This window comes from Scomber japonicus, chromosome 9 (genome assembly GCF_027409825.1).
Source record: "Scomber japonicus isolate fScoJap1 chromosome 9, fScoJap1.pri, whole genome shotgun sequence".
Taxonomy (NCBI): domain Eukaryota; kingdom Metazoa; phylum Chordata; class Actinopteri; order Scombriformes; family Scombridae; genus Scomber; species Scomber japonicus.
Genome location: NC_070586.1, coordinates 10,055,153 through 10,125,060, shown reverse-complemented (window position 1 = coordinate 10,125,060; position 69,908 = coordinate 10,055,153). Strand labels below are relative to the sequence as shown.

The 69,908-nt window shown below is 38.7% G+C and overlaps 4 protein-coding genes across 4 annotated transcripts; all 4 read right to left on the bottom strand.

Annotated features, from left to right (window-relative positions):
- Positions 1 to 9,312: 9,312 nt before the first annotated feature.
- fbp2 (fructose-1,6-bisphosphatase 2) lies at positions 9,313 to 30,506 on the bottom strand. Its single transcript, XM_053326093.1, has 7 exons — positions 30,262 to 30,506; positions 27,941 to 28,103; positions 19,501 to 19,614; positions 18,204 to 18,332; positions 17,042 to 17,179; positions 12,376 to 12,495; positions 9,313 to 9,599 (listed from the first exon to the last, which is right to left on the bottom strand). Exons 1-7 carry the CDS (start codon positions 30,432 to 30,434, stop codon positions 9,414 to 9,416), a joined length of 1,023 nt encoding a protein of 340 aa, XP_053182068.1. The 5' UTR covers positions 30,435 to 30,506; the 3' UTR covers positions 9,313 to 9,413.
- LOC128365379 (nuclear factor 7, brain-like) lies at positions 20,470 to 22,548 on the bottom strand. Its single transcript, XM_053326090.1, has one exon. It carries the CDS (start codon positions 22,407 to 22,409, stop codon positions 21,009 to 21,011), a length of 1,401 nt encoding a protein of 466 aa, XP_053182065.1. The 5' UTR covers positions 22,410 to 22,548; the 3' UTR covers positions 20,470 to 21,008.
- On the bottom strand, positions 24,059 to 25,599 carry LOC128365378 (nuclear factor 7, brain-like). The gene has a single exon (XM_053326089.1). It carries the CDS (start codon positions 25,579 to 25,581, stop codon positions 24,154 to 24,156), a length of 1,428 nt encoding a protein of 475 aa, XP_053182064.1. The 5' UTR covers positions 25,582 to 25,599; the 3' UTR covers positions 24,059 to 24,153.
- Positions 30,507 to 31,655: 1,149 nt separating the features above from the next.
- On the bottom strand, positions 31,656 to 36,718 carry fbp1a (fructose-1,6-bisphosphatase 1a). Its single transcript, XM_053324987.1, has 7 exons — positions 36,492 to 36,718; positions 35,292 to 35,454; positions 34,878 to 34,970; positions 34,434 to 34,574; positions 34,201 to 34,338; positions 33,883 to 34,002; positions 31,656 to 32,342 (listed from the first exon to the last, which is right to left on the bottom strand). The coding sequence occupies exons 1-7, from the start codon at positions 36,659 to 36,661 to the stop codon at positions 32,151 to 32,153; spliced, it is 1,017 nt and encodes a 338-aa protein (XP_053180962.1). The 5' UTR covers positions 36,662 to 36,718; the 3' UTR covers positions 31,656 to 32,150.
- Positions 36,719 to 69,908: the final 33,190 nt, after the last annotated feature.

Below are 69,908 nucleotides of genomic sequence, written 5' to 3'. Positions count from 1 at the left end.
TGGAAGGAGGAACACAGCAGTAGATAATCAGGGCTTTTAGAGTTAGTTAAGGCCATGCTTTGGTTATATTTCAGTAGGCAACTATAGTGTTTTAGAGGAGGAGAGGAGCTTGAGGATGCCACAGTCAGTCAGAAGACTGATCAATAAGAGTCAGGGCCGTGGAGACACATGCGTATTAAATATTTTTTGTTTGTTTAATACATATTTTTAAGGAATAGTCTGCTTGATCTACCTTGGAGTAGACCTTTTTAAATGGTTTCATGAGGCTACAAGCAGGAACAGTGACTGCAGATATAATCAAGCAGTGGAAGAAACGTTTCAAAGGTTTCATGAGGCTACAGCTTTTAGTGGACTCAGGAGACGATAGAAGAGGCTACAGTTAGTCAAAACGAGAGGCAGGGGCTTTGTCGAGGATGTTTTTAGCAGAGGAGGAGAACGGCTAGCAGACAGGTGAGGTGAGGAGGAGCTAACATACAGGTATCAGCAGACCAGAAGGACTGCATCTGGGAGGAGACTAGTTAGGCAGCAGCTTGACTTGATTCAAGCAGTTTGCCGCTAATCGTCTCTCAGAAGGTGACGACATTTTTAAAAAAATGTTCTCAGGAGTGGTCTTTATCTAATCAATAACAGAGGTTTTCTATGGTCATAGCAGGTTAAATCATGTAACTTCTCAAACAACTAAGGAGTAGGAGGCAGGACTCAGTAGGTGCGAGGATACTTTGAAGGACAACATGCCTTCTTTAAAATATGCAAAGCTGGAGGACTCATTCAAAGTTTTTGCTCTAGCGGTTGTTACTAAGGTGGTCAGAGCAAAATATTAACATTTCTCAGAGGAGGCTTCAATGTACTGACTGGAAGGAGGAACACAGCAGTAGATAATCAGGGCTTTTAGAGTTAGTTAAGGCCATGCTTTGGTTATATTGCAGCAGGCAGAACGGAGAGGCACATCTTTGTCTAGGTTGTTTCCAACAGAGGAGAACTGTTGGCTGCAGCTGTGTCTGCATGTTGATCACTGACTGATCCATGGATAAGGCAGAGCTGGAGAACTCAGAGGTAGTATATATTCTCAAAGCAACAGGGATGTGAATGCTTATTTTTTCTGATCTTTTGTTTTTTAAGAAATTTCCTGCTTGCTTTAAACCATAAAGGAGGGTTTCTATGGCAATAGCAGGTTACGAGGACTGCAGCTTCTGTGGTCAGAGAAGCAAAAGTGCAACTGGGGAAGTGGGAGGCAGGGATTTGTTGGTGGGAGGAAATTAAGATAATCTGTGCAAAATATTAACATTTCTTATGTACTGACAGGAGGGAGGAACGCAGCAATAGATAATCACAGCTTTTTGAAGTTAGTTAAGGTCATGCTTTGGTTATGTTCCAGCAGGCAATGAGGACTACTACTTTTTAGAGGTGGAGTTTAAGTTTAAGGATGTCACAATTAGTCAGAAGTTCAGGCGCAGGTTGCTATGATTTGAGCAGGCCATGAGAAATGCATTTTTTGTCAGGGTTTGGGAAGAGTTTGAGGCTACAGTCATTCAAAATACATAGGAACAAGACTCAGGGCTTTGTTGAATCTGCAGCAGGTAAGAAGAGCTACAAACATACAGTTATAAGCAGACAAGAAGGACTTTGAGGAGGCTTTGTGATTTAGGAGAGAAGTCTATCAAGCAAAGGTAGTCTAAGTTAGGATTAATTAATCAAGCTTAAGGAACTTTTTTTTCTTTGCCTTTAGTGGCAAAAGTTTTAGAGTAGGAGGAGGTTGAGAAGGCATGAAGGAGATACTACTAAACCATCAGGCGAGTGGGGAAGGTAGAGGTCTTTTTTCGGAGCAGAGGAGAATGAACGATATGTGCGTCAGCAGACAGAAAGAACTTCCACTTTCTGAGATTGCAGAAGCAAAAGCTGCTGTGTGGAGGCCAAAGAGGCCAGGGACAGGTTCTGTTAAGGCTTATTTCAGATATATTCTGGCAGTGGAAGTAAATTTTTTCTTTTTTCTTTTTTGTGAGGGAGGCAATAATGGAGAACTGAGAGGAGGCTTAGCCCACTGCCCAGTGAAAGTCAAGGTATCACGGGTGTATAAAACCCGAGCAACAAGCAATACACACATAAAACACACATCAATCAATTATTGTAGTGTTAGAAGAGATGAGGCAAACATGACAGGGCTCCATGTTTGTACGTGAGAACACCAAGCATACAAATTAAACATTTCCCATTAAAATTACCCTGTTCATCATCACAACCACCCACTAATGCGTCGGCAACCATCTGAAACACCCCCGGCAACATTTATTTTGACTTTCCAATTAGTTTTCCAATTCCAATTCTGATGGGTACAAATTTAGCTTGTTGTATGTCAGTCAGCATGTGGTTTGCAGACTTTGACTTTACCTTGACTGCAAACCTTCCCTAACCTAACCAGGAATACTTGGAGGACCCTTGCCTAACCTGATTCTTATATTAAACAAAATCTGCCTTTGCTGTAGAATTGGCAGATATGAGTTTGGGTTACTCAATGTCATTTATGTATTTTTTTATGTGTTATGTTTATTTCTTTTTATGTATTTTTCTCTTTCCTCTGTTGGTGGAGATTGTTTTACTTTTAGTAGTTACGTACTGTTTCAGAATAAGCCATCTGTATACAGTGTGTTCTTCTCTTATCTGTGACACAGTGTTCTTACTTAATCCTTTGCAGCATTGTCTGCTTCAATGTTGTCTGAGCTAAGTTGAGTTCAGTTAACGCTATGGCAAAGAAGCTGTACAGAACTTGGTAATATCAGTAGTAGTAGTAGTAGTATCACAGAGATTGGAGAGTTGCAGTAACATCTTGGATCAGAGGTAAAAGAATGTATGCAAAGAAAAATAACCAGGTGTCTGCTTTGAAACGTTGCAATAATATACTCTAACACCACTGCTGCTACTTGCAGTATGTAGACATGCATGCATTTCTAACACAGTATTTCCTCTGTTGTTTAATTTGAGCTTTTCTGTAATGCAGGTCTCGTCAGTGACAGCAGAGGAAGAATTAATTGTTTTTTAAAGGCTTATCCTCAACTGAGATTTTTAACAGGATATTCAGGATATGCATGTCAGATGTTCAGGTGTAGTTATGTTTGGTCTAAGTGGTCTCAGGTCTTTCCATTATCTCTGTTTTCCTACTTTTAAAGTGGCGTCAGACCCTGAAGAAAGTGAAGTGTATTAGAGGTCAGCGATAGAGTGTCTCTCCCAGTCCCACATATCAATAAGCATGCACCACCCAAGCACATAGCACAGCACATCCCCCTCAAAACTGTACCATGGTGCTCTTTAGGGTTTTATCAGTACTAATTCTTGTGTGAAAACTCTACAAGAACTCAAATCATGGTGTTACTGCACACTGTGCCTGCTCACAGCGGCAGCAAGGACAAGTACTCGTGGCTGTGCCTGTCTTAGGTTGTCCCAACGTTCAGCAGGGGGATCTTACCCGTCATAGGCAACCAGTCTTCCATACTTGCCTGTTTTTAATGCATTTTTCTGACTTTTTTGTTCTTACAAACTTTACTCTTGCAAAAAGTACACATGACTGTGCCTGCATTAGGTCATCCCAATGTTTCAGGCAAACCAGTCTTCCATACCCTGTTTTTTATTTTTTATAATTACTGAATATCTTTCAATCTCCAGCGTTCTTGCACACTGTACAAAAACACCAGTTACGATGGCGTCGCTCACTGTGCCTGCTCACAGCGGCATTGAGGTCAAGTACTCGTGGCTGTACCTGTCTTAGGTTGTCCCAAGGTTTTCAGGGGGATCTTACCCGTCATAGGTTACACAGTCTTCCATACTTGACCCTTTCTTAAATTTATTTAATTGAAAATTTATCAATTTGGAACATTTAAACACCAGTCCAGTTTGAAGGTGAATCTGAATGTGCCTGACTGGATCGGTGCAGAATCAATACATACATACGGGACTTGGGATTCTCCCCAGACACCCAGACTATGTGCATAGTTTCTAAACATTTAGTGCCATGCTATGACACACATTTGATCATTTAGCTTCTTATATGGTCACGTGTGTGTGTATCATGTTAAAAGTTACATTAGATCCTAGTGCCCTGCTCCACTTAAACATGTGGACAGGGGTAAAATGCTAACTGTGCTGCAGCTGCCCCTTTGACAGAATAGATCAACTATACACATTGACAGGTAAAAACTACGAAATGAGATAAGACTGACATGCAAATCCTCCTGCAGGGCTGGAACTGGCTCGTTGTTGTAGTTATTTTTCTTTGCATACATTCTTTTATCTCTGATCTAAGATGTTACTGCAACTCTCCAATCTCTGTGAGACTACTACTACTACTGATATGACCAAGTTCTGAACAGCTTCTTTGCCATAGCGTTAAAATGAACTCAGCTTAGCTCAGACAACATCACATTAGATTCAATTTAAGTCACATATAAATATTACAACATATTATTCCCCTTTTTCTTAGAATTAGGTGGTTAGCTTTGTTAGGTAAGGGTGAGCTAGATTAGGTTAAGGTGTTTATCACATCTGACATGTTTTTTTTTTTCTGAATATGTTTTATACTATTAAATCAGGCAATGTATTTCAATCAAGTGAGAGTAGGAAAATGCAAATACAATTTGACAATGTAATTGAATTGAAGGGTTTTTAAAGCCGAAATCTACGTTGTTGTGAAGGTGTGTCAGGGGTGTTATCAGATGGTTGCCGGGGCGTTTTTAGGTGGTTGCTTATTCAATTGTAGTTATGTGAAATTCATCTTCTACTTCGGGGTGTATGCGAGTGTTTAGCCTAAATACATTTCGTACCATGGTCCACAGTGATTTGTTTTTGGCTACCTTTGAGTTGCTCTTCACCTCTTTTTCTTGGCTCTTTTTTTCCTCGCTCTCTCTTTCCTGTTCCTTCGCTTTCTCGTTGTCTACTCCTCGCTGCAAGCACAGCAGGCGCCTCACACACCCCTTGTTCTCTGTCTTATTGTGCTCCTCTTGAATAGGTATATCTGCAGCTAAAAAAAATTGGAAAGGTAAGTCTAGAGTCAGATGTACACCTGCACCCCTCCCCAGCCTGTTACAGTAGCACAATGTGACATTCAGTAGTCTGAAACAGTTTAAATATGAACTGTATATAAGAGTTAAAGCCAAATATTCAAATCTTAGCATCATAACAGATTTTAAAGTGATCATATATCCACAGTACAGTAATATTACACTTGTAATTTTATGTTAAAGTATAAAAGTCGACTCTCTTACCACCGGGTGTGATAGACCACTCCTTCTGGTAGGATCTGTTGATGGCCTTGCTGCTCTCCCCCACTTCCTCCTCTCCATCTCTCTCCTGGCTTGCTATTCCCTCTGCACTTTCCTCCATTTCCATCTTCTCACTTTTTTTATTCTTTTTCTCTGCTTTCTTTTGTCTTTTTTGTTCCTCCTTCACCCTCTTAAGCTCCTTCTTCTGCAGTTTTCTCTGCTCCTTGGCCTGCTTTTCCAACTCCTTCTTTTCCTTTTTCTCACGCTTTTTCATCTCCTTCCTCTCCTTTCTATCCATCTCTCTCTTTATCTTCTCCTCTCTCTTTCTGTCTTTTATCTCATACTTCTTTAGTTCCTTCTCCTGCTTTTCGCCACTTCCCAGTTCCATCTCGGCCATTTCATCTCTTTCACTTATCTCCTGCAGCTGACATTCTTCATGTTCATCTGCCCGTCTTTCTCTCTCTTCCTTTCTCTCAGCCCACTTCTTGACCAAGAACTGGATTATACTGCTTCTTGGCTTCTCCTGTGGTTCCATCTCTCTTTCATTCTCTTCATTTGTCTCAGCCATTTCATCTCTTTCACTTATCTCCTGCACCTGACTTTCTTTCTGTTCATCTGCCATCTCGGCCATTTCATCTCTTTCACTTATCTCCTGCAGCTGACATTCTTCCTGTTCATCTGCCCGTCTTTCTTTCTCTTCCTTTCTCTCGAACAACTTCTTGACCAAGAACTGCGCGATGCTGCTTCTTGGCTTCTCCTGTTGTCCGGTCCATGCTTCTCCCTTCTTCCTGATCTTCTCCATTTCAATGTCATTCTCCTGACTTTCTTTCTGTTCAAAGGCCAAGCTTTCACTCTCCTTTCTCCTGGCCCAGTCCTGGACAAGGTTGTGGAAAAGCCCTTTCTTCATTTGCCGCTCTGGCTCCGGTCTTTCACTCTCCATGTTGATATCTTCTGGAGATCAATGTTCCACAGAACTGAACTTACTTATACTTTTAACTATCAAATACTCTCAATGACGTATACCGATGTCGAACTGCAGACACAAACAAACACAGGAGGATTACTTTTTTAAGTAGCACATTTTTCTTACTTAACTGACTTTTTTAAAAGGAAACAAAGTGAAAACTCAAGAGTTTAACTTTAATATAGTTCAAGTTAAATATAAATATCTGCCAGACATATATGCATATTTTAATTATTATAGTCATTGAAAATGTATTGCAGTTTTTTGCAGTTCTTTATTGATTCATCTTGGAAAAAATTCAAATTGACACAGCAGTACAGTGGGAAAAAAGTAGCAGCATAATGGTGAAAGTGATAAAAATAAATAAAATAAAATAAAGTACTATATAGAGTAAACAATCTCTGTGTATATAAGCTTTTTCTGTAACACGATGAGAAAACTTTGAGATCAACAACCCAAAACCTTTTTTTCTGAAGTGCAAAGAAAAAATACCAATGCCATCCACACATACAATTTCAGCAACATGAAAAACTAAGTTTACAAAATATAATCACACAAAACACAAAGTAAGTAAACTTGCACTTCCAGATTAGTAAAATCAGTAAAATACATATTGCATGTAACTAATGAAAAATGTAATTTTCTTGACACAATATTGCAATAAAAATGAATTCCCTTCTTTCTCAACACCATACATGTCTATCAAACAGAAATATCCATGATAAAAGGCTGTTTTATTCTTTACTAGTAAGAGAGTGGTCTTACCTCTACTGGTTGGTTGGTTGGTTGGTTTGGAAATGAAGTGATAACTCTATATGAGAGTCTATATGAGAATCATTTGGAACTCGTCCATTGTGATGTCACAGCTGTCAGAACATCAGTGTTCCGCTCATTCTTTTTTCTAAAATAAACAAATTCTCTCACTTTAACTGTCACTTTTTATAATCCTCCTGAGTCTTTTTATTACATTTGTATCGTTCTTTTTTTCTCTCATGTGCATTGGTCTCAAATTGTGTTCCTTTTCTTTATGTTGTCCTCGGTCTTATCAGTTTATCAATCAACTGAGAAGCACTTTAAACCACATTAACCTGTCTGAAAGGTCCTATATTCAATTAAAGTAAATTAAATTCAGTTCAATTCAATTCAGTTCAATTCAATTCAATTCAATGCCTTTATTGTCATTGCACAGCAGTACAACAAAATTGTGTGAACCCAGTGACTGATAACACATAAAAACAACAGACAACAGGGGTGGATTGGCCATTGGGAGTACCGGGATTTTTCCCGGTGGGCAGACCAACAATGGGCCGATGGCCGCCCGTTTTTTATTTATTTGTTCATTTAGTTTTTGCCATGGTAACTCTCCCGGCCCAGGGGCAGAGACATGCACCGGCTCACAGAGCTCCGCTGCAGCCTGCAGACACAGCAGAGGCCCATTGGCTTGTCTGTCTAAAGAATACCTGGCCCAGTGGCCCTATGATACCGAGGCCCAGGAGTCACACCCATGCATGTTCTAGTCCCCCCCCCCCCCCCTCGTCCAATCACCTTTAATGACAAGCAGTGAAGAAGAGAGAGCGAGTGAGAGAAACAACAACACACCAGCACATGAAAATCAAAGCGAGAATTACAAAATGGAGAATGCGGGTAAAAAACGAAAAGGCGGAGCTGAAACACGGAGAAAAGAAAAGAAAAGCTCTCGCGACCGACGCTGCTAAGAGCAATAAACTGTCAGAAATGTTAGCTGCTGAGGCTAACGTAGCTAGAGCTAACAGCAGTGGTTCCTCTCAGCAGCAGGTGAGTCAGAGTGAGGCTCCTGCTGCCATGGTGGTGCAGCAACAGGTTGAGGAAGACTCTCCACCATGTGGAAGTGGTGATACAGTCTTAAGCAGGTGTGATAAACACTCATTAAATGTTCAGAACAGTTACTTAACTGTCTAGTATGAATTTTACTTGACATAATAAATAGCAAACTCTGCATGGTGTGATGTGTTACAACTCATTTGGACAAAATTGAAGCTTCAGATAAACTTTTAAATACATGTTTTGCACAGAAGAAGGACTGTGGATTTTGTCCCCCTTCACTTGCATTGTAAGTTTATTATGAAGGGATCTTCTAATGCTCAGTATGAATGGGAGGAATGATTACAACAAGAAAATCTACAGTATCAGAGTTAATTTGACTATTTATTTCATGTGTTTATTGTTTAGGTCAGACTTGAAAAATTGAGAATCTATCCTTTAACCTTTGAAACTATTGCTGCAACCCAAAACAACAGAAATATTTAAAGCACCCATCAACATTTCCTTTGTCCTTTGTCATGTATCATCATTTACCATCTATATCTCCTCTCATTTACTGTCACCTCTGGACTATCAGAGGCCAAAAATGAAAAGAGAATGATTGTTTGAACTCAAAAGCATCTTATCGTCCTCAGAGAAACTGATTCTGAAGTTACCACAGAGGTTGGAAAGGAGCTGCATCCTCCCATCTCACCATATAAGCAGAACTAACTATTTTCACATCAATAATCCAGACACAGTACGAGCCAATAATAATCTATGATTAACAATGTTTGATCAATTATTTTGTCCAAAGTCAGAGAGAATTTCACTAAATACTAAATATGATTTTTTTTTTCATTTTAATTCAGTTTTCTTTTGTGGTGGAATTTGAATCATCGTCGACTTTTCTGAAATCTGCTTCATGGAAACTTTGAATTTGGATCAGATAAGAAAAAATGTATGTAAGCAAAGTGACATAATTCGTCTTCTGCTTCCCTTCCAGTATATGTTTAACAGCCCTTCCTGTGTCAGTAAGGATTCAAAAATAAACAATGAGTAAATGAGAAATTTCTTCTTCCTCTTTAGTCATATTGAAAATGAAGTCAGGTTCATGTTGCAAAAATGAGACTCAGCAAATTCAAAGACATTATGCGGCTCTTTAAGTTAGTTAATTTATCCTGGCTTTTAAATGTTGCAGTAAAGAAAACTGCCATCATTCAAATCTTAGAGAAGATCAAATGTATGGAAGCCTGGAGCGTTCATATCTTTAATAAAGTAGTATTTCTCATGTTTCATTCATCAATTACGACACAAATCTCGTTATGTCAAAATCACAAAATGTTTTATTGTGATATGCACATCTTATTTCTTTTTTTTTGTACAATCGTTAACCGTTGGAGAAGTCAGACGGAAGTGAGGATTTACGAGTGCTTCTTGACAAAGGTCAGGTACTCGTTGACGTCATCGGGTGAGCCGACCACGAAGGGCACCCTGCAGTGGAGACCCTCGGGCTGGACGTCCAGAACCCTCTGTGTACCAGTGGTGGCGATGCCTCCCGACTGCTCGATGAGGAAGGCGATGGGGTTGCACTCATACAGCAGCCTCAGCTTTAGGGGAGAGATTTTAGAGGAGAAAATAGATCAGTTCAATGATGTTGTTTTGTGTTTATGTGGTTTAGTCTAATTTAAAAGGGGTTAAAATATGAAAATAAACATATGAATAACTTGCACCAAACTTTTTTTGTGGACCCAGCAAATTTCTTTTAATCCATTTTGAGAGAATATATTAGAGGATTATGGCAAAAATGTCTAAGTGGTGTAACTATAAAACACCATATCAACTAGTTTGGCATGATCTTACATTATACATTTTCATATTAAATAAAGGTAATGGAATATAATTGTGCTAAATATTACACTTAATCTGGGGAATCATGTCATTTTGAAAAACCTGATGCTGCTTTTAAAACAATTTTTGCATATATTTTTGAATTGCTCATCTTGCCAAACCTAGTCAAAAAAAAATCTAATACAACCAATAAAGTAAAGCAAAGTTATAAAATACTACACAAAACAATAAGGTTGTAAGAAAACAGTAAATAGAATAAAATAAATTATAATAATGATAATAAATAACGAGGTATATAATAGTATAGACTGAACAGAGGGGTTCTTAGTCGAAGTATTTTCAGCTCCTCTCAGATCCTCTGGAGGATGTTCCAGCGACACCATCGAGAGAGCCGAAAGTTTTTGTTCTGCTTTGTGGGAACGGGCCTTCTGGTTCATACTCAAACAGAGAGGTGGTCTGGTGCGAGGCCATGTAATGCTATATAAACTAATAACTAACACATGATCAGTGTAAAGACTTTAATATAGTGTGCTCTCCTGTTGGTCTTATCAGCATTTACAGCTGATTTGTGGATTAATTGCAGCTGATTTATTATATGCTGAAATAAAGGGCACATTTAGCAGCACTTACCCTTCAGATAGCATCTAATCTGTAGCATATTACTGATAGTGGGTGAAAACCTCTTGTGTTAAAGACACTTAGAGGAGCTGAAAGGCAGGGTTGCTACGTCAAAACATCAGTTTGATTTCGATTCAGCATCAAGACTTCACCACGTCTGTACAAGGAAGTGCAGACTTCCACGTGATTGTTCTGAGACCTGGTCTCACATGTGTGGTTTGCTAAAAATATTCTCTCAAGGTAGCTGAGTTTACGCTGTTTCACTTCCTAAAAAGCACAGATTGATGTGTAGGTTAAAAACAAGCTGAAATGTGAAGGTTCTTATGGCTTTTTAAGCTACATATAGTCACAGTTTTTCTACTAAATTATAACTATTGCTTCTAGACTTCTAAAAAAAAAAGTTCTAATTAACATATAATCAATGTTTCTGCATATTTGTAACAACCATGTTAGTATGAATAAGGTCCAAACCACAGCTTTAAACACTCATTTAAGTACTGTTAAACATATACTAGCTTTCATAATACCTCTCATTGTATGAAACGCTAAGATAGAGCGTCAGTATTGGGATCTGGGTCATTTTTAGACATGCAGTGTGCAGAAGTGTTGCAGGAACATTGAGCTCAGACATAGCACAGTTTCAGGCTAATTCATAAAAGGGATGTAGGCTGTGGATCCATCTCAACCACAATTAGTCAAATGTTGTTACTATGAATTATTATCTCTAAGATGCATGGATCACTGAGTCACGATGACTCGAAGGGACACGGGTAAAAGGTTGTAGTTTATCTTTATGAGCAGCCTCGTCTATCTCTGTACAGTCTATGATGCAGGACGAGAAAAACACATCCGATCTCAGGTTACACTATCACACGATGTGAACACTGTGTAGTTCGTCATTCAAGAGGGTATGTGTGTCAGTTAAAGGCCAAAAAATCAGTGGCATGTGCTGCTGAGGCTCATAATCAGCAGCAGGCCGGCGATCATGGGCTTGAAGTTCTTACTATTTCAAGTCCGACAGAGTCACATTATTCGTCTGCTGCTGGCTGATTGTGCAACAGGGAAAAAAAGGGTAAATAACAGAGGCCTGTGTCTCTGATTGGACTGGGAGGGTGAGCTGCTGTGGCTCACTGTACAGCTCATGGTGCAATATCTGGCTCATTAATGTATCAGTTTGGCTTACTGATTCCAAACCTGACTTTGACTGGTGCATTATTTAAGGTTTACAAGTCTGGTTCACAAGTTTTTCTGCAAATTTTCTACATTAAAATTAAAGTTTATGTTGTGATGATAGCTCAAATCTGCCTATGTTTGTTTCTGTTATTCTGCTATTTTAAATACACTAAACTATGTCCTGTGATATCTATTTTTTAAGAATTCAGAGTACCATTATTTAAAGGAAAAGTTCAACATTTTGGTGAATATGTGCTTTCTTAGATGAAAAGATTGATGCCACTCTCATATTAGTACGGTAACCATGACGCTAGGGTCAGAAGCCTGAAAATAACCCCCCATAAAACCACAACATGCTGTTTTTGTAACGTTGTTTGGGTTTTATATGGATTAAACCAAGAAGATATATAATGTAGTGAAGTTAAGAAGAGCTGGGAGGCAGGGCTTGTTACCTCTAACCAGAGCTGGGAGGCAGGGCTTGTTACCTCTAACCAGAGCCAGGCTAGCAGTTTCCCCCTGTTTCCAGTCTTTATGCTAAGCTAAGCTAAGCTAACGTCTGCAGGCTGTAGCTTCATATTCACTTAACAGACTTAAGAAAGGTATTAATTCTCTCATCTATCTTTTGGCAAAGCGCAAATATCTCCCAAAATGTCAAACTACACCTTTAAACTATTTAAGGTGGACTGTAATGGTGGTGTTGGGTTTTTGTAGGCTGACTTGCTGGGTGGAGGAGTCAGTGGTTACCTTTCCCTTGGGGTTCTTCTCATTGGCGGGATACAGGAAGATGCCTCCATAACAGATGGTGCGGTGAACGTCTGAGACCATAGAGCCGACATACCGGGCTCCGTAGGGGGCACCGCCATCCTGAAGGGAGGGAGACCATATTTAAAATATTATTATGATACATATTTTTTAATTCTTATGTTATTTGCAACAACAAAGACACAAAAAGGACATACAGATAGGAAGGTAAGGGTGGATACAGATGCAAATTCTCGTGTAATATATTTATTGTGCATTTTGTGCAGTTGTCTCAAATAAACAATGAAGAATAAAAGGTTGACAACACTGTGTGAGTGAGTCTGGGCATAAAAGTGTTTTAATCATTGATATTTCTGGCAACAGTAAAAGTAGAAACAAACACAATGACTGGATGAATTAATAAATACATAAAAAGAAACAAATTGGATGAGAAAGAAGTTTCAATAAATCGTTATGCAACAATAACAACAATACTAGGAATAATAATAATGATGGCAAAAGGAAAAAAAGCAAAACTTTTAATGTAGTGTGTGTGTGTGTGTGTGTGTGTGTTTTCCTACTTGTGTTTTTCACATTTGAGATAATGCAGCGAGCAATGGTTTTGATTCTTGTTGTGTCTCATATTTGCAGCATCTGTCTGTAATCTGTAATCTGTAATCTATCTGTACAAATGTGTGTAAAGTGTTCATGGTTCCAATTATAGGTCCCAAAACTCTCAAGATCCCAGATTCGAGTTCAACCAAGCTCACAAATCATGTGGAAAAAAGTTTGTAGAACAATATGTTTGGTTTTTTCCTAATGTATTGATACTCTGTAATCTATCAGCATTCATATTACACTCCCTGCAGGATTGACAGTCGAAAATTTAGAAGACTTTGTTCAATATACATTAAAATCAGTCACAATGGTCACAAGTTTTCATGGTGGTTAAAGAAAATCAAAGCATCCACAGAAAACTCTCAAACCACTAATGCAGCAAAAATCAACCTGATCTCCTCTGTTCAGTATATAACTCTTTTTTTTTTTTTACCTAAATAAGACTTAACAGTATCTATTCAGGCTCATTAAAGCTTCTTATCTGAAGCGATATTTTATAATCGAGACGTGCAAAACAACCTCCAGTAAACAGAATCAGTAGTTCAATACACACACACACACACACACACACACACACACACACACACACACAGCAAGGAATCTACACTTATAAACATGGATGTTACATAATGTGGTCTTGTGTTTGGCCATTTAGACGCCATGAAAACAGAGCTTTGAAATGTTCATGGAAGCAATTAAAGCCTTTCATCATGAAATCCTTAAAAAAGTTGAAATGATTCAGAAAATGTCTGCATGTTCACACTAAACTTAATTATTTCTGCATGGTGAGTTAAAAAAAGAAACACTTAAAACCACACAAATATTTGGTTGAATTGGTGAAAAAGGAAACAATGTAAAGTCTGTGGTCTAAATGAATATAACACCATGTTCTGCTTGCATTGAGATGTATGTATGTTCAACTGTTTTCATTGTTTGACTAAGGTCATTTTAAGGTTTAGGTAGGTTTCTGCCATTTGACTCATGTCCTACTGGTCATGGTTTGGTCTTAATTTGAGCTCATCAAGAAATCAGGTCAAATATATACAGAGATCACTGCTAACCAAACAAATGCCTCAAAGCACAAGCCACTTGTTTGCATATATGGAAACCACAGTGAGTGATAAAGGTTGCATTAGCACATTAATTATTAAGTTAAAATGACTATACATAGAAAAGACCAGAGAGGAAGCTCATGTTAAAGTTGCAGCTTAAGCAGGTCAACTTTGCTCGGAGATCACGTTCTGTTTTGTTGTCATGACCTGCTGCTGCTGAGGAAAAGCTGAACAGCAAACATCTGACAGGTCAAAGTCCGTCTGCAGCAGCTAGAAATATATGTCAGCCTGGTTTAAAAAAAAATCACAAACACACTAAAACAGGCTGCCAAGAACTTCAAGATCACTCTTTGGATAGGAAATGTTCCAGTTTTCATAATGGTTTGATTTGTGGGTGTTATTTAAAGACCGTCTTTACTCCACACTCTAATGTTCAGCAGACTAAAGCAACAATGCAGAGTGGTGGACTTGCCCTGAGGTGAGCTCCGTGTTCAGACCGGCACAACGTGATGCAGAGTCATGTGCTTGCTGAGTCACATCCCACTCATCTTAACAGAGGGGTGTGTGCGTGTTAGCAAAGCAGTTCCTGAAAGCAGACCTTACAAAACTAGGCAACACTCACAAACACTGAAAAAAAACAACACATCCAGCTGCCAGAAGATGAGACAGCATGACACTTCCTAAAATAAAGGAAGAGAAAATGAAAAGCAAGGAGCTAGTAGCAAGAAATTGAGAGTTTTTGAGTATATGATCTGTGTGGAAAGAATCAGGTCCTAAATACTTATAATGAATCTGGATTCACTTGTCATGCATTATTAGCTTTATTTTTTTTTAGTTTGTAATCTAATATATTTATAAATTGATCCTCTCCTAAGACGTTCCTGCGACCGACCGACGCCTCATTACAAATACTGTCTGTGTTTATTAAGTGCATTAGTATTAGACAGCCATCTAGTGTTAAAATCACCTCAGCTATCAGCAAAAAAACCATAAAGTTAATCATTTGAATTTTTATAAAGACAATCAAACCCAGAAAGGTAAATGATCTGATTTTACATTCATGTTGAGACTCTGGCAGATGGTTAAAGTTTGGGAAGTAATTCAATGATTTGTGGTATATGTCAAAAACTGTGTAAAAAAAAGTAGCTAATATTATAATGTCTATTCTTCCTGATTGTACAGACCTGTGGTGGCGAGTTGCCAGCTGCAGTATTTTGTCTCAACAGGTGACTGACTGAAAACTGCTGTGTATTAGAGGACACCTGCTTTAGAAAAAAAAAGTAGCAAAGGTGCTTGATACCAAAAGCTGAAACATTTCTTTTAAGAAATGAAACCAACTTTACACTTAATTTGAACTTCCCCATGGGTTTACGCACATATGACTAATATTGTGGTTACTTATGCACTGTTCTGGGCATGACCGTTATGTGAAAAGTGGTATGATGATGATGATGATGATGATGATGATGATGATGATGATGAGTGTAATAGTTACTAATAGAGGATACAAAGGCAAATTTGTACAGTTTCACAGCTACCATTCCTCCACAATGTACTTATGACAAGCTGTAAAAGGCTCTGAAACAAAAATTATACTGGTATGAAACACTAAAGCTTAAAATTGACTTTGCCTGACATCCATTTACACACATTTTTACTGAACAACAACCTTTTTTTGCTTGTTTTGTAACACACTGTCAACTGCAGTTTGTGTATGAAAGCTGTAATGCTAATAAATCTACTGTTAAACAAGTTATTATGTTGTGTTAAGGAATACATTTAATGTCATAAAGGAAGACTGGAAAATAATGTAACCAAGCGAATGGCAGATTTAAACATATTTCGATGGAAATATTTGGAACATACAGACCTTTATGGACAGAAGAGGAAAAAAATGATGCTGCAAGAGTGGTTTGAAAAACAACACACTTTTAAGAGCCACATTAGAAGACTACATGTAGTGTTTAATACCCCAACATTTAAGTTTAAGTGGGGTGTTCCTTTAATCCCAGTACAGTTGAGGGCTCGCTAGTACCATGTTGTATACTGTATACAACTGTGGTCAAGAAGAGGCCTCAGAGAAGGACATTATGGTATTTCATACAAGCAGCATTTATCATAAATCCATATACTGATGACCAAACAAACTCAGTTGTCATCGTTTATGACTGTGATGAAAAAGTGCTGAGTGTGCATGTGCGGACATCAGAGTTTCCACATGAGAAGCTGCAGTTTCCTGATGAACAGGATGTTTCCTGCAGCAGCCACGTTGCCATCCTGCAGCTCAGCTGACCATGCAGCAGCTCCTCTTCCTGCCTGACCAAACTGTCACGCTCAACTGATCGTCAATCACACGTTTGGGACAGGATAGTTACTCTTTGCCCTCTCTGCCTGTGGTACATAAAGGATCTTTGCTATCTTAAAGCAAAGTTTTTACCCTCTTACACTTTGCTTCAACAATAAAGATACAAAATTGTTCCCTGTTAGTTACAATATCCGTGTCTGACATTTTATTTGATTGTCCATATCCTATCCTATGGTATGGTATGGTATGGTATGGTATGGTATGGTATTGCATCGTATCATATTGTATCGTGTCGTATTGTATCATATCGTATCACAGAGTGTATTAACAATCAGATATATTTCTGCTTGTGAGGAATATTTAGAGAGTTTAAGTCTCCTGTATTCTTAGGAGAAAAAAAGAGAATTTCTGTGCTACCAACCCTGTGAACTCTTTCTCCCAGAGCAAACGCTTCATTAGAACTCACATAATGAGTGTGAGTGGCCGATGTTGTTTAAAATCCAGCGTCAGGACAGAGTATGAAGTACAGTTGTGTGTCAGCAAAACAGATCTCTGCTGTGTTCAGCTTTAAGAGAACGTGAAGAACGTGATCAGTGTCACAACTTTGGCTCAAGTTAAACAGCTAGACTCGCATGTGTGTATGTCAGGTGTTTGTTTGGTCTGTAAGTTATTTAGTTATGAGATATGCTCTCACCTCAGGGTACTTCTTGTGCTTCAAGTACTCGTTGACGGAGGAGTGGAAGTATTTGGCGTAGCCCTCGTTCAGACTGTAGATCTTTCCTTTTGGCTTGATCTTCACATTTCTTTCAGTCAGGATGAACTCGCCAAGGGCCTGAAGAAGTCAAACACAAAGTATAGGTGTCACAATCCCAGAAAGAACATAACACAAGTCTGAAACAACTCTGTTTATTGAGTGAAAAAGGGGATTTGAAAGAATTGGCAACTATAAATCAGGGCAGCAGCAAATGGATTCAATGAGTAAAGGCTATAAAGAATGAAATGTATGAGATACTTCTTTGCTTAGTCATCAAAATCCTAATTTTAACTCCTCAGTTTTGAAAGAAAAACATATTAAAAACAACCTGTACATCATAAATAAAATAGTCCATTAGGAGTCTGCTATAAAGAAGTCTAGAACAAAAATTACTTTATCGTATCACAGCTATGGTGTAATGAAATACTGCCAACCCTACGTGTAATGAGATTATTGACATTGAGGAGAGCAGAAACAACATTTTTCTCTTCAGGTCTCAAGAGTGCTTTAGTGGTCTTTGAATGGTTTGTCTGGGAATTAAGAGCACCAGAGTCAGGTGTCCTCAGCATTGAGGCATAACAACAACAAGATTACTAGCAAACATACACTGAACCTTTTTATCCTGAACAACTAAAGCTGATTTTCCACAGTCAAAGTCCTAGAACTGGTTGTTGCCTCTGAGAAAAACAATACGACATGTACGGCAAGTCCTTGTGTGAGTTAAAAACACAAACAAAACGTAGCCGGGGGTTTAGCTTTGGTCATTTTATATAATATAATGATTTATACAAGGATGGCGCACTCTGTCATGCCAAATAAAAAAGGGATTTATGTGCCTTTACAGTCTGCTTCATCCCTGCTTGTCTTGTGAAGATGTGCAGCATAGAGGAAATGATTGACAGGAAAAATATCTGTTGTCTCAAATAAAAGCAGCTACAGGGCAATAAAACTATATAACAGTAAAGAAAAGACCGTAAGAGAATCTGTGAGTGACATAGTATCTCATCCGTTCCTGTCATTTTACAATCTCAGACTACTTTGAACAGCCAGATCTTGAATGAAAAGTAGAGGTGTTTAATTGTAGTGACAATGATGTACTCACAGGGTCCAGCATGAAGAAGTTGACGCCAGCGCCGGTGCTGAGGGCGACCAAGGTGGCGCTGCCGTACAGGGCGTAGCCTGAACACACAATCTGGTTGCCCTTCTGCAGGGCATCTTTATCTGTTGGTTCCTCTTCTGTTACCTAAACATCAGGAAGGAGGAGAAAAACATGAACACTGACATCCTTCACACTGTCCTGCAGATGCCACTTAAAGAGGAGAGTATACCTTCAGATGGATGATTGTATGCAAAGAGGAAACAGTAATTATGGTTCAATCAATGACAATAATGAAGGTGCTGAATTGGACCTCGTAACATAAGTGAACCTCAGCAGAAAATCTAATATCATTAATACATTCCCACTTGAAATAACAAATGAGGAAATTCAGGGTAAGTAAGTATGTAATAAGAAAGAAAAAGTAGTTATGGTAGAGTATTGTATACTCGCTATACTTGATGATACTGCTCAAGTGTTTCAGTCTGTCTGTATATCTGTAAAATTAAGTTCACAATGAAAATATACAAAATGAAACAAAGCAAAATAGAAATACAAACAATACAATACAAAATGTAATTATTCTATCAAGCCAAAATGTTTGTGAGGATCTTTTACATTTGCAGCTTTGTGTTGTTATATATTTAATATGTGAAAGTTACATTGCAAATAACACAGATTATGCTTCTGCAATTAAATGACTATGATTTACTACAATCACGTATTAGTTGCACATCAGCTCCATCTTGTGCCTAAAATGTGTTACTGCACATTCAAACTGTGAATTTACACAAACATCCAAATAACCATAAAACTATCCTGACCTCCACAGGGTCACAGTTTTAAAAAGTGTTATAAATGTAATTCTGTATTAATTGTTGTCATTCAGAACACAGAATAACATCAGCATCACTATATCTGTTTGTTTCTTGTTTTCCCCTATCCCCTCTTTTGTATACTGCTGAATTGTAAAAGTAAAATTACACAAAAATCAAACGTACGTAAACACATTCAGAGGAGTGAATATTAACAGTGATCCATCATCAACAGACAGCATTTAAAACAGTTGTAAACACATCACTAAATTTAAACAGTTGAGTTTAAAGTGAAGTAAGGACAGTTTTGCTGCAGGGGTTTTGTTTCCTGTTTGTTAACCATGTGAGGATTTTCTATTGTTCTATTGCATAACTTTAAAAACGTATTAGTTAGAACTTATTAAAAAATAACTTTCATCTTTTTACTCAACAGCAGCAAATATTTAAAACATTTTGATACCAAACTACCATTTCCAGTGACTGCATGCTTTGTGTGTCATCGCACTGACCCGTTTGTAGATGGCAAATATGGTGCCGATTGAAGCCAAACAGTCGATGTTACTGGAGCCGTCCAGAGGGTCAAAACAGACCACGTACTTTCCCTGGGAGGAAATGAAGAAGAAATAAGAGATTATACAGACCTTAATTGAAGAAGAAAACTGATCTGACATTTACAGGACACAGATGAAAGGCAGGTTGATGCTTTTAATTCAGCTGCACAATAAATTGACATTAGTGTGACATGAAGCAGTTTATCAATGTAGAATAAGAACAAGCTTCCTTTATAATTATTGATCAGGGCTTCACAATTATGACTAAACTGATCATTTTGATTACAGTTTGAGATCCTGATCACAATGTTGCTGCACAATTGTTTTCCTCAGTAATTTGAAAACAAAATGATTCTCCTTTATTTATCTTTTGAACAGCATGCATTTATCCGTTTGCTGCCACAGAGTGCATTCTTAATGAAATGAAATGTACCAACTAATACCACTAATATAATCATTTCTCTGTAGTTGGCTCTTTCTAGTTTCTCTAGTTGTCCGTTTGGTTTTCTTCTGTATAATAATATGAATCCTCTAGTTCTCTAGTTAGCTCTGTTCTCTTATGTGCTACATGTGTTTCTCTAGCTTCAAGAAAATGTGTTAAGGTGTTCATGACAATTTAATAAATAAAATGACAATTTAAATAGAAATGTGAATGTTTTTCTGTGTTGATATACACATAAAACTGCAGCACAGCTTTGATTTTTTATTTTTAATAACAGAAGCAACTCATAACATTTCTTCACCAGATAGAAAAATAAATCATAAATCAAAGACATGATGACGTTCATCCAGCACAGACTCACATGTGTTGATGTGTTTTACATCTGACGTGAAGATTAACATAAACACACAGGAGGAAATAGCAACTCTAAATTTATAAATGTTCAAGAATTAAGAAACAGAAAGATAAAGATGACACCCATGAACAACCCTTAAAATCCACAGTTCAATGTGAGTCTTTTTTTATACATATAAATGAAGATCGATCTACACAATCTTCAGGTAAATACTTTTTGTAATTTTTGGCTGCTGTAATTTAAAATGGACCTGGAAAGAGAAGTGAAAATAGTGTCTCGCATTAATTTCAGTAAAGGAAGATGGTTGAGTTCTAATGGATAAAAGAAAGATTTAACAGTCAGTAGTTTTCTTTGATTCATGACACACATGGTAAAGAAAGAACAGGTGAATTATTACATCAGCAGTCTCACTTTGGACCATTATGTACTGTCAAAGTTTTTCTATTTTAAAAAGAAATCCTTTTGTAAAATACCATTTGAGAAAGTTAACTTATTTACTTTAAAAACTTTACAATTAAAACATCAACAGTAAATGTTGAATTCACAACATTTACCTATAAAAACTGATAGTGACAAACATAAATCTGTAAATCTAATTTTCCCCTCAAATCTCACAAACCTTCCTCAACATCACAGTTAACTCTCTGTTTAACAGATTTTGATATCAGTGGTTTTAGCATCACCAGCTGGTCCAAGGTTAAAATAAGGGAAGAGTTTCTCAGTGAAAGTGTCTCTGTAAGTGTAGATGTGAGTCTTGTCTTGAGGGTTGTAGAAAGACACCTGCCCCCTGTCATAGTCCAGCTGGACTCTGATCCTCTGGAGACTCTTCTTCACTCTGACAGTCTCACCAACAACATCAGTGTATTCTCCACTGTCATAGGATAAACACCAAAATCCATATTCTGGTGTAGCATCTACATCTCCCTTCCTGTCAGCTGACTCTTTAGCCAAACCTGCATTCCAGTCAGGATAGTCTCCCACCTCCACCTCCCAGCTGTGTTTCCCTGAGCTGAAGCCCTCAGACCCCAGAACATCTGCATACCCTGTATTTCTCTCTGGATTATCAGGGAGCTGCTGATATGTGACTCCATGTCTCACACTGGTCAGATCATCAGACAGGTAGAGACTGCAAGCTGCAGTGTTTGGGTCCAGAATGACAGGACTGAAGTGGACCTTCTCCTTCATCTTCTCCCAGACTCTGAAGGACAGGTTGCCCAGGTGTTTGGCCTCATCTATCAGCGCTCCTGAGACCAGCTGTGGATCTGACAGTGAGCTCTGGGCTCTGGCTCTGGTCTGAGTGGGTTTATAATTGCTGAGGAATGACACGTGTTTCTGCAGGTCTTCTTCAACAGCAGAGATACTGTCTGACAGAGAGGAGATCTGCTCCTGAATCCTCTTCATCTCTCTGCTCATAGTCTTCCTCTTCTGCTCCTCTTCCTCCCTCAGAGCTGCCAGTCTGGACTCCTCTTCCTCTTTCAGGAACTGGTGGAGCTTGTTGAACTCTGCTCTGATCTGCTTCTCTGTGGACAACAGCTGCTTCTTGGAGTGTTCAATCATTTCATTGTATGTTTTCTCCACTTGTTTGTATTTGTTCCTCTTGTCCTGTAGAGGCTTTAAGTCAGATTTCAGCTGGTCCTTCAGGTCACTGACTGCTTGTTCTACAGGAACCACCTTGTGACCGTGGTGGTGAGAAAACTCACAAACAGGACACACAGCTCTCTGTTCATCTTTACAGAACCAATAAGGGACTTCTGGATGTTTATGACACACCACCTCCTCCTTTTCTACTTCTGTCTTAGGCGAATCATTATTCTGGTTCTTAACAAAGGAGTCAGCGAGGTCTTTGAGAGAAAGGTTGATGGATGGATAATCCTTTGAAGATTTTCTTTTACAAATGGGACAGTTTTTGTTTTTAGTTTGTTCCCAAAATTGTTGCAGACAGCCTGAACAGAAGCTGTGGCTGCAGCTCAGAGACACAGGATCTCTGAAAGTCTCTGAACACACATGGCAGCTCAGGAAATTTTCAACAAGAGCAATTTTCTCAGCCATCTGATATCCAAATTTTCTTCAAGTTGCAGACTCACCAAGTTACAGTCCCTTCAACTTTCTCCGTTGAATCCTCCAAATGTTTGTTCTTCAGTAGAAATGTCGCTCTGTAATGTAATGCCGTCTGCGATCTGTTCAACAATGTAAATCTGCGTTAAGTTTCATTTCCTCGTTTTGCAGGTGGTGAAATTATTTAAATGAAACTTCAATTTGATGGTGTCACCACTAGATGGTGCTGTTTCTATGTTATAGATGTTAAAGGAATACTTAGCCAAAAAACCTGCTGTATGTTTTGACTATCAAACACTGAAAACGACCATGTTTGAAAAGTTTATGTGACAGAACATTAATTCACAACAACTTTGTTAGCCATTAAACAGTTAAAGTCATGTATCGAGGTAAAGTGATAAACATTTGCTGGTCTCAGCTTCTTAAATATGGTCTGCTACTTTTCTTTGTTTTGCATCACTTTAAATTGAATGTATTTGGGTTTTAAGAAGTTTGGACACAATTAACTATTTTAAGGTTGTTTCTTTTTATATATGACAGTCACAAACTTTTAAAGTCCATTATCCTCCGACATTTAACACATAACATTTTAATGTCTGTCTCTCTCGTTCTCTGTCATCTCTCAACTACCACTGTCCAGTAAAGGCATACAATATCTAAAAATATACTAAGAAAGAATTACAAACATAGAAAAAAGGTAATTTAAACAGCGTCATCTTGTTAGTTGGGGTTGTAGATAAAATATTAACTTACTGGGTGGCCTTTTTAGTTAATTCTGATTAAGTTATGACTTGTCTGAAAGTAGCAGTAGTCAAGTGAATTATTCAATAAGCAATAATATTAATTTAGCAGATATGAGGACTGTATAGTCATATGTCAAGGCAGCATTCAAGTCTGTGAGAACTTATTTTAGTTTTTTACTGTATTCATGACTTCATTTATGAGTGTAGTATCTTATATGTTTTGTGTTATAATTTGCTCCACTAAAAGCAACCAGCTGAATATGTTGTGTTATTACTGTTACTCTTAACTAACAGCTCGTTTACAGCTTTTAAAATCCACAATTCAACGTGAGGGTCAGGGTTGGCAGTCACTCTTTTTAAATATTATTAGAAAAGAAGATTGATCGTATTTTTAAGTGATTTTTATTTTTTATTTTATTGACTATGTTAAATCAATGAATAAAAATGTACACAGATTAAAAGATAACAAAAATAGTCATAAATTGCAGTTCCAACTGTGATCTACATAATTTCAGGTCAGTATTTGATGGACTTCCTTCAATTTTCTTGCAATTTTGGGTCACTGAATTTTAAACTGAACCTTGAGGAGTGAAATAAAAAACTGTGTCTAATTAATTTCAGAAAAACTTGTCGTGAGTTTAAGTATCACAATGTAGGAAGAGGGTTCAGTTTGTTCTCATGGATAAAACTGAATAAATATATTGAAAAGATCTGAGTCAGTATTTATCTGTGATTCAGGCTAGACATGGAAAATAAATATTAGATGAATTATAACATCAGCTTTTCCTGTTCAGTCCATTCTGCACTATAAAAATGTTTTATTATTTCAAAAACAAAACATTTGTTAAAGGTTGTCATATACAATTATATATGCATTTGGAGACATTAATCCTGAATTTTCAGCTTAAAATAATTAAATGTGACAAAAATATGAATGTAGATCCAATTATCTCCTTAAATCCTCATAAATCACATCTCACAAACATTCCTGAACATCACAGAGAAATCTCAGTTTGACAGATTTTGATATCAGTGGTTTTAGCATCACCAGACTTTTCAATACTGAAATAAGGGAAGAGTTTCTCAGTGAAAGTGTCTCTGTAAGTGTAGATGTGAGTCTCGTCTTCAGGGTCATAGAAGGACACCTCCCCCCTGTCATAGTCCAGCTGGACTCTGATCCTCTGGAGACTCTTCTTCACTTTGACAGTCTGACCAACACCATTAGTGTATTTTCCACTCCGATACAGTAAACACCAGATTCCATATTCTGTTGAAGCAAATATCTTTCCCTTCCTGTCAACTGACTCTTTAGCCAAACCCACATTCCAGCCAGGGTGGTCTTCCACCTCCACCTTCCAGCTGTGTTTCCCTGAACTGAAGCCCTCAGAGCCCAGAACATGTGTATACTTAGTGTTTCTCTCTGGATTATCAGGGAGCTGCTGCTTTGTGTCTCCATATCTCACACTGGTCAGATCATCAGACAGATGGAGACAGGGGTCTGCAGTGTTTGGGTCCAGAATGACAGGACTGAAGTGGACCTTCTCCTTCATCTTCTCCCAGACTCTGAAGGACAGGTTGCCCAGGTGTTTGGCCTCATCTATCAGCGCTCCTGAGACCAGCTGGGGATCTGACAGTGAGCTCTGGGCTCTGGCTCTGGTCTGAGTGGGTTTATAACTGCTGAGGAATGACACTTTGTGTTTCTGCAGGTCTTCTTCAACAGCAGAGATACTGTCTGACAGAGAGGAGATCTGCTGCTGAATCCTCTTCATCTCTCTGCTCATAGTCTTCCCCTTCTGCTCCTCTTCCTCCCTCAGAGCTGCCAGTCTGGACTCCTCTTCCTCTTTCAGGAACTGGTGGAGCTTGTTGAACTCTGCTCTGATCTGCGTCTCTGTGGACAACAGCTGCTTCTTGGAGTGTTGAATCATTTCATTGTATGTTTTCTCCACTTCTTCATATTTATCCCTCTTGTCCTGTAGAGACTTTAAGTCAGATTTCAGCTGGTCCTTCAGGTCACTGACTGCTTCTTCTACAGGAACCACTTTGTGACTCTGGTGGAGAGAAAACTCACAAACAGGACACACAGCTCTCTGTTCATCCTCACAGAACCAATAAGGGACTTCTGGATGTTCATCACACACCACCTCCTCTTTTTCCTTTTCTTCCTCCACTTTAGGTGAATCATTAATGTGGTTCTTGGCAAAGGAGTCAGCGAGGTCTTTGAGAGAAAGGTTGATGGATGGATAATCTTTTGAAGATTTTCTTTTACAAATGGGACAGTTTTTGTTTTTAGCTTGTTCCCAAAATTTCTGCAGACAGCTTGAACAGAAGCTGTGGCTGCAGCTCAGAGACACGGGATCTCTGAAAGTCTCTGAACACACATGGCAGCACAGGAAACTTTCAAGAAGAGCAGCTTTCTCAGCCATTTGATCTGATATCCAAATTTTGTTGCAGACTCACCAAGTCACAGTTTTCTTTGTTAAATCCTCCAAATGTTTGTTCACTTGTAATGTAATGTCGTCTGCGATCTGTTCAACAATGTAAATCTGTTTTCAGTTTCATTTCCTCTTCTTTTTGGTGGCGAAATTATTTCAACAAGTAAACTGACGCGTTTTAAACAGATATTAGGTGATAGGATCTTCTGTATACAGATGTGATTCTTTACCAAAAAAATTATAGATCTAATACAGTGCCCGTACAAAATCTGCCACAGCGCTATCAATCCACAGCATTTCTATTTCTGACGGAGCAGTTTCTAAATCACGTGAAGCTCAACAGAGCAGATTGCACCAGATAGGAAGTCACACACATAATAGGTATAATAAAACTAGAGTGCACTCTTAATAAAACTTCCGCCTTTCAAAATAAAACAACCCGTGTTGCCTCCCGATTGTATTTCAGTAACAAACACGAATAAAACAAACCGATAAAGACATCATCTAACTACGTAGCCTACTGACACATAATATAAGCACAAAAAACAAATAAAAAAATGTGTGAAAGTTGACAAAATCGGACCTTTTAGTTGTGCGTCTACTACAATAATTACGGTAGCCTAAAGGCACTCGTTCGGATTGTATTGGGCAGCCGCCCAGCCGCAAATAGTGTATTAACAACTTCATTTTTTAAGTGACTTCCTTCAATTTTCTTGCAATTTTGGGTCACTGAAATTTAGACTGAACCTTGAGGAGAGAAATTAAAAACAGTGTCAATCATGGATACAACTGAATGAAGATAATGAAAAGATTTCAGACAAGTGATTAATGATAAACATGGTAAATATAGCCTATAACAGATGCAATTATTACATCAGCGTTTCCTGTTTGGTCCATTTTGCACATTAAAATATGTTTTATTATTTCAAAAAGAAAACATTTGTAAAAAGTTTGAATAGGCTACTCATGCATTTGTAGAGGTTAATGCCAGGACACTTTCCAGAAGAGCAATTTTCTCAGCCATTAGATCTGATATCCTGATCTGATTTTCTTTAAGTTGCAGACTCACCAAGTCAAAGTCCCTTCAACTTTCTCTGTTAAATCCTCCAAATGTTTTTTCTTCAGCAGAGATTTCAATCTGTATTGTAATGGTGTCTGCGATCTGTTCAACAATGTAAATCTGCTTTCAATCCTCTACCATAGATATTTTGCTCTCACTATTTTGCGTGACTTCAACAGAAGTTCAAATAACATTAAGCCAGCTCTAATTGGTTGGCACTAGTGACGTCTATGGGTATGGGGTCTATCTCAAGTCTTGATTGATGTTTCCTTGCTCCTAGGGCCTCACCTGAACCGGATGTTATTCCGAGCCACCACTTTGACGGCCGTCCTAAATCTCTTGTTTCGGCTCCTATAGGATCGAGGGGCTATGATCGAGTAAACACGATAGGAGCCTACTCGGAAGTCTTTTACCGGCCGACACGCCCCTTTATTTATTAATTGGCCGCTGCAACTGATCAGACTGATCGGATAAAATCACTGCAGTTTGACACCAAAATTGAGACAGATCAAATGAACTCATCATTCCCAATCCCAAGTGTTGTATTTTATTTGTTTTCTGATTTACCATCTAGTTAAACATCTGTTAATTGTCAGTCTGATCAACAAAAGAACCATGAACAACTTTCTTAATTTATTACAGAAAGATGTTTCTGTTATTTCTCCCATTAACTGTTATTATGGATGGATATTATATGTTTTCATGGATAAAATTAATATATATAAATAGAGATGAAAAATAACATATTCTTTGTGCAGGATAGCATAGACTACACAGTAAGAATGCAGGTTTTTATCCAGGTGCAGGTGTTTGTTAAACTGGTATTATAAAATGCTGATCTGCCAGTCATGACTGTGCAATTATTTTAGTATTTTTAGTACAGTGCTTATATGTGCAGACACAAACTCCAGCTCTCCACTAGATGGTGCTGTTTCTGTGTTACAGATGTTAAAGGAATACATCAGAAGCCTTCTGTATGTTTTGACTGTCAAACAGTAAAAGTGACCATGCTTGAAAAGTTTATGTGACAGAACATTAATTCACAACAAAGAGTCATTTATTGTGGAAATGTGATAAACATTTGCTGGTCCCAGCTTCTCAAATATTGCTTCTCTCCTTTGTTTTGGATCTCTGTAAGTTGAATACCTTTGTGTTTTGGATAATTTGAAAGTTTAATGAATTCCTTATCCAGAGATCACATCATGACCTGTCAGTAAAACATATTTGTGTATTCCTGGATAAAATTCTTATCCAGTACAGCTTTAACATAAAAAAAATCTCAGCACTCACCCTCTTGTCTTTGGGAGTGACGATGAGATCCTTGTCCTCCTCAGACACCATGCAGCATGTACCGTAGGAGGACTGCAGCATGTTGACCATCAGGTCATTGGACAGCACATCCAGCTTCTTCTGATCGTCCCCTGTCACATTCACAGAGCCCGCCATGCCCTGCCTGCATGGACCAATCATTAGCCAGACTTCACACACTATCACACACTACACTCAAATGGCAGACAAATTACTTTCCCACAAAAGTCTAACCTTTCATTAGGGGGAGGCAATAAAGGAAAATTGATCATAATTTTCAAGTTTCCAGTTAAATAAAGATGACCACTGTAGTGGACTTGAACTGGTTATCACATGTCAAGGGTGCATTTTCTTTGTGAATACCAAATCTTCACTTGGTTTCAAACGATGTTGGCTGGTGTTTGATTACATAATTTCTGTACCAACTTAATAATGATCCATTCTTTAGGAGTTGGCTGGTTTCAGTAAATAATCTTGCTGTTATTTGATTTAAGTTCTGCCTTTGGCACTGTGGACCATTACACCCTCCTACAACATCTTGAGAACTTTATTGATCTCAAGGAGCTGGTGCTGTTTTGCTTGAGTAATAAAACACAAAGCATTACATACAATAATACTATGCCTTCCTGCTGGTCAAATATGGTGTCCCACAAGGATCAGTACTCAGTCCACCTATGTTTCATTACTTGTTGCCTATGGGTCACATTTTCAAAAAACACAACATAATGTATCACTGCTGTGCTGATGACACACAAATATATCTTCCTGTAACCCTCCTCTCAGCTGATTAATTTTAGAGATGTGTTTGTCAGAAGTCCATCACTGGATGTGCAGTAATTTCCTGAATTTAAATGCACACAAGACCAAAATGCTGCTTGTTGGTTCAGCTACATTCCTAACGCTTTTTTCAGACTTTTCTATTCATCTTGATGGCTGCACAATTTCTGTTAAGTTCTGGGAATAGGTTTGGATCCATCTCTTACATTTGAGCCACACTTCAAATGCTGAAATGCTCATACTTGCCTTCATTACATCTAGAATAGATCACTGCACTGCAATGGCGTACCTAAGACAGCAAGGAAAAGGTCTTCAACTGGTTCAGAACGCAGCTGCCAGAGTCCTCAGAAGGTCTAAAATTGGATCATATAACATTGGTACTTATACAGGCTCCTTCATATATCTCCAGCCTTATCATTCTGTCATGTACGTTCCCTTGGTGCAGGTTACTTAATTGATCCTGGATTTCATGAGACCACTTTAGGTGGTTGTGCTTTTTCCCTCTGAGCTCCACTTTTTTGAAATAATGTACACTGCACATTCAGGAGCCAAGCTCCGTTGATAGCTTGCAATCCAGGTTGAAAACATTCTGTTTAGGATGTCATTCCCTAATTTCACTGACTGGGGACCCAAATCACTAACTGTTTTCCTCCTTGACATGTAGCTACTCCAACCCTGTTATATGATCTCTGATTTAATAAATTAATGATGATGCCTTTAAGAGTAGAATATTCAACTCCAAAAGGTCCAAAAAGAGTTAGTGACGGATGTATTTGTTACAGTGTCTGTGTTTGTTACAGTTTGGTTTGCAGACTAAGAGATGGTTCTTCCTAAGAGGTTCAACTCAGAAACAAAAGCTATTAAGCCTCAGTGAATTCACACAATTGTCCATAATAGTGACTGCTCTCCAATGCCAATCCTCTCAAAAAAGAACAAATTATTCTGTCACTTTTCAACAATCACAAAATATTGTGCAATCTCAATTTTGATAGGGTACCTTTTACTAAAAAGCTGCACATTGTTACATCACCTCTAGACAGGGGTGTTGAAATGCACCTGAATCTCACAACGTTCATTGTCTTGCTCACAATACAGCAGCAGAACTTGTACTCCAAAAGGTTCAATCATATCAAGTCTATTGCCCCCATGTTTGATAAATGTTGATATCAGAACTAAAATTCTTTAACTTATGAACACAAACACAGCCTGAACTTTAGGATCACTCTGTGCTCCTCACTCAAGTGTAGGAGAGAAGCAAAATGTCAAACATCCATGTTGAGCAAGAATCGCCATGACTGCTGTTCTGCAGCTGACCTTGACCTCTGACCTCTCTCTGCAGGGCTGCAAGCAACACAAGACTCACAGTGTTCAATAATATCACATTATTTAACGAAAAGATTGCCACAACAGCTTTGTTTTGATCATATCCATTACTTTTAACGAAGCCGTTACCTAACCGTGCATACAGCAACTAAAAATAATATCACTGATCCCCACTGAGCCTGTTTGAGCCCCTCCGTACTTACAAGTGGGCCAGTCCTGCCTTGCGCACAGCAGAAGAAATGGCTTTGATGGACGTCATGATGGAGTTGATGAGCTGGGTCAGCTCACCAGTCGATCCCTTGGCCTTACGGCCCGTCTCCATGACAAACCGGGTCAGGGTCCATACGTCCGTGTCAAATGCAGACTGGTCCGACATGCTGAGTCCTGGTCCCTCCTGGAAGGCTGCAGATTTCGTGTGTACTGGGAGAAGGACGGACAGTAAGTGGGCTCCCTCACTACCAGCCAAATCCTTTTCATTCCCAGAGCCATGACAGCAAGCCAGATGATCTATTTGAGTTCAGCCAAATGGAAGAGTGTGTGTGTGTGTGTGTGTGTGTGTATTTGGAGATGGAGGGAGGGGGGGCGGGTGTCAGGTGACAGCTATAGAGACCGGCACAGTTTAATTCTGCACAAGACAAGAACCTCTCAACTCTTTTTATTCATTTAGTGTAAACATTTGCAACATGTTAGAAAACAGAAGATGTAATTTGGTAACAAGAGGTCTGTGCTAACAATTGTCAATGTTTTAACCACATTTGTTTGCACATGAAACTGAGGACAATAGAGTCTTCCTAAAAAAGGTTATCCAGGTTAATGTGTTGAAAAAATAAAAAATAGTTTAATTGACAAGGCCATTTTCTTCATATTGGAAAGCTCAGTCCAGGTTAACAGGGTGTGCTTTAGATTTAACTTCATGTAGCAACAAATAATCTATTCATAATAAATAATCTCATGATAAAACATCTTGCTAGATTTTTTTTTAACAGTATAGCTAGATTTTGAATTGTAAATGAACTCACGGAGTAAGCATGTACATGGTTTATTCAAAATTTTGTAATTCTCATGCTGTTTAATCAAATTTGTAATGAAGGAAGTTTTGATACACTGAGTCAGATTATTTCTCATGTGCAGTTAAGGACATAAAGATCTAAAAGAGATGTGAATTTAATATAAAAGGGAGACAGACTCAGTTGCTGTTTGAGCACAACAGTACCTCAAGTGAGCTTTAAAATGTCAATGGACTATGTCAGCATCGCTGACCTTTAGCTTAAAGGTCGACTCCTCTGGATAAAGTATCTCTTGACTTTTGACACTATGACATGTCATCTAACTTTCATTGAAATATTTCCAAGTATTAAATTTCAAGAGTATAAAAGATTAATAATTTACGTTTTCTATTTATTTTCTCAAGTAGGCCAATTTGCTTATATCAATATGAAATGTGTATACTGGAGAAAAAAAACTTCATCTCTAACATTTTGATACTATAATTAGAAAGTCAGCTAATCCTCAATGAATACACAAACTGTATATTTATGACAATATGAGTTGATAAGAAAACACATTACAAAATGAACACTCAAATTTTGTTTTTTTACAGGCTCATTTGGATTTATTGAGATGCATCAGTCCACACAGTAGTTGTTCACAAAATAAAAAGCATCCAACTTCATTGCATAGAGGTTGTATTTGGTCCTTCACATGTCTAGAATGTCTCTTCATTCTAATCAAAAAGGCACAACTGGAGGTAAAATGAGGAATAGACTTCACTTGCTTAATCAAGTGTATTTGTCTTTGTTTTTTGGCACATTTTTTGGTACTTTTCTTTTTAGTGGAATGTGTACCACTTTCTGCTGTGCAGAAATAAATATCATTGGTACGGCATGTAAACCTTGTAACTCCAAATTTGGTTATTCTTATTCACTAAGAAAAAACCCTGATACTTTTGGCGTGAAAAACCTCTTTCAAACTCCACAGTACATGATCAAAAATACATTTATGTCAAGCTCAAACTAAGTCTTCTAGTCCCTGAAAGTTTGAAGATACAAGGTTCTGGCCAGACGGTGGTTATGTGAGAGAGTCGGTGCGGTCCTCACTTCTTGGCATGCTTTTTGCAGATGGCGACGTACTCCAGCACGTCCTCAGTAGAGCCCATGGCCACAGGGGCCCGCTGGTGGATGTTGTCAGGCTGGATGTCCAGGATGTTCTCCCAGCCGGTGGAGGCCATACCACCTGCCTGCTCGATGATGTAGGCCATAGGGTTGCCTTCGTACAGCAGTCGCAGCTTTGAAGAAGGAGAAGGAGGAGGTCAGTCTTTGGTCCTAATGTTAAACTCTCCAAATGCAATGTTCAAATAACCATAGAGTGCCTGACTCAATCTCAGAGGGAAATCTAGAAATGTTAGTGGGCTTCTATTTAAAAAAAAAAAAAAAAGTATTGCCATTTTTAACATAGATAGACGATATGTGATTTCTTATTCCTCTGTGCTGTAGACCGTCAGTGTTGTCAAAAAACCAAAACCAAAAAACAGAAACATAAATCAGTGAGGCTCACTGCTGCGCTGGGTGACATGTTCCTTCAGCCTGAAGACAATAGTGATTTCTCAAAGAACTTGAGCACAAAGACGTTGATATGTAGCAACATAGGGTGGCGAAGTACTGTAAGGGGAACCGTGCCACAGTTATTTGTCTTTAAAGCTTCTTAACAACAAAAAAAAAAAAAAACTAAATAAAAACTAACATGCCCATTATCTTTATGGCCAAAGTAAACACCCAGTGCTCTGGTGTGGCTCATTGACCTGTTTTAATAGTTTTTGGACAACAATGGAGGTCATTAGGTTAGAAAAATAAGATAAGAAAAGATAAGATATTCCTTTATTAGTCCTACAGTGGGGAAATACATCAATCCTGTCATATCCTTTATCCTTTGGCTATTGGTTCATACCAGGTTTTCTTTATTTTGATAAGATGGTAAAGATACCTGTAACAAAAGTTGTCTCAAACATTAGCACTGTACTGCAAATAAGAGTAAAATAACAACTTAAGGCACTCCCAGTCCTGAGTAGAACAGAAAGTCTTTAATAATAAATGGCTTTTATTATCATGAAGACTTGGATTTTTCCTTATTTGCTATTGTTGTGGCCTTAAACTCTATAAAAAAGGTGGTGTGACTTTAAAAAAAAGTTATTCAGTAAGTTAGTTTATTAAGCAAATATATAAGTATATTAAGCAAAGACTCATTTCAGTTGATTGGGAATTGACATGGTAACTTACTGTTGGGAGTTTTATTCTTTATCTGCATTATATTGTATTAATCATTGGTATTCTCTCCGTCTCCTCTTAAACTCATTACAAGTAAACTGCTATCTACCTTGTCAAAAATGTGACAACATTATGTTTGGCTCACTCTTGCAAATAGTGGAAGGATGTGAAGAGTGAAGAAACAGCATTGAGACACTGTACTCACTATGGGCTCATTTTACCACTCAGACAAAAGTTAATGTTGCCATTTTAGATGGAGATCTTCCCTAAAAATGTCTCAACAAAAAAAAGGGTAAGAAACATGAGAAGGATGAGGATGACTTTCAATAAATATTTATATAAAATTGTGGCTGATACGGTTTTCCGGTTTGTTCAAAAGAGCTCTCATCACTCAACAGTAATCAAACATAATCAATAGGTGTCAAACATATATGCATATACTTCTAGTGGAGTTTCTGATCCCTTTTTCCCTAAGTTACTTTAAAAAAAAAAAAAAAAAAAAAAAAAAAAAAAGCACCTTTAAAAAGAAAAAATACATTAAAGTGTTATTCTCTCTTAGCTTACCTTTCCCTCTGGGTTTTTCACATTTCCTGGGTATAAAAAGATTCCTCCATACATCAGTGTTCGGTGGACATCTGCCACCATGGAACCAATATAACGGGCACCATAGGGCTCACTGCCATCCTACAGTCATTTAAAATGTTTTCAGTTAGGTAGATCCACTTTGGAAAATACAAACATGTCATCAGTGTGAAGCCCAGAGAGGCCTTAAAGGAAGAGGAGAATCTCATTCAAGGCTGCAGGTTAAAATATGAGATTTGTGGTAAATTCTGGCATATTTAAATTTTAATGCATGTTAATTTATTTAATTATCAGCCTTACCTTAGGAAACTTCTTCTTCTGCAGGTACTCTGTGACAGCAGGCTCAAAGTGCATCGCGTAGCCTTCATTCAAGCTGAAGATCTTGCCTCGCTTCTTGATTTTCACATCCCGATCAACCAGGATAAATTCACCAATTGCCTGATGAGTAGAAAGCAAGAAAATTGTTGGTAACTTCCGAACCTTGTGTTAAATACAAACTTTGCAAGAGTCTCCTCCTTCAATTGAGTACTAACTGGGTCGAGCATGAAACCGTTGACTCCGTGGCCGGTGGAGATCACCATCATAGTGGCACTCCCGTAGAGGGCATAGCCTGCTGCTACAAGGTCCCTGCCAGGCTGAAGGGCATCCTTCTCACATGGTTCATCATCTGTGGTCTGAGCGAAAAGAAGAGTCAGATCATGAAATAATTTCTTCAAGATTTCTCATGCGTTTCAGTCTATGGACATATGCTGAGTAAGATTAGAGACATACAAGAAAATCCCCATATCACTGTAAAAAATTTGGCAAGATATCAGCACACAACATACTCAAAGTCTTAAGTGACTTGTACTGGCCTTCAAATACTCAAAATTGTTGATTGTCATAAAATGTCATAAAGGACTGTGGTGGCAAAATGTTAATGTCATCTTATTCTGGCTTTGAGTTTGTAAGACTCTTTTTGGTTAGAAATTTAGTACCTTTTTGTAGATGGCAAAGATGGTACCGATGGAGACGAGACAGTCGATGTTAGAGGATCCATCCAAGGGGTCAAAGCACACAATGTATTTACCCTTGAAGAGAAAGAAAAGTGAAGATGTGGTAATCCTTGTTGTTAACTCTAGTCTAGACAATTTGATACTAGTTTGATCATTGCTGGACTGGGTAAGAGGTCAATCCAAAAGTTAACTCAAGACAGGAACTTCAAGCCTTTTTTTTTTTTTTTTTTTTAACTGAACCAGTTAAGTGGAACCAAACTGACAAAAAGATCAAACACACAGATATTTAAAGTAATCCTGAGGAGACCGGATGATCCTGTTTTAGTTTGCCTAGGGACATGACAATATTAGTCAGGTTTTGTCTAATAGTTTATTTTCTCTCTACTGGTCACTTACCCTTGTGTCTGGCTCTATGATGATGGCTTTTTCATTCTCTTCCGACACCAGCAAGCAAGAGGTGAAGGAGGATTTAAGCATGTTTATGATCAGGTCGTTGGACAGAATGTCGAGCTTCTTCACCTGGTCACCTGTCACATTAGTGCTGCCAGCAATGCCGTAACTGAAAAGGTAGAAAAGATTTTTAAAAAACATGGTGAAATCTCTGACAAACTCTCTGCCTCTATGGTGATGTGAAATTAATTTAATTGACAGATCACAATTCTCTGATTACTTAACAACTATACTTCTCTGAAACATTTGTGGTTAATTTATTAGTTTTTGCATGCAGATTTGGCTTTCTAATAATTTCAATTTTGCCATCTTCTGTATTTTAACTTACAAGAAAAACAGCTAGAGCTTTTCACTGATATAACTTTGATCTGAATTAAAATCATAATAGCTACAGTCTCATGTTTAGATGTGGCAAAAAAAAGCCAAGGAGGCATGACACAGCATTTCTAAACTGCGAGTTTACTTTGTGATTGAGGAAAGTATTGCATCAACCACTTAAGCTTGAATAAGAATCAGTCTCATTGACCACAGAAGTTTAGAACTTAGAAAAAGATTGCTGCATACAAATAGGTAACATGTACATTATGAGGGAATGTGTGTCATTTAATGTCATTTAATAATTTTCATCAAAGAGGAAAGTCCTTTGGGTTCAGTTCGTCTCATCTTCAAAAGGGGAAGTGTACCAGATGGCTTCAGTAAAGAAAGTTGAACACAGCGAATACTGGTGTACATAATATACACTAATGACAAACAAAAAACATAAAAACACAGCTGTTTAAAACAGTGAGTGGAAGCTGACCACAAAAAGATAAGGATGCAAAAAGTAGTAGGCTTCTCTTGCACGTTTATAGGTCTAATGAATCCTGACATAAATAACCCACTAAACATATAACTAAAACGTGTTTGTGGAGATAAAATGCATGTTGGCAAAATCTAGTGAAAGTGGGCGTGGTGGCGTCAGGTATGTGCTTCCTGATTGGTGCACACAGAACCTGATTCTCTAGTTTGGTGTCAGCCAACGTGGATGTACAGGGGACCGACGGAAACGTACATCTGTAGTACTTCTCAACAGTAAAACAACTCTGAAACCGCTATACCTTCCCAGACTAAAACTTTATTTCCTTGCACTGAGGATTGTTTACTCACAGGTGGGCGATCCCAGCTTTGCGCACAGCGCTGGAGATGGCCTTCACCGCAGTGCACAGCGAGTTCAGCAGCGTTGTCAGCTCTCCTGTCCCCTTCGCCTTCCTGCCCTGCTCCATCAGGAAGCGGGTAATGGTGACCACATTGGTGTCGAAGGTTCCTCGGTCGGACATGGTGGCAGATTGTCTCCAGCAGCCTGAGAGTAGAAACTGGAGGAAATGCTGCAGGACTTAAATGCGCTGCAACACGGAACTCAGTAGAGGGAGTGATGGCACAAGGGCCAATCCAGAGCCGCTGGAGAGGTGTGGCCCCGCTGGAAACAGTATCCGCTTTGTACAAACTGAACTGGTTTGTGTTGAAATGATAATGTTACCAATAGAAGGGATGTGACCAGAATAATAGACTCGCTGCATGCCTGCATTCAAACTTGTTGCACAAGACGGGTCGTGGACTTTTCTGCAGGTTTGACAACGATATGGAGAGAGTGTATGAATAGTTTCATATCTTCTGATAGTGTGAAATCACATTATTTCTACTCTAGGACAGAATGAACTTTTCAGCTTTAAGAAGTCGCTGACATACTACCTTCATTGGTCACAATTCACCCATTGTCTATGATCCAGCTGTCATCTTTGGGGATGTTATTCATGATTTAGGTCAGTCATCACATTCCCAATTAAAGGCAATCTTAATGATACAGCATACACTCATGTTTTAGACAACTGCGTGCTTCCAGCTTTGTGGCAACAGTTTGAGGAAAGTGCTCTCTGTTTCAAAGTGACAGTACCTCCATGCACAAAGCCAGGTCCATAAAGAAATTGGTTTTGGTCTGCTCAGAGTCCTGGCCTCCACTTCATTCAGCACCTTTGGGATAAACTGAGATGCCTGACTGAGATGCTTGACAGGTCCTTATCCTCCAATATTAGTGATTGACCTCACCTTACTGATGCTCTTGTCGCTGAATGGGAGCAAATTCCTGCAGCCACGTTTCGAAATGCCTTGAAAAGCCTGAAATCAGTGTTCATAGTGGCTAATTAATGCGCAGTATTCAACATTTGCATCTATCTATCTCTCTATCTATCTTTCTTTCTTTCTTTCTTTCTTTCTTTCTATCTATCCATCTATCTGACTAACAAGTATACATAATATACACTTTCAATCAAGTTTCATTTAAATCATTATGTAAACAAAGTCAGTTTCCTTAAACGTTTGTTCCCCCCATCTCCCCTGCACAAATTGCTGCCTGCAATTTATCATTTATTTCATTTGCTTCATGGTAAAACCTACAAATAGCTAATTTACAAATAAGTAGCCTAATATATTTGTAAATCGTGGATGCAATAAAGACCCAACAACCCCTATTTATATTTGATCATTGTTTACTTTTAGTAGTAATAATTAGCAAAGAAGTTAAACCACATAGAGGCTATAAACCATTTACATTGTCCAGGATTGCACAGTTTAACTTGCTGTTAAAAGAAACGCCACAAGATGGCGCCCTTAGACAATCAGCCTAAACAAGCACTAATCTGTGCCACCGGTGGGTGTTTTGGTGATGTAAATTGTGATTTGATTGATTTTTCATTTTTATAGTATTTAACAGATCGCCACAAAACCTGCTGTGACCCAAAGCTATAAGAAATATTTAAATGAATCTGCCAACCTTTAGTAGACCTTTTAAAACAAATTAGACGTCCCAAGAACTATATTATTTAGCGGAGGATACATTTATAATTAATTAGCTAAACATCTAAGGTACGTTTCAATGAAGTTTTAATCTGTGATTTAAAGGGCCTTTGCTCTGTAGCCCGTTTAAGTGTCAAATAAAATCATCAGCAGTTAGAAAAGTGTCCTTAAACTATTAAACCCTCGTTAATTAGTAAACTAACCAGTAGCTAATTTTAAAGGCTACCAGTAGGCTATATATTTGAATGGTAGAAAAACAAATTTTTAAACTCAAAATACAGCACTTTCCATCCATAAATGACTGTGGGAACGAGTGTTTTGTGGTGGTTGGGGTTCTAAATAATTGATTAAAAAGCAAATATTACCAAGTTGATGGCTCCAAATGGTTTGATAGTTCAAATAAGATGTTTAAAAAAAAATAAAAAAAAATTCAAGAGTAGCTAATATTTCTCTAAAGGCTAGGGACAGAAAAATGCCTGTTTCTGTAGAATGAACCATATCTGACGTCTTATTATATAATTTAACTTCTCAACAGACAGGTTAGGAGAGCAAATATCCTGGTTCTTAAGTACTCCAATAACTCAGGCGGTAAGAAAAAGTAGGCCAACCTAGCCGCTGCAGCCTGCAGGTAAGTTACACCTGTGTGGCACTGACTGACCTTCATACCGCCACTGAGCGGACTGAGTTTGGGCACCGACTGCGCATGACCGCGGTTTAACAACTTGCTGCTGAGGCGGACAAGTACAAAGAGGCTGCTGGTGGTGTTGGTGGTGGTGCAGACAGGACGAGCCGTGTGCTGTGGGGGCTGAGTTTTTGCTTTTCTATCTTGAAAACGGAACATCTACTCAAAAGTATTTAACTCCCAAGGACAAGCAGTACGCAGAGAGGAGGAGTTGAGTCCAAAAACAGCCTGGGAGACACTTTGCGTCGGGTAAGTTAAACGCCTTGCAGTCGCATGGAGCTTAAAAATGTAGTGTGGTTATATTTATTCCCAAGTCTTATAAATATTCAAGCTTTTTTCTGCATATTGCGCTTCATGAGTAATGCACCAGCACTTGGTTTAATTACTTGGATTAATACTGCGTGTCTTCGATGCGTTTCTCTTGGTCAGGTGGTGTAAGCGACAAGACCAGACAATCCCATGAAGCGCTGCTGGTTAAGCAGGATTATGTTTAAAGTCATATGGTGTTTGTTGTACCTACCCGTCGAAGTAATCTGATGTGTTTTTTCTGACTAAGCAACCTTGTTTGCGCCGAACAGGTGTCATGCAAGTGTTGGGAATATCTCACATGTTTCAGTAGCCTATGTGTTGAACCTTGAGCTGCATGTGGAGGGAAATGAGCACCATCACGCATCTGAACAGGAGGCAGCGTGTCTAGCTCTACATTAACTCGTAAGCCCTATTGAGGTGCCTCCTTATTTTGAAGACTCATAAACTGTAGGAAACTGTTTTCCACAATCTCCCTCATGTGACCTGGTAATCCCTCACCAACATATGACCCATACTGACTCATCTTTGCCTTGGGTTTAGCAGCTTAAACCATGTTGAGCCAGGCATTGGTAATGTCCCAAACACCCTCACCTTAAGCCTACAAAAGCACAATTTCTTAATTTCAGTGTACTCACTTTTTAATTGTCTGTTCCCTTTAGCTTGAACTGCAGCACAGTCTTTATAGGCTACAGAAAGAGACTGTCAACAACCACAAAATGCCACAGAAAGTCTAAATGAATGCTTTGTTGGTCATATCTGTATCCAGTAGCTAAACCATACAGCAGAGTTGCTTTTTTCTTCCGCTTATCCAAATGATTTTGCATGCCACTGCTTATTTTCTTTCTGTTAGAGGTTGAGTTATAGGCAGATGAAAGCTCTACAAAAGTCATGGTGGGGAGCTGTGGCATTTTAGGATCAGAATAGTGGGGATATTATAGACCTAGATGGTGGTCCCTATTGTCCTAATGAAGAGCTTGAAGCCTTTCTCTGGGGTCAAAGAGAGGGCTCTGCATCGTTTGCAGGACACTGGAGCTTTTTTCCATTTTCCTCTTTACAGATAAAGCACTGAATTGATATGTCAAGGGGGAAGAATCTGAGCTCTCTGACAGCAGTTTAATGAAATTCTTTGCCTTCCAGTGTGGCACTTTTGGCATATCCTTGAATCCATTTTTCTACACTTGGGCATAATAAAATACAGACTACAAACGGCGCTTTCATTCAGGAGGCCTAACAAAGCATTCCTTTAGACATCAAAGTCCCAACCTGGTTCAGTATCTGTGAATCTGGTGGTATTTTTTTTAACAGTCACATATATTCCACATAAGTATATTTAAAATACATTTAGTGTCTGATGAATGATTGTATAACATTGGTTCCCAATCTCAATTTTCGGATGGATGGATGGCTGTGTACTTGATGAAGAGCCGATCTGGGCTCAAAATGTTGTGTTGTTGAGATCATTTTTTTTTATAAAATCTTCATGAAGGTTGGACTAATTGCATGGCTGTTGTCTTAGAGTACTTTTAGCTAAATGCATAAATTTAGAAATTGATGGATGTTGGTAGTTGATTAGTCGGAAGAAGATAAATCGCCAATTATTTTCATCATTGTGTGGTAGAAGGAAAAAAAAGTCAAAATGAACTGGTTCCAGTGTGTCAAACTACTCTAATATGATAAATATTTTCTGGTTTAGTCTTCACCAATAATAAACTGAATATCTTTGGGTTGTGGAAAGTGAAAACAGATAAAATCAAGACATTTGAGGGCATCATCTTTGGCTTCGGGGAGCAGCTTTTCTCAACAATTGACAGATTAATTGATAATGAAAATAAATGTAAGTTGCAACCCTCTTATATTTTGGCCTTTTTACGACTAGCCTTTGTAACTAACAGACTTAAATATTTGCAGGAACCTTTGTTTTTAACCTTACCAGTCCTTTACAGTTTGTTTTGGACACTGAAACCAGCAGCTCAGTCTTGTTTTGTCCTGCCAGCATGTCACACAGTATACAGGACATTTAGTCTTCACCATGTTTTTCCGTCTCCGTCTGCACAGTTTTAAGAATCAACATCCCAATCACAAAGCACGCTAGAAAAATAATTAACCACAACTTCTCCCTGTTGACGAGATGATTTGTTTTTCTTTTCTGCTTGACAAAGAAAAAATGGTTTTGTGTGTGCTATTTGTAAAAGCTGAAGGAAAATATTTCAGCATGTGGCTGTTCATGTGCCTGTTGTTTATTTCTCGGACATTTCATCAGCTCACGTTTGTTCGCACTCTTAACAAGCTTAGTGTTAAATCTGTACATTGTGCATATCCTCCAGAAACATGCGGAGCGTTCCACAGCCTCCCACTGGCTTCCCACTAACACATTTCTAAGCAGATCTGGTTGGAAGTACAGCCTGGTGTCGGTTGGTACATCAGGCTTAGCGGCACTCTGGGTCCCACATCAGGCAAGTCCTTGGCTTTGTGGACATATGGCAGAGGTCTCTCAATTAACACCTTAGTGAGACGACCCTTCTGTCTACATGATCAAAGCTGGGCCTCCGCTGCTGAGATGTTTCGAACCCCCCCTAACTCCAGCCACCGCCTCCCTGTGATTATGACTCCCGTCCCCTTCAGTGTTTGTTTAGAGAAAATGACTTCCACTCCACCGCACCGCTGTCTGAACGGGTCGCACGTCAAATCTGGCCTTGATTTTCTTGCGGCCGGACAGTACTTGTGGAGTCTTTGCCGTGGTGTTTTCTCTGTAATTTCATGTAGAGATGGTGCTGAGTTGTAATTTTATTTTTTTTTCTCTTTGGTTGAACATCTGTGTGTGCTCTGGTCCCATTTGTGCTTCTCTTGCATGTTGTGCTGCTAAAAATAATCCCTCTGAGGCTGCTTCAGCTTGCAAAGATGCATTTTCTACATTTTGAGGATATTTTTGTGACTTTTTTTTTTTCTTTGAGAAAAGCTTCACTGCTGCTCTCAGTGGTCGACGACTGTGGAGGTGATGGGAGTTATTCCAGCTGCTCGGGCCTTTAAGTGGTGGATAAAAAGACCTACATGAGCCTGAGGGACTGTCCTGTTATTATAAGATTAAATCCACTTTTAATAGTAAATCCACTGAAACTAAACAATCAAAGCTGCCCTGTGAACATCAAACCCTATTGTACTGAAGTACTTATTTGATGAAAGTAAAATCTGTTTATTGAGATATCAGATTAGATTAGAGACACTGTAGCCGCTTCTAGACATGAACCTGTAAAAATCTAAAGTAACAAGATTTTGTTGAATGTAATAAAAAAGAAAAGAATAAAAAGTCAAGCTTTGGGGGGAATCCTCCTAAAAGATTTCCTGCAGGCTGGAGCAGCTGCCAGGCCAGCACCACATTGTTTGCAAATTAGCTAGGAAGTCATTATCGGAGTGATCAAAGCTCTGGCAGGATCTTTGTAAATCTGTGCTTTCTGGATTTCGAGGCTTAACTGAGTCTGAGTGGCCTGAGATGGATTGGGAAACATTTGTGTTGGCTGGGTTTAAGTTTTTCTTGAAATTCATTAAGGACAAATATTTTATAGAAGGCAAATAAGCAAATGCTATGAATGTGTATGAAAATGGGCAGATGGAGCTCTATCCTGAATCTATGAAATCTGTTGGCTGAATGATGAATTGTTACACGGAACGAACAGAGAAGTTGTCCATATAAACTGTTTGGGAAAGAGCAGCCACTTTTAAAAACTACCTGGCAGGTGATTGAATGAACCATCTGTCAATCATCATCATATATCATCATCTTACCTTGCGAGCAGCTGGATTCACGACACTGGCTGGTCCCAAACACCAGGGGTTTGGACACAAGCAGAGGACTTGAAGATGATGTCATGATATCGTGATCTCGTGAATCCAGCTGCATCGCAAGGTTATATTAGGTCCTCAATTGGATAGGTTTTCATTTTACATTCACATTTCGTCCTAACCCTAACAGACTCACAGATGAGGGAAAATGATGGCTCAAAAGAGTCGTGGTGCAAATTCTAACCTCAGTATATTTCCATTGCATAAATGATCAAACTGTCACAAACACTAAAAGTCGTTTGTAATCTCGTTTAGGTATTTTTCTGATCCAATAGCTCTGGATTTGAATCAAAATCTTTGCCAGTTTTAGATGAATTTATTCAGGCAATGTGTAACTTCTGTTTAGACATTTGAAACAACATTTGAAGGTGAATATAACATGTTTGTTCAAAAAGGTTATATTTCTTAAAGTTAGGTATTGAAGAAAGTGTCATGTTTGTTACCAAAAACTCAAAAATTCAGTTAAATATCAAACGTTGACAACACCACCATCTTTCACCGTGTCACTGCTTATTAAACTTGGCCGTTGCTCCTTTTTCTCCAACTAAAAGCTTACTGACAGGAAGCTGTAGTCGCCCTGATGATAGACTTGATTGCTTCCTTTGCCCGAAGCCCTGCCGAGCTCTTCGTCATCGCAGTCTGCTGACACTGTAAACTAAATAAAACTGCGAAGTCAGATTTCAGCCGGTGCGTCACTTATCATCACTATGGCAGCGTTGATGGGACACCTGGATTACATCTGTGGTTCTCAAAGGTTACAAACTACTGCATGTCACCATTTATTATCAAAATATGTCCACTTAATTATCCTTATCTGAAATGTTGTGACGTCTTGTGACCTCGATACACTTTTCATCTGTTTGAGGAACCTCGTCTCAACCGTACAGAGAATAGCTGGATGATTCAGTCCTGCGTGTTTCGACCTGTGTGAGATTTCTGTTGGGAAGAAAATAGCTTCGGCGAACATGAATGAGTGAAGGTATTTCTCAGTGTAGCTGGGATTAACCCCGACTAAACCTCGAAGTGTGTTTCACAATGATGTTTTGTTTCCTGGTATGTTAATCCCCCTTTTTCTTTCATTCATGCCTCCTCTCGGTTATCGTGTGAGCTTTACATCAGGAATAATCAATAGGGATCATTAACGTTTGAGAGTAGTTTTTCTTTAATTGAGAGTCATGAGTTGATGAGGATCTCACAAGCTTTTGGGACAATTGCTTTTGAGTTATTCCCTTTTGATACCTGATTAATATTTACTGATGTGTTTGGATATTTTAACCCTCCTCACAGAGCAACCTAAAAACATTTTGACCACGATGAACCACGTCAGATTTGGCAGCTGGTGCAGTGGTGTAAATCACATCGTACTCTTAGTTTTTTTATGGTTTTGATAAAAATATGATATGTGATTTGATTACAGATGTGAGAAGATGCCCTAAATAAAAACACACACGGTTTGCTGTTTTTTGATATATTCACCACAAAGGGAGAGGAGTGGCAGAAACAACAGTGTGGTGAGGCAGGGAACCCCCAAAAACACCCGACTTAGCTGTACTTAAGGGAGAATACAGATGGATGTGAACTTGTCTTCAATATTTAAAAAAGACCAAGCTGTCACAGAGAAAAGCTCAAACCATAGCCACAAAAATGTTCTGATTTCTCCACACAGAAATGACAGAACAGCTGCATTTTCCCCAGAGCCCCACCAAAAAGATTTATCTGATAACATACCAGCTGATGTTCATAAACTTTTAAGGCAAGCATATTTTTGGCAGCTATCTATTTTAGTATTTTGTAAGCAGATACAATGAGACTATTTTAAAACTACAGTTCATCAATCAAATGTTTTTTTTAATTTTTTTTAATTTATTAGTAAGGTGACAATTTATACTAACTGTAAACTTTGCTGTGAAATGAAATCCTTATAAATAAGATAAATACTTTAGTGAACGTTCACAGGAAATGTCTTGGTGCACAACTCTAAGCACACTTTCTAGCAAAACTTAAAAACATAAACCTATTAAAATATCTCCTAACATAATCTTAAAACATATTTATTTACACATCATATATCTTATACCCACAGTTTATTGGGGTAAACTGTTATATTTAGTTTAAAAAGTTAAAAAATGAACTAAAATGACATTGTAGGCTATAATTGTATCATTCTTAACATTGATAATCAGTTGTGATTATAACACTTTGTAATAATAACACATACTGAATGATTTATTTAAACCATTAAATTCACCAAAGCTAATGTTTTCTAGCTCAATCTACTCTTTTCTCTCTTCTTTTTCCTTTTTCTTAAATCCCCTTCCTCTGTGCATTGGGGGTCAGATTGGAGATGTAGCAACTAACGCTTTTTTGTACTATTTAATCTGAAAACACACTTTTTTTTAATATTGTGATATTTACAGCCAGTTAGGACACTCGATTCACTCAGTAGAAAACAAACCACACCGCCACAAGATTGCAACATTTCTTAAATTGATGGATCTGTAGTGCTGCAAAAAATATAGACATCTGAAAACATTCAACACTTAAATAAACCAAACATCTGTTTATGTCAGAGCGAAGTGTCAGTTTGCCATTTCCTCCTTCAGCACCACTTGTGAATGAATGAAATGAGTCATCTGGAGAAGGGAGGAGTGAAAAATCCCTCTCGTTTCTTGTACGTTAAGCAGGACAAGGCAGGTGCAAAGGGAATTCGGGGCTCAATTGATACAGTGATAATCCCTCAGCTATGCAGGCATGCACAGACTTTGCCTGTCAAGTTTAAGCATTCCTCATGAAGACAGTCTGGGCAGTCTGCTTGAATTAAGTCTGAACTCAGCCCTCATCAGCACAGCTAACCAGCCATGAACTGGTGGCATGCAAGCCTTGTTTACCACAAGCACCGTATCCCGATAATTACAGTGTTATCTTCCCCCATAGGTTTAGCAAATACTCTGGTCCTCAAATGTTAAAAAGGTCAGTGATACTTCTCTCCAAAACATTGCAAGAGAACTGAAAAAGGTTACCCTCAATCTCCAGTAATTACAGTGTGTAATGATAAGTCACTAAAGTGCATCCGGCTCACCAATTTCAACTTAATGTATGATGCTTGAGTATGTGGCTCACTTGCAGCTGTTGGGGCGGCAATTTGTAAGGAAGGCGAGGCAATTCAGAGTGCTTTACATAAAATGCATCAAGACAGGATATAAAAACTACACATGGCAAAAAAAGACCTTTAAGTACAATTTGAAAGTGTTAAATTAGAAATAAAATTAAGCTTAAATAGAGTAACAGAAGACAGTGCAGTGTGAGATATTTATTCTAAAATTGTGATTTTAATAAAAAGCAATCGCAGTTTGATTAGTTACCTTCATTTGGACTCAGTATGATGAAAATATTCACGTTTAGGAAGATGGAACAAGTGATTTTTCTGCTTAAAAAGTGACGTAAAAATGACTTGATTTTATAAATTAAGGATCAAAATAGTTGCCACACAAATTTCTAATGAGATGAATTGTTGCAGCTATACATAGTTTAACTTTCAGTGGAGTCAATGGGATGATCGTAGAATCATGTGTATTGGAGTTCCTATTGTATGTTATTGATTAGCAGTCATGTCACTCTATTACCTCCTTGATTAAATGACATGTAAAATGATACTAAACCCTGCAAACTCTATCTTTTTTACATTTCTGTTCATGTACAGAGCCTAAAACAAACAAGATAGGAGATAAGATATTTTAATTAGTCTTAGTGAGTTATCTTTATTCTTAACTCGACAAACTGGTCCTGACTCTCGCTCCGTACAAGTATGCACAGACATGTAGATAAGAATATTTAATATCGGTGATACCAATCTTATGAAAGCAGACCTTCTTAAAAATGTTTCACCATTTATTTTAAGAGGTTGTTTCAATGTTTGTTTGTTTTTTTTGGATTTTCTCGGTCTTAGGTTGTTGATGGGATGTTTTATTGGCATTTCTTGAGTAGATCATTAAGAAAATCTGCAAATGAATCAATAGTGACCACAATTTTTAACCACACCCCTAGTTTTAATACTCTTTAAAACCTACTTTCCTGCAAGATAGTCATTATTTGAATCCTTTATACATGCTGGCCACAGCCTCTTTCCACCCATAAAGCAGAAAAACTATAAACTGCAAAGTGTTTACGACCTCCTTTCAGACCCACAGGTGGTATGTTTCATACTCAGAAAATAGATTTTGGGTGGAGTATCACTCTAATGACAGCTAAGGAGTATTTTTGCATCTTGCTCTGGCAGCTTTTTACCCGAGGGCGAGTGGAAACGCCCCCGATGTCTCCACATTTCTCGCATTAATTTCTACACCATGGAGAGAGAGAGAGAGAGAGAGCTGTTGAATTAGTCTCCAGCCAGGGATGCCACTGTTTACGGCTGAGAGAGCCCCAGAGCCTCAGCCCTCCAGTCACCAGGCTGCTCATATTACAGTCTCCCTCACTGGCTGGTATTGTCAGGTTACAATGTGTGTGTGTGTGTGTGTGTGTGTGTTTGGTGGTGGTGGTGGTTGTGTGGCCGTGTCGTGATTGGCCCATGCTCTGCCGTGTGAGACAGCGCCGTGTGACGTCTCGGTGTTAATCCCTCATTTCTCTCCGGGATGTTTTGTCTCTGGTTGAACTGGGAGCCGTCTGTGAGTCGCAGCTGAGGGGAAATGCATCCACGCAATAACTTTGAGACTTTTTAAAGAAAGACCTGTGTGAGGTGAGTGCAAGATATGTTTCAGAGTGAGTGAGATAAGGTAAGGTAGGCTTCTATAGTAGTCACTATACTACAACTGTTGCATTGTTTTCTATAGATGCTTGCAGTTTGTTTGAGTCTATCATTTTGCAGATGCCAAAATAGTTTGCATGCTCAGTGCCACAGAGGAATTCTGCATTGAACTTTTATCTCCATGCAAGAGATTACGGGGAACTTCCAGAGAAAACAGGAAAAATGCAGTTATCATTCTTATTATTCTACGCATCATGCACTTACACGTGTGCAATCGTGTTTTTCTTCCACTAGATTATTCAACTAAAGTCATGCATGCATGTTAAGTTTTCCTGCCTAGAAATGCTCAAGGTTGGCTTTAGTCTTATGTTCTTGCTTGTTAAATAGACATCAACCTCTGCTTCCATTCGTATTTATTTGATATCTGGAGGTTTAGTATGTGGAGGAGAATCTGCTGATATCTGTAAGATGGTGTCCACTGGGTTGAGAGTCTGGTCAAGGTTTCAGGGACGGAGGGGGGAGTCTGTTGTGTCTACAGCTGCTGCTTCGCACATTCCTAGTGAAGATCCAGTCACTGTGACCTCCTCAAGGCCTGCTGGGGCTCAGCTTGGTTTGGTGCCATGAACGGCTGTGTAAAATTTAATGTTATAGCCTTTTTTTTTCTTTTTTTTTTTTTTTTTTTTTTTTAAGAGGACACTGGCTGATGTTACTTGTTTTGATGGTGCTTTTACAACTAACCTGTTTTCGATCTAGTTTAAACCAACTCTGTTCATCAAACTCTGACTGAGACCCAACTTTTTATGTGACTTCTAATTTCAAGTTGACTCTGGTGCAGTTTGTTAAAGCAAAGCAGACCAACCACAGGATTTTATGACAGAAGATATGTCATTTTAGTATGAATTACAAAGGTTCAGTAAAGTGCAACATGACTTACTGTCAATCACCAGAATTTGATTCCCAACGTGGGTCCATACCATTGATGACGTAGGATGACAGTCACCAAAACTAAATGAGTGATTGAGTCCATGTGATTTCATGTTTACTCTTCTAAATAATCAAATTAGAGATGTGAATGTGACCTAAGACATGTTCATTTATCACACTAGTAAACCGAAGAGCCATAATGTACCAAGCTGACTTCAAAGAACTAGACCAAGACCAATGGTTATGTCAACTCACTTCCTATGTTAACTGCTAACATGCATACATTTTGTGCCTGCATGGAAAGAAAATACTAGTCCTTAGTCTTGTCTTCAAAATCCCAAAACATTATGAAACTAGCCCTAACCCTAACCCTTGCCAATCAATTTCAGGCTGCTGTGAATCTGATTAAACACTCTTATCTGCCACACGTCTCTGTAAGATTTACTGTCATTTATAAATTTATTGCAAGCTATCAAGTGAGGAAGATAAGTCTGTGTATTTCAACACAGTTGCAGCATTTTGATTCTTTCAGAGGAAGACTTGCTGTGAAGTGCGTCATCACAAGGAGGAGTGTTGGTGCTGTTGAGCGACCAAACGAGGCTTTGGAGAACTTAAAGTGAACACTTAAAATCAAATTTCTTTTAAATTGGAAGCGAAAAAATATGTAGGGCAATCTAGTTTTGAGGGTTTTTCATCTATTTTAAAGTAAATATCTGACATCTCACAAATTTGTAGTAATTTACGACAGTTGAGTGAAGGCAAGAAGGGTCTCAAATGAGAAGCAAAGCCGTTTGTCTGGTTGAAGGTCTTTAATAAAACCTGCGGTCACATGCCTTTGAGTCAGTGTACAAACATCTTCCTGATGAAGGTCGGGCATTTCTCGGTAAACCGTTAAAACTGTAGCAGTAAATTATTTCCTCTCGTGGTCAGTGGGGCTTTGTTTACAGTGGAGATTGACTCCCTGGTGACACCATTGATCTTATCTGCCCTGGTTAAAGCTTCTGTGCACATGAAGGCCTGCTGTCAGCACACCACATGGGCTACATTTGCAGGAAGCTGTATTTCAACATCCCATGTTAATTAAGGAGAGAAAATACTTGTGTGATCTTGCGTGAACCCTCAAATTAACACATAGATGATTGAGCGACTGTGTAATAGTTTGCTGTTTTTATTGCGATAAAGGTTTTTAGTTGATGATTTTATGTGATTGCTTTGTTTTTAAGTATAAAATTTGCTGTTGGTGTAGTACGTGATGTGGACAGTGTTTGACTTTAGTTCTCATCACTGCACTGTGGAGAAGTCGGCTTGACAATGGCTCTGCAACCTCTCAGGTTTCAGTTTCCACAAAGTGAGGGGCAGATCACCTAGGCAACGCCGTCCACAGGTTGCCTGACCTATCCGGGCTCGACCGCTGAAGAGTGCAGAGCGTGAGGTGACTTCTTCTGCCAGGTGCTCGAGATGTGGAGATAAAGCTGGTCATTTATTACATTGACATTTATCAGGAATTTTAATGAGTGATTTTTTTTTTTTTTTTTTTTTTTAAACCTTTTTGGTGTAACCTATAATTACTGTGCTAGTCTTTACAACACTCACATTACAGAGAATAAAAATGACTTGGGGGGTGTTTTCAGACCTACCCTTTTTGTGGTTAACTTGACTCTTGGTACATTTATCTGTAGTGTTTGATTTGTTAAGGCTGGCATGACGACAGTTGTTTAAACTGGGGCCAAATAAAATACCCAGGATTGCTTGAGAAGGTGGGTCCTGATCTGCTTCCACGTTCACTCTGGTGCAGATTGTTTGTAGGGTTTTTTACACGTGATTTTGAGCATGAATTGAAGAGCTTAACTGATGTTAGATTTAAACGATGCATGTGCTGATTGTGGGGACTGTTAAGGACGTGACCATGAAAAGATGATTTGGTAACCAGATAAAAAAAAAAAATCACACTCATCAAAGATAAGAGAAAAACATCTCAAGGAATATTTTACACTACTGACAATTTTAATATCTTTAGTAGTTTACAGTGTAAACGTGGCACTCTGAGACTTTTCAATCAATAGCATGTAGCTTGTTAGCTTGGGTGGTCGCTGTAGGTAATGGTCGTCTTTGCTGCAGTACCACAAGTGGCCACTAGGAGGAATTGGCAGCGAGGCTGAGTGGCGACACTGTATTCAACATGTTTCAGACACATTCTTGCAGAGTGTTAAAGTATATAAAGATGATGCACTGAGCAAGAGATGATGAGCAACTTCAGATGCAGTGGAGGAAAAGCAGAAACCGCAGAACGGAGACAAGTTAAAGGAAGGAGAACGCGGACCATATCAGATAAAGCTGAATAAAGATAACGGTCGCCCTTTAGAGTTGTTATATAACTACATCCACAACATGCGTATCATTCAGGATACTGCCTTGTTGACACAATGGTGTTATAAAAGTTTTATTAATGCAGTAACATAATTGGGATTGTGCCGTATGTTTATTATATACTGCTGTGTACAAATATAATTCACAATATTGCTTAATAATCTCTAACTTTCATCATCCTTAATTTCCTGAAAGTCTTATGGCTGACTGCTTTAAAGCTAGTAGGTAAATGTGTTTTAGCTTGATTATTATTCAAGTATTTTAAGATTATATTTATTGGAATTCTCTGTACAGCATGGCAGCAATCAACATATCAAAATGCTCTGACAGTAAAAAGAAGAAAAACTGGTATCTGTGTGTCTCTGGTGCAGGCCTCTAATAACGTTTTCCAATCATTTCATTTGGACCGAATGACATTATTAGATGGGTTAAGTGTCTAAAGAGCTACCTGACTACCAGCGTGCTTCATTATAGAAAGTTTGTAGGCCAGGTGAGCAGTGGGTTACCAACAGATAGGAAGTGATGGGACTGCTATTGAAGGGGAAAAAAAAGGGAATATCAGCAGAAAACAGAATAAAATCATCATCGGACTATGGGCCTGCAGTGTCTGTAGTGCAAGGGGAAACTGAACAGCTCATAATCTTGACACTGGAGTGACAGACTTTCAGCGGGAAAGTGTGAAGTTTGCTCCTAGAAGTGAAATTTTATATAACTCGAATTCAAGCAGGAAGATGGGACACTCATTCGAATAGGTGAGAGTTGGTTCTGTTTCCTATTTACTAAAGGTTGTTGTTGTGCCTGTGAGTGCAAGTAGGAAGCCCATAAATATGGCCGTGCTCCTCTGGTGGGAAGGGCAGAGGACAGAGAGGAAAGGAGGAGAGCTATAATTTCAAATTCTGGTGTTTTTGTGTCTTTTCTTAATAACTGCCTACTGCAGCTTTTTAATAATGTACATGCAACACTGAAATCTGTTGAAGATGGGTTATTTAACCAGCACTTTATAAAAGACTCGCACACATCCTCCTCACTCCTGCATGCATGAAAAACTGTCCTCAAAAGAAGGCCACGTGCTGCTGAGATGCTCTATCACTAAACTAGTTTTACAAGCCGGCCTGCTTTGTTTATCCAAATGAGAAAAATGCTTTCTCTTTTATAACTCCTCAGGACTTACCACAGCATTATCATTTGGGTGCTTAGTCTATTAATAGATTAGTCAATCAACTAAATGAAACACTGACTATATGAGGAATTCAGCCATCTGGGTGTCAGTTTAAAGGAAATAAGTAGGCTCAACATGCAGCTATTTAGCTCTACTTGACTATCTCTTACTTAACTTGCGTTGGTTAGGTGGCTAACAGGAGCTCGCTGGTTAACCGACGGGGGCTGGTGGTAAAATAGGCTGAAATAAGACTTTTATTTTGAAATAAAATCGGCTTTATTGCAAGAATTTGATTTGGCGAACCTAAATAACAACCACATTTTTATCCATATTTTTATTGTTAATGAGATTCTGCTGTCTGTTAAATTTGCTTTTTTACAAACTGGAGTTTATACTGTATAGCATATGTTAAAGCAAAGGTATTTTTATATTTGAAACAATAGAAAGAGGACTTGTACTGTATATTGTAGTTTACAAACACCAACCAGAGTGGTTAGTTTCCACTGAAATGCTGTTTATATAAGTGTGTCTATTTGGCTGGTCTGAGAATAAAAAAACTCTACATTATGAGTTTAATATTTACCAGTTTGGAGCTGCAGAGTGATGCAGATCAGTTTTCCAGTGAGGTCGTCTCTGGACAGTTTGAACAAAAACAGGCATGGCAGCGTAACGTTTCCTCGCCAGGATTTGACCACAGATGTTCTAAATGTTTGACTGTACTGGTTTATCAGTTGTTTATAGTTGATACAACCACCCTTTCCTTCCTCCCTCTGTCTCTCTCTCTCTCATGTGGCTCGTTTGCATATTCAGTGACATCTGCCACCAAACCTCTCCACAGGCAAATGCTGATTGTTCCTGCAGCGTCGCTGAAATAATAGCAGAGCACAGGTCACCATGCAAGTCAATATTTGTTCATGGACAGCGCCTTCAGGGCATGAGCTGACTCTGGTTTAGAGAGGCTCGCTGATGCTAGACTTTATTGTAAATGTGGACTCATCAGGCTGTTAATATAGTTTTTATAATAAGATACAGAACTTATGAGCTGCTAAGAACAAAAGAAGAGAAAGAGATTTAATGTGAGGATAAATGTGGGTTATTAGTTGAGTCTGATGGTAAAAAAAAAAAAATGAGGTCATGGTAATCAGTCTGGCAGCCTGATTGTTGTTGTTAGAGATGGTTCACTATCAGGCTGACATGAGGCCATATTGTTAAAATATTCAAAGTACTTTTTATACAGTAGTTGCAAGATTAGTTGAAAGATGAGCAGTACTGTATGTATATGTATTCTGGGTTGCTATAGGGTTAGGGTTACCAACTTAACCCTTTACATACTGTTCATATTCTACACCCTCGCAGTATGTTCCCCTCATAAAAAGTGTCTACACCAAATTTTGAACCACAGATCTGTTTAGAAAGAATCAATAGTCGATCTGATCAATAAATGGCTGATTAAACCTTGATTAATGATTCAGAGAGCAGAGGGAGTGTATTTTTAGGTCATTTTTGGAGCAAAAAACATCTATCACTTTACCTAAGACATGAAAATATAACATAGCAATAATGACTTAAATGTATTATAGTGAAACTCAAAATTACAAGAACTTTATGGAGCTCTGTGAGGTTTATTGTAAAACCATCACAGCCATCAGTCTTCACTGCTACATAATAAAAAGAAATCCTCATAACAACTAACTTATTAAAACTATTAACTATTCATGTAACAAAAAGCCATGTGAAAAGATACAGGTCAAATTTGGGCCACTATAGGAGAGGTTTCAGGGTAAAACAAAGACATTTAGGGTGTTTTTACAGCTGTCAAATTTGACCCTGAACAGTATGTAAGGGTTAAATTGGAGGACAGTAGAAAAAGCCAGAGCTGGTGTCCTTATACACAATCATGATAGAGTTGACTAATACACCTGTTGAAAATCATTTTCAGTCAGACGTGTCACAGAAATTGTTGCATGTTGAGCAGGAGCAAACCAAATCTGTCATCACTTCATTCACTCAGTTCATGTGGAAGTATGTTTGGTGCTTAAAATCATCGTCTTATCTACTCAATAATGTGAGAGTTATCTGTTTTAATGAGCAGCTTGCTTATATCGCCTGGGTATATGTGATTGGTTTGGGTATTGGAAGGATTAAGGGCCATTAGCAGAAATTAGTTTTCCCTCTATCAACTGGAGCAAATATAATATAATATACACAAAGGTCACATTAGAGAGAAACTGGCTCTATGAAGCAGCAGTTTGAACATTTTTATGTGTTGTCTGACAGTTATTAACATTAGTTGAGGGCTACAACTCATGATTTTTTTTAAATTTTGGTCCATAAAATGTCAGAAAATTATGAAAAATGTTGATCACTGTTTCCCAAAACCCAAAGGTAATGACTTCACATGTCTTGTTCTGTCTCGTCCAATAGTCCACACCCAAAGATACTCAGTTTATTGGAAAATATTCACATTTGAGAAGCTGGAATGAGAGAATTTGGATTTGATTGATTATCAAAATAGTTGGAGATTAATTTTATAGTTGACACCTAATTGATGAATAGTTGCAGCTCTACATTAGTTGTGTAAGTGTGGGAAAGTGTCACATTGGAAACATTTGTCCCCTGTTTAAAAAATACTGTCAATACCACCTTAAAAAAACATTTTTCAAACATGAGTTTTCATGAGTGATAAAAGCTACGCTGGATACATTTTGACAGCAGCAGTGAAAGAATAGTTGTTTTTCTTTTTTCTACCCCCCCTCCCAACCCCACCTCCCTCCTCTCAAACATTCCCAAAGGTGAAAATTCCCAGAATACCCTGAGCGCTAATCCCTTTGTTTTGGTGGAAGTGGGGATCCTCCCGGCACACAGAGGACGGCCATAATGCCACAGTGTTTCCACTGGAATGTTACTGCTATTGTAGAGCAGGATGACTCCCACTGGGAAGACACCCCAACACCCCCCCCCACCCCACCCCTCCTAACCTCCCCCTCACCTCCCTCACCCCCTCCTCTGCCAACACAATACAATGTGTTGCATTATACCTATGAAGGCATGCTACTGTTTGGGTAGCCTATGACCTTGTGACCGAGAGCCGAAGCCAAGATAATGAAAAAGATGACACGGAAGTCATTAGTTAGTCCCACAGTTATTCCAGCTTCCTCTGCTCAGCCGGGGCTGGGAAATTTCACTTTTTATAAACACAGATACTGGAGCAAGAGTTTTTATCTGCATGATTACATGTTGATGTAGAAACTCATCATCAAGAGGCTACGTCGTCATATTAATAAATGGCTCTTACTCTTACTCTGAAATCCACGTTGATATAACTTTGTATCTCCATTTTTATTTTTTTGTTAAATCACATATTTAACCCGTGAAAAGTGTTAAAAAAAGAAGAAAAGTGACTAAATCTTGTTACTCCATCAAAGTGAATGGAAGTTTTGCACCCAACAGTAACTCTGCACTTAAATTATGAAACATCTGTGTTGATAGGCTGATATGGAAGTAAAATAATTATGGTATAAAGAGTTAAATTACTGCACAGCTGCCATCGTGTGGCAATAGACTGGAGGACCAAACATAACACAGATATGCTGCAGATATATCTTCATGCTTATTATTTCATTCACTGTAGTTCATTTCCTATTTTTTAATTATATAAAACATAGAAAAGCAGCACATGATCAAATTTGAAAGGCTTGAACCAGTGAAGGTTTGGGTTTTTTAATCTTTTATAGCAGTGCTGATAAAGACACTTTGTGAGTATTCAGACATTCAATTTCTGATAATGATGTTTCACATAGTGAGACACATTAAAGAAGGAATAGCTGTAATAACAACGAGAAACCAACATGAACTCTTGAAGTGCAGTTTCATCTCATTTAAAGAATTTAAACATGAAAATTAAATATCACTTTGTCCTTTCGAGTCCGGCACTCTCTGTTATAGATGAATATCTGCTTCTAAGAAATGAAGAGGCAGATAATTATCTTTACAAGAACTAAACCACTGGTCTTATTTTATTGATGGGTAGATAGCCGGGCTCTTTCCAGGAAACTGCTTCGCTGAAGTAAGAAAAGTACTTTCAAATTCTTTACATAAAAAGAAACACAGTACTTTATAAAAACAAACATTTAAACTGAATTTAAATCTGGAAAATAAAAAATAAGATAGAATAAGGGATAAAACAGTTATTTATTGCAATGTAGTGCTAGATATTAGTAAAAAGCTCCATCCTGACACGTCACATTATAATCAGTTTAGTTGGTAGACCTAACTCACCTTTAACCCTACTGTCGTCCTCCCGGGTCAAATTGACCCCGTCTCTTTTGACTGTTACTTCTTTCCTTCCTTCCTCCCTCTTTCTATCATTTTTCCTTCGTTCTTCCCCTCCCTCCTTCCTTCCTTCCTTCCTTCCTTCCTTCCTTCCTTCCTTCCTTCCTTCCTTCCTTCCTCCTTTCCTCCCTCCCTCCCTCCCTCCTTTCCTTCCTCTCTTCCGCCTCTCCTCACTTCCTTCCTCTTATCCTTCCTTCCTTCCTTCCTTCCTTCCTTCCTTCCTTCCTTCCTTCCTTCCTTCCTTCCTTCCTTCCTTGACCTGAGGACAACAGGAGGGTTAATAATAGCTGCACTTATTGAATAAATGGTGTTTGTTGTGTGAAAAAGCACCTTAGGCAACTTTTTGTGAAGGTCCATATTTTATATCATATTTCATTTTTAATTGTTTTATAATGTTAACAGAGATGGACTGTCTCAGGTAACGTGCTCCACCTCAAATATAAACTTTAAAAAGTGCTGAAAACCTTGAATTAGCTTCACAGATCTCTCTGTCTCTCTCTCTCTCTGTCTCTCTCTGTCTCTGTCTCTCTCTCTCTCTCTCTCTGTCTCTGTCTCTGTCTCTGTCTCTGTCTCTGTCTCTGTCTCTGTCTCTCTCTCGCTCTCGCTCTCTCTCGCTCTCTCTCTCTCTCTCGCTCTCTCTGTGTGTCAAACACCCATTTGCTGCTTTAACGACTTCCTGAAGCAGTTGGAAGTTTACTGTAACGCAGAGCGGGAGCCTCTTTTGTTGTTGTCAGTCTCGGAGAAATGGAAACTATCCAAGTGTCTGTCAGACTGTCAGCGTTGAAGGACACACCTTTCCACAGACTGAGTGTGCGGTTTGTGTTTGATACAAGGTGTTTTTTTCCACCCTCGTGTCACATGTGAGTGGGTGGCTGCAGCTGTTTTAGTTTAATATAATATTTGTTTTCAGTCTTTAGCGTCTGTTTCATACATTAGGCTGACAATGAGACTTCTTTTGTATCAATCAATCAAAACTTTATTTATATAGCACCTTTTTCATGTAAGTCAATGTAGTTCAAAGTTCTTCACAGCTGATTGACAAGCTGATAAAAAGACATAAGAGTGAGTGACTGCGTAAAGAGAAGGAAGGACAATTTGAGATCAAGGCACATAAAAGAAAATAAGAATCAATCAACTTTATTTGTATAGAACTTTTTATACAGGGTAATGTAACAAAAAGGGCTTTGCATATAAAAAATGGGAAAGGAAAGGAAACGCTATCATACCTCTCATGAACCTGCAGTGAGGAAAATGAAGAATACCCAAATAGAATAAAAGGTGATAAACAATTAATAAAATATAGTAAAGAAGTAATACAATAAAGTCATTATAGAATAAAGTGGGTGAGACCAGAAGGAGACATAATGAAGTGAAACCAGACATGAAAGATGGATTATAAAGAGGATAAAACAATAAAAATACAATAAAGGGATAGTCTAAGTAGTAAAACAAAAGACTAAGACTAAGACTAATAAAATAATAAAATAAAAGACTAAGATTAATTAATGAAATAAAATTTAATGGAAAGTCAGATTAAAAATGTTATTAAAAAAGTTAGCTTTTAATTAATTTTAATTTAGGATTTATAATAAAAATGTTAAAATAAGAATAATAAGGTCACACTGTCGCTAACTTTCTCTTTTTTTTTTTTTTTCTTACCGTATTCTTGTCACTTCCCCCTCAGGAATAAATTAGACTTGTAAATTTGGGGATAAAGTGGCGTGTGGACAGTTTTAAGCTCTGTCATTGAGGACGACGGGGGCAGAAAAAGAGATGCGTTTGGTGGTTTGTGCCTCATCGCTTACTGTCATACCCCCTCCCCAAAAAAAGAAAACCCCCACTTCCTCCCTGACACACTTTTTTTTATCTCCCCTTCTCTCAGTGGAACAAATCATTTAGCTTGCCACCCTTAATGGGATTAGTCCGCACTCTCTCCCTTCCTCTCCTCTCTCTTGTCTTCTTTCTTTTCTTTCACATGCTTGAGTCCATCCTTCAGTTCAGTCCCCCTTCTTTTCGGGGGGCTCTGCCTCTTGGAAAGTGGCTCATCTCATTAAAAAGGTTTAGAGAGAAGGGAAATAGTGAATTAATGAGGAGTAAATAGAGGATTAAAAGAACTTCAGTCACTTTATTTCATCTCTTAGTTGCTAAAAATGTCTGTTGCTGCCATCTTATGGATGATGTGATCTTTACTTCCTCTGAAAGCCACAGTTTGTGACCCGATGGACTCTTAATCGCTGCGGTTTGGGGGGGTAGCTTTATCAACACAAGGCGTCCCAGCCAGTGAGCAGGGATAACAGCGAGTCTATGCCCCCTCACCTCCCCTTCCAGATTAGCATGCTTGATATCCCTGATGACAAATGACATTGAAGCCAGTTAATCAGGCCTACCCACTGATGTCACCACATTAAGCAGTGCGGTCCCGTCCCCGCCGTGATAAACAATGAGGCCAGCTGAGAGGATCACAAAAGCCAACCAGCGTCAGGGCCAGCTGGGGACGAGGTGCTCAACAGATGGACATGAATATGTTTTACATTACATTTAAATTAGTCTTTTTTTGTTGTTGTTGTTCCTGAAGATTTGATACAAACACCCTAGATTAAAGCACAATGAGGTAATTATGGAAGAGGATAAAGGTCCGAGGATACCAGGAAGTTGCTCAAGGCGTCTTCATGAATAAAGCTGTGCTAGAAGCTTTGCAGTGTTGCCATCTTAGCATCTTAGCCAATTTCCAGCTAGATTTGGTAGCTTTTTATGATTTTTTTTTTTTGTAGCAACAAAAAGAGCCTCTGTTTGGGCAGATCTTAACTCTTCTCCTCAGAGAGTGATACACAACAACCTAGATTGAAGCTAAATGATTGAGCTATAGTGATTTTGTAAAAGGACAAAGGTCCGAGCACACCAGAAAGTGGCTCAGGGCGTCTTCATGAATAAAGCTGTGCTACTGTAGAAGCTTTGCTGTGTTGCCTACTTGGTGAATTTCTAGCTAGATTTTGGTTGCTTTTAGACATCTTTTAGCAAGTTTGTATGACTTTTTTTTTAGCAACTAAGGCAGATCTTAACTCTTCTTCTCGGAGAGTGACTGTGGCTCTCTGACTGACTTTGTGCAGTGAGTGGGACAGATCAGCAGCACATTCAGTCAACCAATCATCAGTCAGAGTGAGGTGTAAATGAGATGTGAATGTGCGTACATAATGATCAATCACTGATCCCCATAGCTTGACCCGGGCACTCCTTCTCCTTTTTGTCTTTATTCAAAGTAAATATACTGTACTCTCCATCCTAGCTGGCCTCCTTCTTAATCTTCAGTCTTAAGTGCAATACTTTATTTATTTAAGGTTTTTTTACACCACTTCCTTCCACTATTCAATTATTCCCCCATTGTATATTTGTTAATGTCATTTTATTAGTTTGTTCTTGTTGTTTTTATTCTCAGCACTTGTTTCAGATGTAGCAATCCTTATCTCATTATATATTCTTCTACAATGACACTAAAGGCTTTCTATAAAACTATAAATAATAAGTAAGTACACAAACATAGTACCATTATGTACAAGAGTAATGTTAGTGGTGAATGATAATATATCATTTAAGTGGAAGGAAATCAGCTGTATTGAGAAGAGAAGAGCTGGTTGGCTTTTTAGTATCGGTGTCCGCTCTGCTTGTGATTTAGGATTGTTTTAATGTGCTCGGGTTTAAATCCAGCTTCTTCTGTCACCTGTTGGTCTTACAATCAGTCGCTGCCGTCTGTGCTTCGCTTCTTTTTTAAGTGACGACAGCTTATAGTGAGATTTTAATCAATCTGAGGTCGACTGCTTTCACAAGCTGAGCAGTTTAATGGTTCAATGGAAGACCACGTTTTGGTTGAAAACCTCCGAAGCCGGCAGGTGTCGTTCCCTCTCCTCCAGTGATGCTTGTCCGTCTTTTGTCTCCAGGAGTGGGACCATGGCACAGCTGGGCCTGACGCTCTCTGGCTCTTGAGGGAACGCTGATTGATTTTCATAGAGTCCTCCATTAAAATCAGCTTGTCTCTATATTCAGAATGAGCCAAGAGCTGCTGTATAAGTTGCAGAAATTAAGTTATAACATGTTAGTCATTGTAATTTTCCTTTTTGTAAGGAAAATTGGTTGGAATTGGAAGATTGGTATTATTCCTTTATTTTGATGTGAAAATAAAGGGTTTAAAGAGGCAAGATTAGGATGAAAGGGAGAAAAGTGCTTCTGAACACACTGAATTAGTCCCACCTCCAGGAAAGCTGCTGCTCTGTTAATAAACCTAAAGAGAGTCTCTCTATTTCAGTATCTCTTTGTCAGTTTGAGGAAAGGATGTGGAAACACGTTTAACTAAGAAACAAATTGGTAGAAATAAAATTAGAGTATGTGTGTGTGTTTGTTGCCAAAGTTACTGTGACTCTAAAAACTAGTCTTCTGTCGTACAGCTTCTGTAATTTCTGTCAAATTCCCCACAGAATTAACAATTTTGCTTTAAAAGGGAAAATGGTAAAAAAGTCAATTATTTGGGTAATTAGTCATTCATAAATTTTAATATAAGGATTTGCTGCTTTTTTTGTTCTTATGTGATAGAACAAATAGGCTTTTGGAGTGTTGTTAGGACAGAACATGTGATTTGATATCAAGAGCATGATGAGCACTTTTCACAATTGTCATAATTGTAAAGACTAAACACAACAAATGAAGTTGCAGTGCCTAAGGGCAGACACCCAAATGTAGTATAAGCAGGATAAAGTGCGTGTCCACTGTCTGTTTCTTCAATGGTTTTTGAGTATAGTTCGTCCATGAAGTTCATCAGGACAGAAAATCACATGTATCAATGAAAATTTTCAAAAAAGCCACACACAAAAAAGACCAGAGTGTGCAGTGATGCATCTTTGCACGCCTCTGCTGTAAGACCAGTGTGATCATACCTGATGGATGCTGACACATAATTAGTGGCAGGATGTCGGGTTGCATGCTTGCGTGACAAACTGGCCACAGAAAGGACGTGTCCCCCTATTTAAATGGCTTCCTCTCCCGTCATGTCCATTCATTTCATCATTACGGGTCACACTAAACTGCATCTCCATACATTGGTGTAGACCCTCCCACCTCCACCGGCTCGCCTTCCCCCTGGCAGTTATCCAGCGCAGCGTGGCCCATGACTCATTACATCCTAATTGGTCCAACAGCTCAAGTGTTTGGGGCCAGACTGAACAAATAAAATAGTCTAATCAAGACAGACGACGGTTTTTATTCCAGCTCTGAAAACATTCCTCGCATAGTTATCGACCCAAGCAGCAGGCTGCCAGCGTCACTAACATCTATCTGGTAATATCTGCTGTCACCAAATAGCACTGAAGCTATTTTAAAGGGATATATTTAAAGGTGAAATGTAATCCTAAATGTCTATAAGATAAGATATTCATGTATTAGTCCCACAATGGGAAATTCACACTATTACAGCAGCGAGTGGGCAGCAAAATAGAAGAGCAGCAATAAGAAAAAGAATAATAAACAATGAATAACAATTACAGAAAGCAATAAGAACAATAATAGTAAAAAATATATATAATCAAACAGTGATGAGTTCTTCAAGGCATCTTTTTTGAGGCTTTGTTTTAAGTAGAACTGTCTCGAAAACCTTATTAGCAGCAATTATTTAAATATATTTAAAATTTGCACTCACTTCTATTTTTCAGATAATTTGACAAAATTGTATAGTTTAAGTCAAAGCTGCAGCAACACTTATAGTAGATGGAACAACTTCATTAATAGACCGATGTGTTTCGACTTGCGGCCTTCGTCAGAGTCATCATAAAACAAACAGCATTCAAACAGGTTAAAAAAATAAACGATATGGGTGAAACCATAATTTGACCCAAAAACTAGAAAAGTGCAATTAAATGGGTCAGCTTCAGCTTCTATCTGGTGTATCTGTATCTGGTGCTCACCTTTTTTAGGGGTCATCTTCACAAATGTTGAGACTATTGCTGACACTTGAGGACTTTCTGTACATGTTTCCTAAACTGTTGTGATATATGTCCTATGATGTTGCATTAGGTATGCAAGGTTTCACAGGTAGATGAGAGAAGGAGTTAAAAATATAATATTTGAATACTCATTTTGTCGTTGGAATACCATGACCTCGAACGAAGCCTTAAAGTATTCATTCCAGCCCTAATTCTACCTCTGTTGGTGGAGTTTAGTGAAAGAGCCCCCCCTCCCCCCCTCCCTCCGTCAGTCCGTCATCAGTTTAATTAGCTTGTTCTTCATTGTCTGAGGAGAAGGGCAGCACAGGACGCAGCGCTGGATCTCATTGGTCCGTCTCCAAAAGGTCAGCAGAGTGGGCTCGCTTGGCACAAAAGCAAACATGGGAGCACTTAAGATGGGGAATTTCTCCCACAATACCTCTTTGAGCGAGCTGACAACAGAGGTGAAAGCTTTGGGAGTGACGGTCTCTCGCTGGAGCCACCGACTTCATCTGGAGGGTTTAGGTTTCTGACACACAGTTTGTTAGAAGATAAGTTTAAGAGCAAGTTGACAGACAGCCTAACTTGATTTATTGGCATCAGTCTTTCAAAGCACCAAATAGATTACTACATATTTACTACTGCTGAGTATAGACTATTGCTGCCAATGTAATAAAGAAAACACGTAAGTCATTATAATGAGAAACTTTGTCAAAATCATGACTTAGTATCTCAAAATAATGACATAATTTTGTGAAATGGGGTTTCATAGTCGAGTAACTTAAGTGGCCTTTTTCCTCAGTTGCCACTAAATGTATCTTACATCACCTCTGAATCCAGTTTGAAGTGGGCCATGTGTTTTATATGACACACAACTAACAACTTAGCTCAAGCCTTTCTTTAGTTTTATTAAAAATAAGTCATTTGAAGAAGACCATAAAAATCCAGTAAAAGTCCACAACTCAAAAATATTCGGTTTACTGTCATAAAAAGACCAAAGAAACCAGAAAATATTCATCTTCTCCTTTTTTCTGCAGTGAAGGACGCTGCTATCACAGTACATGGTATGACCAGTCTGGCAACAACGTACAGTAAATGGCGTAATTCTGTGGTTTATGTCACATTTGCATAATTGTTATAATTTTGGCCTGAGTTGAAACATCTCCTCTCAGTATTATGAACTGCTGAGTTTTGGTTGTTAAAATTTTGCATTTTATCAGTCATGTTGACACCACAACCATCTTCGCTCCTCATCATCTCGCATTTTCTGCTTTACATGACAAAGTACGGAGTCATTGTGCGACTAGTTTTGCAGTGTGGTGCCCCCTCGGTCCCCCCCTCTATATACGTGAGGCGGTGGGTGGCGTTCATCAGCCAACCAGCTCCCCCTCCGCCTTAGTGACTCCACTCGAGAGCTAAACAAATAAGTGGCTCCAGCCTGTCCTTGGTCAAGTGTAGGCCGGACAGAGGAGGGCATGTGTGTGTGTGGGGGAGGTGGAGGGGGGGCAGAGAGGGCGGTGTGGAGGGAGGATGACAGACTCTGAATGAGAGAGAGAGAGAGAGGGAGAGACGGGGAGAGGGAGGATAAAGACAAGAGGCAACAGAGTGGACGCTTCAATGCAATCCGGTGATTCAGGGGAGCGGAGGATGATGGGAGAGAGGCAACGCCAAGAGAGGAGGTGAAGAGATGAAATGAGGTTTTTAATCTCCAAGAGGAAGTTTGAGGAAGTTTGTGACTCTGCTGCTGTTTTCGGAACCGGCTGAAAGTTCACTTGTGGTGGTAAGAGAAGCTGCTTAAATTACAGAGGGACTTTGTTAAGACACTTTTGAAAGATTTTGAGCTCCCTGAAGGAAGTTTGAAGTTCAAAAAGGTCTAGATAATGTTCAGTCACATGTTAAAGACACTGGAGATGAAATTGTTGATATTTGGGTTTCAACATCAGAGCATTTTGTAGTTATTTAGATTTGTTTAGAGACTTATTCACCTGTTTGTTTTTAGAGAGATGTTCAGTTTAAGTTTTTGTTACAGCCACATGTTCACTGGAGCTGAGGCGTGTCTTTCCTCTAGGGGGCAGTGTTGTCAGCCCAAAGGAGCTGCTGCATGTAGTGGAAAAGGTAGAGAGAGGGAGAGAGAGTTGTGTGTCCTGAACTGAGCAGATGAAACCCTAAGTCACTGCTCAGAGCTGATTAATGATACACAGTCTCTTAGTGTAAAGGGTGAATTTATCTTCCTCTATTTATATTCAGGTATTTGAAGAAAAGCGAGTGAGAAACATGAAAACAAACCTTGGACATCTGAGGATTAATTGTTACCTAAATGAAAGGCTTGCTGCTATTCTTTTTAATATTAAACACCACAGTAAATAATAGATTATATAAACAGTGAGAGTGAAATTTAGTCTCAGCTGTTTTTGTTATTTTTTTATTTTTTTATTTTATGTGGCATTTAAGAAAAAGGTGCCCAGAGAGAAGCATCATTCATGACTGGCTCCTTTTCTGCAGGCAAAAACAGCACATCTCTGAGCAATAAATCTCAGGTGGAGCAACAGTGCTCGAGAGCTTCTGCCAGATTTTTTATCCCACCAGCCTCCACAGGCTCTCAGCAAGCACAATAAATCACATGTCATAACCTGATCTTCAAAGAACTCACGCAAAGACACAGCTCTGCCTTTTTTTTAATATGTAAATATTTTATCATGACGTTTGTGAAGGCTTCGTGTTGGTCTCGGTTGTTCCTTGTTGAGGAAAGAAAGCTGAAAGAAGCTGTCAAACCTGCAGATTGGCACGTGACGGTTTCTAATCAGCGTCTTTTGAAAGGGGGCGGGGCCATGGGGGACACTGACTGAACCTCTGGAGAGCAGCTGTCAAGATAAATGTTGGAACCAGATAAAACACATTCCTAAAATAGAGGCGCAGCATGTCGTCGTCTCTGTAGAGCTGAAACGATTAACCACGGACAGAAAGCTCCTCTCAAACTATTCTGATGATAGATTGAAGTTATTAATCAGGAAGAAAATGACAAACGTTATCAGGTTTCAGCTCCTCAAATGCTTTTGTCTCTGTGTTAATCATATTAATGAATAGAAACTGATTGGTCAGACAAAACAAGTCATTTGAAGACACCACCTTTGTCCCTGAGAAGTTGTTTTTCTGATTATGATTACTTGGAAAAATAAATTGATTTAGGACAGCAACTCGGATGTTTATCAATTAATCTATAGGTTGCTTTCTTTATTAATCAGTCAGTTGAAACTTCATTCTTCACTATTTTCCAACATTTCACAGACAAAAGGATTAAACTAAAGGAAGAAAATACCTGGCAGATTAATGGAGAATGAAAATAATAATTAGTTGGAGCCCTTATTACGTTCAAAAAGCTGTTTCCTGGTGAAAAAATTAAGTAATCTCTCCATTCCTGCAAGGTCAAAAGGACTGCTTCCTTTTTACAATACTGGCTTTTTAATAATACAGTACTGTGTGTTTAGTTGTGTTGAGTTTGTGTATGCTGGATGTTTCTGGTCAGTCACTTGAGTTGAAAGAGGAAGAAAGAGGCTCTGAATTTCTCTGTAAAGCTCTGATATGAGAGATTTTTACATGTTCAACTCTGTGAATACTAAACCTGTCACGATAAGTTTTTTGGACGATATATTGTCTCAGAAATAATCTCGATAAACGATATTATTGTCATTTGAAGATCACTTTATATACCGCTGATATAATGATAATATAATAGAGTGGGGGGGTGGTATTGGAGAGTGAGCACTACACACATGGTTGGGGAGCTATTTACCTTTTTAATTCCATATAAGTGGTACTGCTCACTTCTGCAGTCTCCACTCAGGACGAGCACAGTGAGGAATGGAGGACACTACTCACTCAGCCAATGTGACATGATTAGCCTCTTAGCTGCTAATGTGAAGTGTGGCAATACTGAGGTCAAAAAAATGATCAAGGTCCTGTCCATGTATCATACGATAAGTCCATTTATAGACATGATGATGATGATGATGATGATTGTGATATTGCACCAGTCAAAACTTTGGACACGCTTCCTCATTCAAGTGAGTAGTAACATGTGTCCAAACCTTTGACTGGAACTGTTTATTTTAAAGTCTTTTTGGTAACAACAGTGCTTCAGAGCGGCAAATGTTGTCCTCTTTATACTAAATACAGTCTTAAACCTACTCCATACCTTAAATGATCCTTAAATCCTTCAATTTAACCTGCTTTTACCTTCACTCAGACATTCAGCTTTTAAATCCCACTTGCTGTACTTACACATAACGTAAACATAGTTCTGCAAAACACTTGAAGTCCCACCTGTTTCTAAGAGCGCAAAACTGCTACACTGTAAATTTGATTCGCTCACATTGAGATGCATGTGTGCTGCAGATGCTCCAAGTCTGACTCTGTCATTTTCAAATCCTTCGTTCTTGGAGTCATTTTATACTCAAGATACTCTGATCCTCAAGTTTGTTCCTCTGGTGAAAAGACGAGCATCCATTTTTAAAAAACCTTTATTTCCACATGCACAAATACAGGTTATCTTAACAGCGAGAAATGTATTTAAAAAAAGGTCTTTAAGTACCAACCAATAAGTCAAGCTGCCCTCCATTCAACCCCTCTTTGAATAACATGAGTAGGACGATCTTCACAGACGAGAGAGAAACGGTCAGATAGAGGAATGGATGATAGCTAGAGGGGAACATAATAACGGGAGTGAGTGCGTGGGTATAATTTTCTCTGGTTTCTATAATTACAGTCTTAATTGAGCAAATGCTTGCTGTCCCTCTAACGCTATGTTTATCCTGGTGCACGAGGCCTGCAGCTGCACCGGAGGAAGAATGGCGGGGAGTCGACAGTGATAGCACCAGAAATAACTCGATGTGTGTGTGATTATACAGCAGCAACATGGCCGACCGAGGGTGGACTCATCCCACATGGGCCACTGTGTTTGTTTTTGGAGGGGTTTCTTTTGTAGATGTGATGTTGGAGCACTTCAGGTCAACATTTGGAGAGCATGTTGAGTTATTGATCAGAAGTTTTTAGTTCATTTTAGTGCTTTATACAGACAGACAAGCAAGTCTAGAGGCATTTGTGTGTTTGTTTTCAACGTTTCGAGTGCTAAATATGAACTTTTGGCGCAGACACAGGTGCTACAGTTGGGATAAGTGCAATATTGTTTATGCACATGGCTGTTTGGTGCAGTTCAAAGACTGAAAAAAATAAGAGATTGACCATGGTTCATTTATTGTTTTCAAGCTTTAATTTCTTCAGGAAGAGATGGATTTGTGGGTTATCTGCAACTAATATACACTCAATGGACTCTTTATTAGCTACACCTGTGCAATCTAATGCTATCCAATACAGCAGCTCTGCTATTCATTCTACATTTATGTAAGTTTTATACATTTTCAGTTTTTGTTGACATCGTCATGAAGGTGATAATTCTGCTTTATTTTCTATTATTGAGGTCGTAGTGGATGATGGTGGTGTGTTAGGGTGCATTATATTAAATGGTGTTCCTAATATTTTGTCCACTCCAGTAATTTAAGTATGTGTATCAGTTCATCAGTATTGTTTGTAGTGTATGGGTGTGTGAATGTGTGTTATTAATCAGTCATTAATGAATGTTTGATTAATCCTCCTTAATCACTATTTTATGTTCCAGTAGAACATTTTATAGAACATGAAAAATACAACATGTTTGAATCCTGTTATTGTTGTTTTTTATAAGGTCAAAATTGTAACTCTGCATTCACAAACATAGAAAAATGTGTATTTTATTCCCATTTTTCTATATTCTGAGTCACATTAGGAAAAGTCCATCTTAAAAGAAATGTGTATATGGTGTTTTTAAAGCTCTCAAAATGTAAAAATGGGTCAAATTTGACCTCTGATTTTGATGTGCCTCAGTGAAGCCTCACAGAGCCGCTGGTGATGCTGCAAGCTCTTCATCATCCTCGAGTTCCTAGAGTTTAATATTAAGCTTCCTCTTCCGCCCCACCAACATTTTTGACTTTTAACCCTCTGGATGAAGCTGGAAGCCTTTTGTTGCTCTCCTTTCTGACCTTCTGACTTGAATGAGAACACCACCCTCCTGACAGTAGAGCCATAATGTGCAAGACAACAATCCTTTCAGCTGACTTTTTCATTCCTGTAAGTTACTCCCTCCTCGCGGGGATAATTGGAAGTCTTTGAGGCCGGCTTTCCAGAGGCGAAACTCAGCAGGCTAACGCAGCACATCAAAGAGAAAACGAGCGGTTCGGACAGCAGAGGCCGAGGAGGGGTCAGCGCCGCGGCTAACGCTGCCAAACGGTAGTTGGAACGTCAGCGTCGAGGCGTCTGGCCTCCTCACCCCCGGCCCGCGTCCTCTCCACAGTCAGCGCAGCAGCTTCTCCTCCAAAGCTTCAAAGGCATTTCTTAATGAGGACCAGATGCAGAGCTGAGACGACAAGTAGCCGCTGATTGTTCCACAGACACACACACACACACACACACACACGCCAGGTCCAAAACACGCAATATTTAAAGATGTAGCAGTTTTTGTTGCTTCCTCTTTACTTAACCCTTACATACTGTTCATAATTAGTCTCTACAGCAACTCACAGTCATTGATTTCTCATCAGTCATTAATAATGATTAATCTTATGGGGGGAAAAGAGACATTCATAATCTTTATATTATAGTCCAGCATATCATTTTATAGAATATGATATAGGTCTGGGTGATTATGGCAAAAATCAAAATCACGATTAATTGAACTTTCAACCTCGATTATGATTAATGAACGATTATCTCCACCCTTGATGAACAATTATGTATTTTCACAGTTTCTTTAGTTTAGTATCTTACACTGCTGCCCTCACACATGAGTATCTTTAGGGAGTGAAAATAAAGATGTTTTAAGGTGTGACGCTGTGGTTAATGTCTAGTTTACTTGATTAGAACTATGTAAAGATCATGGTTTGGGTTAAAATGAAGGAAGGAAAGTCGGAGGAAGGAAGGGAGGAAAGAGAGAGGAAGGAACGAATGAGAGAAGGTGGGAGGAAGGAAGGAAAGAAGGACAGAGGGAAGGGAGGGAGGAAGAAGGAAGGAAAGGAGGGAGGAAGGGAGAAAGAATGAAGCGAGGAGGGAGGGAGGAAGGAAGGAAAGAAGGAGGAAGGGAGGACAGAAGGAAGGGAGTAAAGAGAGGAAGGAACGAAAGAGAGAAGGAGGGAGGAAGGAAGAAAGGAGAGAGGAAGGAAGCTGTGGTTAATGTCTAGTTTACTTGATCAGAACTATGTAAAGATCATGATTTGGGTTAAAATCATCACTGGAGACAAGTTTTCAAATTCCTTAAAGATATGCAACCTTTGCTGTCATGGCAACAGTGAACACCACCATTAATTGACATGAGCAAGATTAAATCGATTCTAAA

What these genes read in the sequence shown, in the direction of transcription:
- LOC128365379 (XM_053326090.1), bottom strand. Translation starts at nt 22,409, where the DNA reads ATGGCTGAGAAAATTGCTCTTGTTGAAAATTTCCTGAGCTGCCATGTG.
- LOC128365378 (XM_053326089.1), bottom strand. Translation starts at nt 25,581, where the DNA reads ATGGCTGAGAAAGCTGCTCTTCTTGAAAGTTTCCTGTGCTGCCATGTG.
- fbp2 (XM_053326093.1), bottom strand. Translation starts at nt 30,434, where the DNA reads ATGTCGGACCAGTCTGCATTTGACACGGACGTATGGACCCTGACCCGG. An exon ending in AAGGCAGGACTGGCCCACTT is followed by an intron (nt 28,104 to 30,261) that starts GTAAGTACGGAG and finishes TGGTCCATGCAG; the next exon opens with GCAGGGCATGGCGGGCTCTG. An exon ending in ACTTCTTCATGCTGGACCCT is followed by an intron (nt 17,180 to 18,203) that starts GTGAGTACATCA and finishes TGACTTCTTCAG; the next exon opens with GCCCTTGGCGAGTTCATCCT.
- fbp1a (XM_053324987.1), bottom strand. Translation starts at nt 36,661, where the DNA reads ATGTCCGACCGAGGAACCTTCGACACCAATGTGGTCACCATTACCCGC. An exon ending in ACGGTTTCATGCTCGACCCA is followed by an intron (nt 34,339 to 34,433) that starts GTTAGTACTCAA and finishes TCTACTCATCAG; the next exon opens with GCAATTGGTGAATTTATCCT. An exon ending in AGAAGAAGAAGTTTCCTAAG is followed by an intron (nt 34,003 to 34,200) that starts GTAAGGCTGATA and finishes AAATGACTGTAG; the next exon opens with GATGGCAGTGAGCCCTATGG.